The following is a 72,089-nucleotide window of genomic DNA, read 5'->3' as shown; positions in this document are numbered from 1 at the left end:
TTGATGTGTGCTAGATGCTAGAGACCCTCCACTAGCTGGGGGTGAAGGGGAGAATAAAAAACTCACTAAAAATTGATTTTTTGCTAATTATCTTACTAATCCTAATTAATTAACTAATGGACTCATAAATCTGGTTGATTCTAGGCATGGCTCTGATACCATGTTGAAATTTGAGCATAATGATGAGCTATGGTGGATCAAACACTAGAATCAACATCATTAACAAAGTGATTAGTAAATGATTAAGACGTAATTAGTGAATAATTAGCAAATAGATTAATGTAGGCATGGATACTCAAAAACCAGCAAATTCTCATTAGGGCTATGCCTCAATTTATAGAGTTTACATCAAGCATCAAATCCCACTGATTTCTCCTTGATTCATTCCCAGAATATCTCCACCTTTTGCCTGATTCTCTCCACCTCTTCTCTTTTCCCTGAATATCTCCCAGAATATCTCCACACTCCTAAATTCTCTCATGCTACCCTTTATTCTCTCCCAGTAGATTCTTCTCACCTTTTCACAGGTTCTTTCACAATTACATCTCCTCTTTTACAGCCTCTATCCAAGAGCTTGTTCCCACACACACCCTATTCACTTGTATATTTCAACAAAGAAGGTAGAGGTGGTGGGATGGGGATCTGGTGGTGGGGGTAGGGGTAGGGGTAGGGGTGTCTGATGGGGGATATGATAGAGGGAGCGTGCATAGGAGTGCTATGTGTCCAGGCAGGTGATAGGTGTGGGAGGGCGATGTTCTTGAAGTTTCCTCCAGGCCTCTTTGCAATTTGACCCTAAGAAAAGTCGGTATAACTCATCCTCTTTCCAAGCATAGAACTCCCATTTCTTGCATAAATATATATTCTAGATAAATTTAATTCTAGAGAGAGAGAGAGAGAGAGAGATTAAACCTTCATTTTAAAGTTTTGAGACTACCCATATATTTGCATGTATGTACATAAATATATATTCTAGCTAAATTTTATTCTAGAGAGAGAGAGAGAGAGATTAAACCTTCATTTTAAAGCTATGAGGCTACCCATATATTTACATGTATGTACATAAATATATATTCTAGTTAAAATTTACATGTATGTACATAAATATATATCCTAGCTAAAATTTATTCATCCATTCAAGTGCTCATAATCTTCTATCTTTCAGGGGCGGGCGGGGGAGGGGGGGGAAGAGAGAGAGAGAGAGAGAGAAGTTAAAGCTAGAGGAATGTTGATAATTTAATGAAGTAACCAAAGGTGTATTCATTTTGTTAAACTCTTCAAGACCACGCACCGATAGCAATAATCTTTCCTTACATGTATGTATATAAATATTTATTCTAGCTAAAAAAAAGAATCAAAATTTATTCATTCTTTCAAGTGCTCATAATCTTCTATCTTTTGGGCCGCGGAGAGAGAGAGAGAGAGAGAGAGAGAGAGAGAGAGAGAGAGAGAGAGAGAGAGAGAGAGAGAGAGAGAGAGAGAGAGAGAGAGAGAGAGAGAGTGAAATGGAAGTTAAAGTTAGAGGAATGTTGATAGTTTAATGAAGTAATAAAAGGTGTATTCATTTTCTTATACTCTTTAAGACAATGCACACATGGCATTAATCTTTGAAGGTTGGTTTTTTTAATATGCAGTGGGCCTTGCCACTAATATTTAAACAAATGAACCAGTTTCTTCTAATGACACTTTATTGTCACCAACCTTTTCCTCGATAAAATACATTTTGAAAAAAACAACATTGTGAAGCCATTGTTTATTAAGTATCATTCAAAATCTTGTTGGCACCAATGAGACACAAAGCTGAACAACTTCTTAAATGAGGTATTTCCCCTCATTGAGAATAATGGGCTTGCTTTTTGAATAAATTATGTATAACATAGTGTTGTTCTTATTGTTGTAATGATGTACTTTGATCCTTTAAATTTAGGTTGTAATAAATGATAATGGGCATTAGAGAAAGACCATAGACTCTTATGGATTTAAATTTATTGCCCATTTATTAAAGCTCAAATGAGATAACACATACAATTTACTTCACAAGAGAATTTTTTGGGTAGGGCAAAGAAGCAGAATTCTTCTTTGGGTTTAAGATGTCAATAAAGGGTCCTACCTCCTAGTCAAGATGTGCCACAGTAATGATAGGGATCTATGCTACGTGTGTATGCAATCAAATGCCTACCATACACATTGTATCAAACACTCACAAAGTGCGGGATCTTTTTCAAAAACACATCTTAAGTGCAATAGAAGACAATGTAGAGTATATTGCAATAAGCAAATACACAAGGATGGTTGTGTTCTTCACTAGCATGCACTCATGCACTACAAAGGTGGTGAATGCCATCAAGCAAGCTGGAATAATGAGAACTCCTAAGTAAACTACTTTGAGACCTCTCAAAGGTAATCAACACAAGTGACTTCAAAAACATCCCAAATAAACCATTTTTAATTGACAAATTTCACACTTGCTTCTCTTGGCATAGAGGTTTTTACATCTTAGCACTTATAAGACTCTATACAGGTGTCATCCATGCTCCTCTAATGTCTTGCTATAGACCAAAATATTTCAAGAAATATAATTTAGATGGATAAAAAATTTATTATATGGGATTTATTGAAAAGTTGTAAGATATTAGTAAGACTAAAAGACAATATTGAAATTTGATAATGGCTAGAGTGTATACAAAAGCTAATTTTAGATACATTATCCTTGTGTATCCATATTTGGTGATGTTTGGTTCCTAGATTAGAATTTGCAAAGTCCATCAATGTTACATGTATGTGATGAGTACTCTATGATGCATTGGGGATGCCTGGTGTGTCATTATATTTGGCTCAGTATTGTGGGTGATTCTATTTAATACTTGATGCTCAATATATCCTTGTGTGGATTTGGTTGATGTGTTTATGCTTGTTGTACCATACATGCGAGAGTTTATTTGTTGAGCGAGTCCAAACAATTATGTAATCACATGATAAAGTGTAGAGTTGATTTGTTGAGCGATTCCAAACGACTCCGTATTTACATGATAAGAGTCCAATTAATGGCTACAACATGTTCGTATTGTTTTGTTGAGTGATTCCAATTTAATTGTTCCCTAACATTATGGATTGTATGAGAATAGGTTATGAGTACGAGGATGACAATGATGGGCACTAGACGTGAACTCTTGCCTAGGTGTTTGCATTATTTTTGGCTTAGTGCATATGTGTGGATCATTTTGGAATCATTATGGCTAGGCCCATTGCATATAGTTATTGGAAAAAGGATGATGGATGTGAATTCGTGACTAGGTGTCTGCATTATTTTTGGCTTAGCATATACATGTACACCATTTTATAATCATTATGGTTAGGCCCATTTACGCATAGTTATTGGAAAAAATATTTATTCTTTTTAATACCTTAAAATATTAAATCTTTTGCCCAATAACTATATGTAATGGGCCTTATGATTTCAAAATGGTGCTGCACACTAAGCCAAAAAGAATCTAGGCAAGAGTTCATGTCCAATGCCCATCATCATCATCCTTATACTCATAGCTTATGCTTATACAATCCACATTGTTAGGTCACAATTAAATTGGAATCACTCATCAAATTAGATCTTATCATGTGAATAAGAAATTGTTTGGACTCGCTCAACAAATAAACTCTCACATGTATGGTACAAATGTTACATGTGATGTGTACTCTCTCTCTATGATGCGCATTAGTGTATCATTGTATTTAGCTTAGTATCGTGTGGGTGATTCTATTTAATCCTTGATGCTAAATATGTGTCTGTGTGGATTTAGATTGTTATGTTTGTGCTTATACCATACATGTGAGCATTGATTTGTTGAGCGAGTCCAAACAATTCTATATTCACATAACATCAAGTCTCACATGACAACATGTGAGACTTGACTTGTTGAGCGAGTCTAAACGACTCCACATAAGAGTAGGAGTAGTTGTGATTGTGAGTGAGTCTAATTTAATTATGACCTAATATTGTGGACTGTATAAGTATAGGCTATGAGTATGAGGATGACCATGATGGGCACTGAACGTGAACTCCTACGTAAGTGTATGCATTAGTTTTGGCTTAGTGCATATGTGTGCACCATTTTGGAATTCTAACGGTTGCACATAGTTATTGGGCAAAAGATTTGTTATTTTTTATACCTTAGACTTTTGTAGTCTAAGGTATAAATAATAATAAATGTGCAATGTGCCTAACCATCATAATTCCAAACTGGTGCACACATGTGTCTGCATTATTTTTAGCTTAGTGCATATGTGTTCACCACTTTGGATTATTATGCAGACACGTGTGCATCACCTTAGCCAAATCTCAAAGTTGTGTTCATACCCAAAAGATCTTGTTCTCATTGGCCTTACACATAGGAGTTGTTCACACTTGTTTCTTCTATGTTTGGTATATGAAGCATTGTCATAAACAACTTATCTCTTGCATTGCATCGGCGCATATTGTAAAAAGGGTTAGACACTGGCTGAGCACTAAAATCAAGGCTCAAGGTAAGACCCCCTTCTCATCATGGAGCATGTAGAAGTCGTCTCAAGATTTAATGGTGATGGGTTTTACACATGGCAAAGCAAGAACATGTACTTGCTTATGCGTAAGGGACTTTGGCACCTAATTGAGGATGAACAAGTGGAGGTTGAGCTGCTTCAAAACAATAAAGCATTAGGTCGTATCGCTTAAAATCTTGATGATAATGTAATTAGTCACATTGCTGGTATCAAGGATGCCAAGTTGGCATAGTAAGAACTCAACAACATTTTTGGCAACGACTCAAAGAGCTCAAAGATCAACCTTCTCATGCAGTTTTACAAGCTCGACAAGAAGGAGACCGAGACCATGGCACAACACATCAGTAAATTCAAAGGTATCAATCAGCAACTTAGTACATTAACGAAAGTCATTGAGAAGATGAATCTATTTCCGTATTGTTAAAAAGTGTTGACAAAGAACCTTATGAATCACTTGTTGCTACACTTAAAAATGTGCCCAACACTAAAATTCAAGATGTAGAATCATCTCTACTTGAACAAGAATCTAAATTCAAGGATAAAGAACCATTCAAATCACATTCAAGTGGGCAAGCACTATATACAAAGGGTGGGAGATTTCAAAGGACAAATCAATCAACATCTCAACTTTCAAAATGTAATCATTGTGGCAAGATTGGTCTGGAAAGATTGGGCATTTGGAAGAACATTGCTACTCCAAACAGAATCAAGAAAACAACTATGTGAAAGATGGTCACTTTATGGCAGAAAATGATGCCTCTAGCTCCCAACATATTCTCAACATATTCTCTAAAAACATTGTATGTCCTACCCTCTAGCACACCGATGATGTAGCCAAGGTAGAAGAAATAGTCAAAACTTATAAGCCTACTCTTATAAGAGACCTCTAGACCTCAAAGATAGGTCAAGTCTCTATCATGGGGGGACCTTACTCTTAGAGATGACTTCTAGGCCTTAAAGATAGGTCAAGTCCCCCCATCAAGGAGGGGTGTTGAGATTTGAGGTGACATATGAGCTAGAGAGAAGAGTGGAGACTTATCCCACATTGATGTATAAGCACAAGAGTGTACCTCCTTATATAAAAGGGGGCATTTTAACAAGCAATGAAATATGAAGCAAGAGTCAAGTATTGGAGCACATATTAAGTGTTGCATTTAGTTATCTCTTAAGTTTTTTGTTTAATCTTAAGCATGTTTTTGTTTCATCCTCCATCACCATAGCTTGAGCTTCATCCATGTTTCTTGACATATAATACCGTGCTTGACCTAAAATTGGCATTTCAATGGGTTCAAAGATACTCGATATAATTAATATGACACTAATGAATGCAATTATATATCCATAAAGAGAGACGTTTAGTCACCATGGTGTATGCTGCTGTAAAGAACTATAAACACTATCTCTTGGCTATAAAGTCTATCTCCTATGACCTTTGCTATTGGATAAATGTTAGCACAGCCAGGGGAGCACAATATAGACTTCCATGTGACCTTTGCTAGTCTTAACATTGAATGCAATTGTCTGACCATAAAGAGAGAGGGTTTAATCACCATGGCATATGTTGTAAAGAAGTATAACACTATCTCTTGGCTAAAAACACTATCTCCTGTGACGTTTGCTAGCCTCGATGACACTGATGAACATAATTACACAAGCACAAAGAGAGAGGGTTTATCCATGGTGCACGATGTATCAAGAAGCACAAACATTATCGTCTGGCTTAAAAATTCATTTCCTTTGTTGACCATCAATCATTAAGCCTTGCTTTATTTGGTAAATAAACGCCTTACACTAGAGGGCACTAATTGCTAATTATTTTTGGATTTTGTCTTTACCATCACAAAGTATTAGTAGACAGGGATCACTACATTTCCAAAATTTCAAATAGAGAAACCCCTCTAGGAGTGAAATACGGTCTTCTCGAAACTCCTTTGTTCCACATTGACCACTTACTAGAATAGGGGTTGAAGGCATCACCCCTAATGGATTTCTAATAGACTCCTATCCCATAAAGAAGGATAGACCACTTACTAGAATAGGGGTTGAAGGCATCACCCCTAATGGATTTCCAATAGACTCCTATCCCATAAAGAAGGATAGACCACTTACTAGAATAGGGGTTGAAGGCATCACCCCTAATGGATTTCCAATAGACTCCTATCCCATAAAGACAGATTCGAAAGGTTGCCTCTATCAACAATTGATAACGACGGGAATGCTTAAGAAGGGTCAATATGACATTGTGAGGAAATGCTTAAGAAGGCTGAAGACATCATCCTTAAGAGAAATATGTTCATGAAGATGGCATCATGAGGGAATGTTTAAGGGAATTATTAAGAAGGGTCAAGACAACATTATGAGGAGAAATACATTCATGAGAATATCACTTTATATCCACACTTAAGTAATCCCATTCAAGCATAGGCAGATGGCACTTTGCCAAGGATATGATAGCCCACAAAGTTTTTCGAATTGGACTATGGTGGCCTACACTCTTGAGAGACACAACATAATTTTTCAAATATCGATAGAATGCCAAAGGTTTTCCATGATCCCCCCGTAATCTTGGAAGAAAACGGAGCTTAGATTTCATAGGTCCCATTAGCCCACCACTGCTAAAGGGAACCCACGCATGCTTTATCATAGTTGCCACTAACTACTTTACCAAGTGGGCTGAGTTGAGGCCAAAGCTACACCAAAAGCTGACACAAGATCTAGCACCAAGTTGCTTTATGAAAATGTGTTTACTTGCTTCAGTTGCCCACTAGCAATAGCGAGCAATCGTTGCATTCATATTTAAAATGGAGTGGTGGTGGAGTTGTTGCCTCAAAGAAATCCTTGCCGTGCATAGAAATTCAACACCATACTACACACAAGCAAATGGCTAATCTAAGAGTATAAACAACATTGTGTGCCATCTTCACCAAGATGGTAGTAGCTAAATGCAATTAGAAGCAAGAATTGCACTATGCTCTATGTTCCTATTACATGACCTACAAGGTGGTTGTCAACAACACACCTTTCTATTTTGCATTTGGTCTTGATGCAATCATGCCAATGAAACACTCGGTTTAGAGCCTCTGAATTGCAATGAGACATAAGCTCCAAGGAACCCCCTCACAAAGAGACTAGCTACCTTAGATTAATTTAAGTAACAAAGATTGTCTATGGATTGATGTTTGAAATGAAAAGATGCAGGGAAGAAGGGAGATTAAACTCTTGCAAGCACGCACACACACACACACACACACACACATACAAAGGGCTAAATTTATTAATATGATTTAAATACTATGTGGGAGTGGAGCCACACACGTCAGGGGGGAGATTGCACCTAATCTTGTGTTCTTTGATTTTCATGCTCTTTATTTATGATATGATGTTATGGTTTATTTATTTTATTTATTTTTTATTTGTGGAATAATCTAATCTCCATGTACCATGGTCTTGTAACACTCTTAGGTCTTGACACAATCTTATTTTGAGAAGAAAACAAAAAATAAAGAACCTTTATGTGTCTGCACAAGGAAGTGTCCCCAGTGACCTACTCTAAAATGCCACCAAGCTAATAAAGTTTTACAATGCTCTTATCTGCACCTTTACTAGTTGTCCACCAAGCATGCAATTTTCTAAATTATATAAGAGCATCATCTTTTCTCTTACATGTCCTACACTTTTCACACATTACAACGTGTGCATCTCTCTACTATCAGAAAATATATTTATTTGTATGGAGATTAAGACTATCTCTCCAATGAAAAAGGCATGAGTGTTCTTTTCCAACCATCGTTTCACCACTGTTAGTAAACCCTACGAATAGCATTCCAATTAGCTTCAGCTTCATTAGCCATGAATCCAAAAAAATTTGTAGGCTTTCCTCAATGCAATCATAACCAAATTTATATTCTCCTAGAATAAGATCTATGCCTCTTCATCTTCTTCCTTAAACTCACATGTGGCTATTGTTAACAATTCTTGGATGTTAAATAAATAAATAAATTGATAAGTGAAAATATTGACCAATGCAAGTAAGCAATGAAGGTTGCCACTAAGAGGAAGCTACTCACTAGTAGGGGTCATACACATGTGCAACCATTGTGTGCCATCCCTTAATTCTATGAACATGATCAAATAAAATTTAAGAGTATCACAAATCACCAATGCTATTAGAATCCATTCGATCCACAATGTCCACCTTTAAGAGATTGAATCTATTGGGTTAACATCGTGAGAATATGAAACATCTCTCATGTGAGTTCTGAGCTTGTAAGGGGAAATGACTACCATGGAAGAACTTAAAATGACTTTTCCTACAAGATTGCTTCTATCCCTTTATCATGTGGTCAATTAATCTTTTGACTCAGCATGACCATTTGCTTTAGTTTGCACAAATGTGTATATCCACAAACATGAAATTTTGAATTATCTTACTGCACTACATAAAAGTACTAAGAATCACTTACTTGCTAAGCTTCAATAATCCTTGGAGCTCTTGTGCCATCTCAACAAATTCTTTTTCAGACATGATTTCTCCCACCTTTCTATCTTCATTTGTAAATGCTTTCAATATTATTTCCCTAGTAATAACATTTAAATCTTTCTTGGACCCGCATTGTGGTCTATGCTAATGACTTGAGCAACTAGGTATTTTGTGTTTCTCAAAGCTGCTTTGCACGTCCCTTTTGGAATGTCATGTGTATGCATTCCCCTCTGTATAAATAGTCTAGCGTGTGAAGTGTCTTTGGGCTTAAAGTAGTATACACACCCCAGGCATATCCCCACACATAGAGTAACATGCTTAAAGAAGGAGCACTCTAAGTTCCCAAAACTGCCTAGAGAGCTTGTTGGAGTAGCCTTTCAATAACTGCCTTTCCAATAAAGTTTATTTGGAACATTTAAATGATCAAAGAACAAACATCTTTCATTCATACATTGAAAGGTTCCACCACCAAAGCTTTTTCTTAGAACAAAGGTTTTGTTGGATCTGGTTTGCGTTTGTGGTTTTGTCCATGCAATTACATTGTACTTCTAGGTCCATCCCCTCTATCCCTTTACCAATTGATAAATAGAATTCTTGGCACAAAGCTTTGGTAGATCAGTTGTTTTACTGTTGTATTCACAATTTTCCATCAAACTCTTGAGGAGATCAACACTTAGAAGAGTTCAAATTATTTGGAATGCTGACACTAGTTCTGGAAATGAAGTCTCCAAATCAATATCCAGGATAATGTTTTCATCACATGACCCATCTTGTTTTCATCATATGACCCATCTTGTTTGACGTTTTCATCTATTAATGTGCAAAGAATATCACAATAATAAGATAACACTTTATTAAAGAAAACAAATATGAACTACGACTGTTATTGTTGAAACTCACATTGGTGAGTTGGAACTCCCTCTTTGTTTAGTTATTTGTGTTGTACTGTGACCTAGAAGATTCTGGTTTGGTTTGATCTACTCTTGCTAAAAAGAAGGTAGATAAACTACATTCTAGTATGAAACCTTTCTCACAATAAATCCCTATAGACAAGTATTGGGCAGAGAACTTAAGAATCCCCTTCCATTTCTATCAAAGCCTCAAACTATATATCATGATAACAATTGAGGTGATCTTGTGGAGTTTTATGTGAAGCCACATCCTTTCCATCCATGAAAGGAACCTCAACAGAATTGACTCCAATATTATCCATGAAAATCTTTGTAGAAATGCAACTAATTATATTAGTGGTTTATTTTACATGTACATAAAACTCTAACATCTTTCATGAAATTTTCTTAGAAATTACCTATTTCAAAAAATAGACAAATAAACTGTATAAAACATGTGAAAAGAATATAAAGGTGAGGAGCTCCATGACTTTGTGAGAAAAGGTCCCATACAAATTGGTCAAAGTTGTCGTAATTCTATGAGGAGAACTCAAAATTTTGAAGGCTCACTTTTTATTTTTTTTTCATGTGTGCTCTCTTTACCCCATCAATGAATGCATGTGTGCTCTCTTTACCCCATCAATGAATGCATTGATTCACCTCTTTTTTCCACTTCCGATATTTCCATGACATTCTCTTTTCTCTTCTAAGGTTGTGGTTGGGTCTAAAACACATTCCACATCATCCTATTTCCCCACAAAATATTTTAGAATATGACAAGCTACACATGGAATTATATCCATTTTAATTATCCTCAAGAACACTCTACATAGTATGAGGAAGTGTACTTTCTAGGCATTACAAATCAAAACCACCTCTCAAGCATACTACATGGAGTATTTATAAATCTATGGCATCTTTTTAAATTAAAAAACAACTAAAAAGCTACTACATGCTAGGATTATAACTAACTTATTAAAAAAATGTTTTATTGTAAAATAAAGCCAAGGGCAAATTTTAACCAATAAAAAAAACACTAAATGCCAATTTTTTCTAGAATTGGACTAAACCTAGAGCATGGCCAATGTATCACATGACTACCATGTCATAAACATAAAATTTAGTAGTCCTTGCAAGAAGGTTATACCTAGTACAAATGTTTTTTTCGTAATTTATAATCACTAACCAACTCAAATGTTTACAAGTAATATTCACTAAAATCACAATGGAGTGAATGAAGATATGAATGCAATATTCTAAGCCATCTTCAAGCTATGGGGAATCGTCACAATTATGAGATGGTAGTTGGTGGTGTCTAACTTCCCTATAAAAGTTCTTACATGAATGTTATATGACATGTAGGTTTAGTGTATGTGTGCGAATCGAAAGAAAGGTGAGCTCATCTTTCTAAGGGGTGGATGTGATGCTATGTAGTATTAGGAAGATAAGTTTTTTATATAGAAATATTCTTTATGGAAGCTTTGTGCATACAAGCAAACATTGTCAATTGGAAATCCTTGAATGTTGTTTAAATTAGTTGAGGCATTACAATATACCATATAAAATAAGAAGAATTATTACACCACTAGAACTCTAGGTGGTGGGGAACATATCACCCATGGAAGGACTAATAACTCTTCCATATATGTGTGCATGCATTTGCAATGCATACCTGTGTGCATGAAAATGTATATTTGCAATGCAACCTATGTGTATGCATCTGCAATGCGACCATGTGTGTGCATGCAATGTGTATTTGCAATGCAACCTATGTGTATGCATCTGCAATGCAACCATGTGTGTGCATGCATCTATAATACATACATGTATGTGCACGCGCGCACGCACACACACACACACACACACACACACACATAGAGATTATATTTGGTTCATTGTGATTGCCTCAAATTTTGTTACACACCTTTAGAGGTGAAATCATATTTTATTTGACACCTTTAGGTGAAATAACATAACTTAAATGGTTTGCTAGTAATTTTGAAAAACCCCAAACATAACTTGTATAGGAGGAGATGTTTGTATTGCTTTATTAAGATCTTTCTTAAAATTTTAGATATTTTTTATAATATTGACACTACTTACTTCCCTTTTGATAAATTTTGGGCATGCTTATCTTTTCCCAAATCCAGATCCAAGAATGAAGAAAGCTCTCCGGCTCGAGAGATCCTCCCTCTTCAAGCTCAGTGTGCTAGTCCCAAGAAGAAGGTCTCTCTCTCTCTTCTCTCATAGCTATTATGATTGTATATCTTGCTCCCTTTCCCTCGCCCTCCTATGCTGGTGGCGATGATGAGGTTGTGTGGAAGGCAATGCTTGTGGTGGTGGCATGTATGGAAGGCAATGTTTACAGTTCTTGTGGGTGGTGACTATGTGGAAGATAGCGACGACTATGGGGTTACAATGTTGGTTGTGTGGAATCAGTGAATGACAATAGGGTTATGATGGTGGCTGTGTGGAAGGCGACAATAATAGCATAGCTTAGGGCATAATGGCCATGGCTTTATAAGCCATGACAATCACCACATGTTGGATTTGCTCTTATCTTTTTAATTCATTTTTGATGGTTGACAATCTACTCAAGTCATTAGGATTAGGCAATGTAAGCTTTTTTAGGGAAGAGAATTCGTTATCATTCTTCTGGGTCCTTCTCTAAATCTAATGACCTAAAACTGTTTTTGATAGAAATTAAGAAAGCTTATGTTTCTTTAATAGCATCCACACCTCAACGCTCCCACTACATTCCACCTGAGCCTTGTAATAAGGACTACAAATATGCTCGACAATAGACCCGATCGATTAGTGCTAGTTACCTCTATTGTACTACAGATGGCACACTTACAGGGTGACACCAAAGACGTTCGAAAGCCATGTGTTGCGATGACAATTATCTTTGCTTGTGGTGATTGCCATGGCTTATAAAGACATGGCAATATAAAGACATGGAAATAACCATGTTGTGAAGGGTGAATAGACTTGACACGTGAACACATGAGTGACAGCTCTAGCTGGTAGGGGCTAATGTGGTGACCGGAGCAGAGTACTAGTCTGCTGTGGCTAATTGAGCTTACCTAGGCTAAGATTAGGCATCTGTCATGAGAGAGAGAGAGAGAGAGAGAGAGAGAGAGAGAGAGAGAGAGAGAGAGAGAGAGAGAGAGAGAGAGAGAGAGAGAGAGAGAGAGAGCACATTTTAGAGGAGTTGCAAGTGCAAAACACCCACCACAACTTGGGGGAGGGGGGGCTATGCTCCTCCACTTGATTTTTGAAAAAACCTTTTGAGAATCAATAAATAATGGGTGAGAAACTATCACCACAAAAGGATGTGATCTTGGTACTAAGTAAATGGCCTTCTTGAAGTCCATAAAGCAAAGACCCAATTTTTATGTTGTATTCTTGCCTCCTTTGTGGTTTCACAAGATGTATTCTAGAGCGAGTAGTTCCTTCTTGAAGTCCATAAAGCAAAGACCCAATTTTTATGTTGTATTCTTGCCTCCTTTATGGTTTCACAAGATGTATTCTAGAGCGAGTAGTTCCTCCTAAACCATGCCTCATCTATGGCCTTTTATCAATGTATCACTACCAAAGAGATGATCCAAACCTCCCAAGGCTCTTAAAAAATCTTTCCAATGTATGGCCACCAATGTATCACCACCACAATCCGAGCCTCCCAAGGTTCTTCCTTAAAATCTTGCCAAGTATGATCATCGATCATACTGATTTAGTAGTTAGCAAGGTCTAAGTGGTCTCTCCTATTTTACGAATGGAAGCAATGCTTTGGATAGTTTAAGACAAGGGAAAGCCATCACAAAGAGCCATGTTAAATATGTGAGCTAGGATAGGATCCAAGATCTTTGATTGGCCGCCTAACCTTATCCTAGATTTTTGGACATGTGGTGATTGCCATGGCTTAAAAAGCCATGTCATTCATGGTTAGGCTTGATGGTAGATAGGTAGACTTGATGGTAGAGAGGTGGACCATTGGCTAGGGTGGGCTTGATGGTAGCTAGGCAGACTATTGGCCGTTGTGTGAAATGGGCCACATTATGGTACCATACTTTGGGTGAGATTGATTGCCATGGGAGATGGGGGAATAGGGAAAAGGTGATCTTGATGGCCATTGGAGATGGGGAGGCAATCACTACATGTCCATGTATGTGGCATTCAAGGTAGGGCGTAGACCGATGAAGCAATAAGAGTGTTCTAAAAGAAAGGTAAAGCTCGGGAGATAGTATAAGAGCATGATATGAAAGAGGTGACCTTTGGGGTGTTGGCAAGTGTAGTAGGCTAAAAAGGAGGTGCTTGTGGCTTGAAAGCTAGCTTATGGCACTATAGGAGCCGTCACAAGAAGGGGAAACAAATTCATAACAAAATTGTAAGTGTAAGGTCCCTTTCCCAAGCCATGTTTGTGTCTCTTTTAATATAGATTTCAAGAAGGAAAGAGATTGCACTTAGAGAAGAGTGAGACAATAAGGCTCTAAACATTAGGAAAGTGTTAGAATAAAAATATTAGCTCCAAAAATCCTAAAAGAAATAAGAAGACAAGAATAGTTCTATTAAGAGATAAGTATCTCCAAAAATAGAAATTTGGAATTTAGGTGATAGGAGGTCATATTTAGAGTCCATGCATACTAAAAATGTGGAAAAGCAACGCATTTCTAAAGATGGTGCGTTTGCGGCTATATATAGACGTTCTTGCTTATTATACCTATAATGGCTTGTAGACCAAATGCTTTCCAGTTCTTTTGACTGGTTATACGACCATATTCTGAGTTTTTATCTGAGAGTTATGGCCAAAACAATTTGCTAATTCTGTTAGGGTCTCTACATAGGGAAAACTGTAAGAAGGTAGCAAGTAGCCTCAAGGTAATCCTAGAGCTTGAGATGTATATATCCCCTCATTCTTATGTAATCTCTTAGAAGAGAAGGTTAGATTGCTATGGTCTTTCGGAGGAAGAGACCAAAACTCCATAACTTTTCTTTTAAAGAAAGAATAGTATACCATAGTCCTGCAAGAGGAGGCTATTTTGCCATAGACCTTTGAAAGAGAGAAAAGTTAGAGTACGAGTAAGAGGAGATAAAGCTTGGGGATGATTGGATGATTTCAATCGTTAAGAGAAGGTATTAGAAGACTCTCTATTCTCATATATCAAGTTCTAAAACTCTTATTAACGAACAAAGACAACGATAAATGATAAATTTCTATAAGGTATATATATATTTTGTTTTTCAATTATATATCATTCTTAGGGGTTGAGGTATGGCCCTGGCTTCTCTATTAATTGTTAATAGTGATCTATTTGATTGATTTACTACTTAAAGTTTTTGATTCTTTTAAACAACAGCATATGCCTTAATAAAGAATGTCTTATTGTAATCTCAAGTTGAAATGCTAAATTTTTTGTGAAAGAGTTGTTTTCTTAAGAAGGTAACGTGGATTCTAGTCCTATGGTTTAGTTGAGTAAATGGATTGTTATCTTGGTTGAATTAAGAAACGGGTACAACTTCTCCCTGCCTTGACGCTGCCCCGTTCTTGTGCTTGCGTAGCCAGACGACGAAGATGTTAGTAAGGCCTAGAGTCGGCCCATGGTATCCCTCATACAATTGGAAGAATGAGGTTTGCGATTGAGGCGAGTGATTGTGATGTTGCCTAGTTTTGAGGGCCCATGCTAGTGCAGTGAATTAGCCCACCTTAGTGCGTAGACATCCCTCTGAGGGGCGGAAGGATCGAGCGATAGAGCATGAGGGGGCGACAGGCCGGCTTGAGTCCTCACTAGTGGCCAACGATGAGGTGTATGGTCCCGTAGGGTTTTGCCCAGCAGCATGTAGAGGCTGGAAGGCCAAATTCTAGATCATCGGCAATATAAAGGAAAAGAATAAGAGAGCCGGTTTGGCTTGTATGGAATTGATTCTTGTATAAACTTTTTTTTAATAAATCTTGTCTTTGGCATTATTGTATTAAGGAAAGCGGCTGTTTTAACAAACCTTGTGAAAGGACCTTAATTAAGGAACATGTTTATTTATGTCAAACAGTGTGGTAGGATTAATTAGAAAACAAATTGACGTGTGAGTAGGGTGGAAAGTGGGAAGATGGAATATGCCGATGGCACCATCTTATGGACGGGTGGACTTGATTAGTCAGGTAGCTTTCCAACAGATTAAGTGAAAGCCCTATGCTAGATAAATAGGTTCTCGAGCAACTCTATTCTAGGAGACTAGGCCAGCGGCTGTGCCTTGCATGGATGAAGAAAAAAACGTTGTCTCTAGGAATCAAGATTAGTAGGGTTGCCCAAATTATGATCAATTACCTTATGGGTAATTTGACTTTTAGAAGACCACGCTCCCCTACGGGATAGGACTAGGTCTCACCTACAAATCGTATCCTTGAATCTTTACATGGCCAAAGTGTCGACGAGTAGGAAATTTTATCCAAGCTAAGACTTAGTAGACTATTTTAAGTGTTTTCCCTATTTTGGAAGGGGAGAACCTTATAGTAAGGTAGGCTTGCATAGCAGAGTTGTTAGCCACCCTACTTTGCATCACCATAGCCATTGATATTGAAGAGATTAATCATAAACTAATCAAGAGGCTCACCTACTTAATGTATCCATTGCTGAACATGGTTCACAAAATATTATGAGCCAATCGTTAAGGTCTCTAACTTAACACAGGAGGAGGAGATAATTTTGGCTACGCCTTCAAGATCATTTTTAGTTATATATATAAGCCATGGCACCACTCCCTATAGGTAGAAGAAAGTAATGTGGTTGAGGTAGAGATTAGAAAGGAAGAATCACTTCAAAAACTTGTACTAAGAAGGGAGAGAGGAACTTACATTGTTACTCGATCTGCAATGCCCACCACTAACAATTCTTTGTTTATGCCCATGCCTTTGTATTTAAATTTTGGGCATCCTTTATTATTAATGGCATTTAAAATGTGTATTTGTTATTAGTACTCAAGACATGAATGTTCATGAGGGTGCTGTATTCAAGACATGAATGTTTAAAGTTTGTGATAAAATGAGGTTTCTTAATGAGTAGTCCCATTAAGTCATATTTATTTCGAGCTATGTGCATAGATATTTTTTATTTTGCATAAACATTTCAAAGATATTTAATAATTTGTTGTTGTTGTTGTTTGTATTTTTCTCGTTTAACTATCATTAATGAGTTTACCTAGCTTGTTAAAGGGCAGTATATCTTTTACACGATCTTGTTGTTCTAAACCTGCATGTTCATGTGATAACATGGAGGTTACTTCTCTTAGATCTAACCATCGTAAGTGTAAAAAGATTGTGCAAGTAAGTTAGAGTGTTGGTGTAGAAGGTTCTTTTGCAGTTGATTGAGGTTTATTCGAGCTTGAAGAAGTAGACATTGACATTGAAGAGTCAAAAGGAAAAAAGTGGAAGGCTGTTATGGAGAAAAAGAAGGGGAGGAAGATGAGGAAGGTAATGAATGTGAAGAGGGGTATGAAGGAGAACAAGAAGGAGGATGAGAAGGGGGTGAAGAATCTCATGTAGGGGGGGATGAAGGTAATGAATGGGGGGATAAAGAGACTGCAACAAAACGTGCTCGTCAAGGGGAAAATGAGGGGGAATCATCAAGAAAGTACATAACACACCAAAAAGTATAAGCAAGAGGAAAATAGAGATATTTGGTAAGCTCTTAAAAACTAGTATACCTCAAGGATTCCTTGAGAGAATTAGGGTGCATTCTTTATCACCTTCACCAAAAACTCTATGTAGGCTCATTCCAACTGAAGCAATTATAAAATTAAGTCCATCTATAGAAAAATATCTCTGAAGGTCTTTTATGATAATGGGTGGTTACTTAGAAAGTAAGGGTGCCTTCATTGTTTCCATCCTCGATTTTGAGGGAGGAGACACCTCTTACATATGAGAGGAGGGATTCTTGGAGTGATGCATCAAAGACTGTGAATGATAGGTTTGAGCAGATCTTGGACAATGATGCAGAGTGGGGTCCATACCTAGGGGCAAACTGATCCACATACTTGATGGAAATAATAAACACAAACCACCCATGGATTACATCAAAAGAGGTTAGTAGATTTTAATTATTTAAGTCATTGATTTAATCTTTTATTTCAGTCATCATTTAGAATTGTGTTTATATGATGCTATAGGATTCCCAAATGATTTGCTAATGCACTATAACATGGTTTGTGATTTTATTTCATTCAAGAACAATGATGTCGGAGAACTTTTGTTTTCTCTCACTTGATTGAACAAGTAAGAAATTTATCTCCTTAGCTTGAACTTCTATTTGTCTTTTCAAATTAAACTATATGTGTTTTGGATCATTGCTTGAAATGATATCATGTGTGAGGATCAATAAGTTTGGGTATGTTCCCAACACATTTGGAGATGAGCTTTTTGAGATTAGGAAACTTGGGGAATAGAGCCTTACTACGCTTATTGCTAGGTTTGATGAAGAAGACAAGAAATGGATTGAAGTAGAGTTAAGAAAGATAGTTAATGTAAGAGTAAAAAAGGCTTGGGACAAGATTCCAGTTCAAATACTCGCACAGCTTGTCTTTAAGGTAATTTTTTCAATAACTTCTATTTTTTAATTTGAGATTACATTTGTTGTCCATTTTCTTTCATTCTAATTCTTATCTGCTATGTTTTCTATCAAAGGATGACATGGAACAAAAAGTGGATAGAAGAACAAAGGGCATGGATGATGAGGCCAGACAAAAGGTCATAAGAGGTAGAGGTGTTATATAGAGGAAAAGCATGGAAGTATGCAAGGCTCTTGTAAGCTCTTATAAGCTCTTGCCAATGGTGAGTGTGGTGTTATTGGCATGCTTTTCTCTCTTTGTTGGGCATGAGCCAATCAAACACATGGCCACAGTGGAGAAGTTGAAAATGATTGGTGTTGCTTGCATTAAAGATGAAGATAAGGCCTACCTTGTGGGGATGCTCATGAGACAATTCCCAATCTTTATATACACCTTGGAGTACTTACCTAATGACAAAATGAAGATAAGAGATTGGCTACACATGTTTGTTTATTAGCTTCAAATCTCTCAATTGGGGGCCAGATTATTGTATGACATATGCAATGCAGATAGAATGATGCTTCCTAATGATAATGTGTACATGTAGTATGTCATGACCAATCGAAGAAAGTACTTTAGAAAGGCTTTCAAGACTCATCAAGGAAGCATAAGAATCAACAATGACATTGAGCATCAGCCTAGTCTTTACAAGTATACACAACGTGTTATTTATAGGTTACCTTCTTTCTATTTTCTTCTTGACTTATTAAATTTATCATTATAGAGTCATTTCAAAATGTGAGCAGGAATATACTAGATGTGGTGCATTCAGATGTATGGGGTCCTGCAAAAACTATGTTTATGGGTACTATGTAACATTCATTGTTGACCACACTAGGAAAGTGTTGGTGTATTTCATGAAGGTGAAAAGTGAAGTTTTCACTCATTTTTAGAATTTGAGAGTGATGGCTAAAAAGCAGACAGGAAAGCATGTGAAGTGCCTAAGGTCAGATGGAGGGGGAGAAAACTTCTCCAATGAGTTCTCTGATTTCCAACAGAAGAATGGCATTCAAAGACAATTTACATGTAGATACACTCCGTAGCAAAATGGAGTTGTTGAGCAGAAAAATAGGCACATTGCAGAGATAGCACGGGCATTGATGTGGCAGAGAGAAGAATATGCCGCATAGCTATTGGGCTGAAGCTGTTTCTACAGTTCTTTATATCATGAACATGACTCCTACTGCAACCATACATGATGTGACGCCAGAGGAGAAGTTTACTAGTAAGAAACTTGATTTGTCTCACTTGAAAGTTTTTGGATGTATTACATATGTGTATGTGCCAGATAAGTTGCATACTAAGCTGGATCCAAAGGTAGAAAATGGAGTGTTTATTGGATATTCCCTTAAGAAAAAGGGATATAGATGTTATAATCCTGCTACACATGAATTAAGGGTAAGTAGGGATGTTGTATTTGATGAGATGAGTAGCCGGTATGCTGCTAAAAAAGATGCTATTGGGGATGATGTAAGTGGAAATGTGGTTGCACAGAATGCAAGTCAACAATCACAGTCTCACTGAGTGGACTTGGAGAGTCCTCTTGTGTTGGGTCTGTTGATAAACCATAGAGTGGCATGCTGTGTCATAATACCAGTCCTAAAAATGTAGTTGGTACATCACATAAAGGCAAAGAGAAAGTGGTTGAGCCCCTTGGTATGCCTGATATTTCTACAGGGCATTCTTTTGTTGATGGAGAGTCTAGTGGCTCGGAGATGAGCCTTGGTGAGGAGCTTGGGATTCCAGCAATGAGGACACCTGGTGTAAAGAAGGCTTTGGAAGCCATGAATGCAAAGTTACAAAGATCTGGAAGAGTCAAAAACCTTGTGCAGAGGTTGGCTTACGATGGTTATATGGCACATCACTATGCTTACATGGAAATAGTTGTGCAGGTTATAGAGCCCACATGTTTTGATGAGGCTATTGGAAATAGAAAGCTATGGATGAGGAGATGGATACATTGTATGAAATGACACTTGGGATTTGGTGCCATTGCCTGAAGGTAAGAAAACTATCGGATGTAAGTGGGTGTATAAGGTGAAACATTATTGTGATGGTAGCATAAGCAGGTAGTACAAGGCTAGATCGGTAGTAGCCAAAGGAAATGCGCAAACACATGGGATTGAATATGAGGAGATGTTTGCCCCGGTTGCAAAGATGGTATTGTATTCAATGTCTCTTAACTTTGAGGTAAAGGCCTTTGGGTAAGAACAAATGAGAGAGCACTTTTGATTTTGGGATAAAAGCCTTTGGGCTAGAAAAAATGAGAGAGCACTTTTAACTTTTAGATAAAGGTCTTTGTGGGTGGAACAAATGAGACATAGCTTCTAAAGTTGATAATAGCATTATGCAATAGTGCTAGATCATAAAGGTCTTTACGGCGGGTAGAACTAATGAGAGAGTGCTTTTTAAATTTGATATGTAATAGTGCTAGATCCTACGATATCACTACATTTACTCCTTTGGTATAATGTGTGGACATCTTTGTGAGAGCCTCCAAGAGCTTTATGAATGGTAAGAAAATGTAGAATGAAATAGCATCTTATCATAGCACCCTTTCACCATATGGAGTCACCATGGAGTGTCTCTTCTCCACTTTCTATACATCTTCCAAGGTATCATAATACTCATATATGAAATACTTCTGCATAATCCAATTTGTATCAACTCATCCTTTTAGAAAAAAACCAAACTTTTAAACCCATAAACACTCTTGGACTTTTTAAATTCCCTTGTAAGCAACCCATCAACACTTTTGGTTTTTTCAAAAATCTCTTGAAGAACTCTTCAACTTCAAAATTGCTTGATTTTTATATTTTTAGATTATTGTAGCAAGGCTTTCACCAATTCTTCAAGCAATGAGTTATTTCCCAGCCAAAGAAAAGTATCAATTATATCTAAATTATAAGGTACATTATGTGGCTCCCCTATTTGTCCACCCACAAATAACTGCAGCCTCAATGTGAGAGACTTCAAAAGATGAGTGATTTTTTATCTTGAATGGTGTGTGTTGATGGGTTGCTTACATGGGACTATAAACTAGATTACAAAGAAGTCTTTATATAAATTAATATATTGAATACCATACATGTTAGTTCTTGTGTTGTGCAAGATAAAGAGGCATGGTTGTATAGATTTTTGTAAAAGAAGTCTTTATATATTCAATAGATCGAATACCAATGCATGTTATGCTTGTGTTGTGCAAGGAAAAGAGGCATGATTGTATAGATTTTTTTAAAAGAAGTTGAAAGTTATAAGTTCATATCTTTTTGGAAGGTCCACACATCATACCAAAGTAGCAACGCAGTGAGATTGCATGATTTACTCATGTATAAGTAAACCATCAACACTCTTCCTTTTTTATAAAAATCTTAGACTTTGTAAAGTCACTTGAATTTGAGCTAAATGTCTTTGGGGGTAGAATTTCAAAGTTAACAAGAGCATCATCTATAATAGTGCTAGAATCTCACTACATTTTCTCCTTTAGTATGATATGCAGACATTTATAATCTTTTAATAGCTCTATGAATAAAAACAAAACATTGGCTTGTTTTCCTAACCTTTCACTTCTACTATAGATTATTATCTCTTATCCACTTTTTATACTTGTTTTGAGAAGGCATCATCGTACCCTTTCAGATCATAAAATCTTAATGTATTTTCTCCTTTGAAAAGATATATGAAGAAAATATTTACAACATCACATAGGCCATGTAGTTCTAGTTCTTTACCAAACTGATAGCTCTCCTTCTAGCTACAAATGTTGCATACTATTCTGTGATACTTGATTTGTAAAACTTCACCCCATTTGCAATCTTTTTTCTAGTCATATTTATGTGCTTCATCATAATAAAAGGACAAAACCCACTTCTAAAGCCACAAGCTCCCACTTACATATTCCTTAATATATATGTTTCATATATATCTTATTAGAAGAATAAAGGTAACTAGAAGGAGACAGGCAAAACTAGACAAGGAACATGCTTGGTGTGTGATACATGAAGGTGGGCTTTAAGAGTTGCCACCATAGGAAAAAAAAATGACAATTTTCTAGCAAAAAATGTTGTTTCTCTCAATTCATCACATCTCTATTTTGTCTCACATTTCCTAATCTCCTCACAAGATTATTCCATGCAATCCTTTTCTTTAAAGTTTAGTTTTTCCCAAAAAATCTCCAAATTATGATTAACCCCACATTAATCCTTTATCTCAAGTTTTCACTTCATTTTTATTAATTTTACAAATTAATCTCTTATGTATACTAAATAATGTAAAATATTTGTTTGTCATTGTTTTGTTTCCTCGTGTTCATATGCTTTCTAAAGAAAGAGAGCATATTGCCTATCAAGCTCCTTATAAACATTGAAATACAATTGTCCTCTTCCAAGCTTATCTCATGTTTTGTTAATAAAGTTTACTTTTTGTCCTCAAATATGTACACTTGTAGTCTACCATACATGCTCTTGGATATGTACACATGTAGTCTATACCATACATGCTCTTGTATTTTTATAAACTTGTAGAACCCCCATGACTCATCAATTTACCGTTCGTTTCATTCTCTTTACAAATAGGCCTACAACTTAATGTGTCTTACACATAATCGCGAACGTGTTTTACTATCTAGGAAAGTCTACTAGTACATCAAGGCACACATATCCAATGTGCAAGTGCTGGTACCAACTCTTTATAAAAGGCAGGAATATGGAAAACGGCCTCTCGCTTCCAAGAGAAGTCAAAGAACATAATTTAACAAGTAGCAAGACATTTATTAGAAGAGATAGCATCGATAAAAACATGACGAATAAAGGTAATAAAAGAAGAACAAGGTTCTTATTTTGTAATGAATTACGTAATATTCAATCATCATTCGAGTCTATGTAGATCATTATATCATTGTCTTGCCATCTTTACTGTGATTTAGGTCCTCTACTGAAGGACCTTATCTACAAATCATTTAGCAAGATAATTCCATTTATAAAAGAGAACATGAGTTTTTGAGTGTGATGAATGGAGAGTATTTATTCGATTATGAATTAGAGCCATCTTCTTTTTTTCATATTATGTCTTTGTAGATGTTGGTTCTCTTCAAATAACACAATTGTAATGCTTTAATGGATCTTGAAATCAAGAGGGAAAACACTTTGTTATGGTATTTTTTCATCTTTGTCTCTTTTTTGAGGAGTTGGTAGTACTGTGACTTGTAGCCTAGATATCACTAACCAGATGTAGGTCATCGACTAAATTTATTAGACAAGAAAACATGCTTGGAGTTGTCTCTAAGATGCCTAAAGCCATAGGCCTCTTGGTGAGATACCATTATATGAATTTATTAGACAAGAAAACATGCTTGGAGTTGTCTCTAAGATGCCTAAAGCCGTAGGCCTCTTGGTGAGATACCATTATATGAATTGTTATGTAGATGCTTAAGATAATGTAAAAAGATGAAAACCAACTAAGTGGGGTGTTCCATTACATTCCACATATAAAGCACTTAAAGTCATAGAAATGTAAAATTGTGAAACTAAGTGGGGTTGTTCCATTGCATTCCATATAAAGAATTTAAATTCATGAGTTGTGGGCTTCCTCCACTCCTCTTCTCATTACAAGGTTGATTAAAAAACCACCACCATTCTCAACAATTACAAAACTCTAGGGTTTCACACAAACAAAATGCCCATGGACTTTCTTGCCCTTTATAGATATTCCCCCCTTTTAATATTCATCGTCCCAAACAATGAATCACATCACATTGAGGAGTTAGAATTCCACCATTACATCTAATATTATTGACATGGCTAATGATACCTAAAGTGACATATGTCAAGATGAGTAGCTAACATTGCCAAGAGTCACATTTGCACACACCTTGCCAAATGATTTTCTCCTCTACACACACCAAAAGAGCTTATCCTAATCCATTTCCACTTTTATAATGTAAGCTAAAGAGGCAGAGTTTGATTCACTTTTATAATATAAGCTAAATAGGTAGACTTTGATTCAACCCTCTTTCCCATAATTTTGACATACTCGATGAGGATCACGCCATCATAAGTATACTAACAAACATAGACAAAAATTGTGAAAAGTCCCTTGAAACACAAAACCTCTTCTTCAAAATTAGAGGCTCTTCTTCAAAAACTGACTAGGGTCCTGGAGAGTTGTTTATCTGGAACCAAAGGCGTGTGTTTGATCATCAATGAGATCTAGAAGAATAATGACCCATGACCTTTTAATCCCATTAAAGTAGATCCTTGGGCTATAAACTAAACAAAGCTCAGGATATTGCTTGTTTTGAAACAAAACAAAGCTAGCTAAGTCTAGGGTTGAAAAGAGAAACGAGAGAGAGAGAGAGAGAGAGAGAGAGAGAGAGAGAGAGAGAGAGAGAGAGAGAGAGAGAGAGAGAGAGAGAGAGTACACTCGAGAAAGCATGCACCCAAACTAGTGTAGGCTCTATTGGCCTAGACATGTGTGAGTAACCTCATCAAGTAGAGGCAAAAAGACGACAACTTTCATTGGTGGAGTGTAATATTTAAGAAAATGTATCACCAACCCACTCCATAGCTTGCATAAGTAATGAAGGTTCTTTGCCAAGAATTCCATTGGCTTCTTGAAGGAGGTTGATTCTTATCCACAAGGAGCTACTTATACAAAGGGTTCTATTAATGTGGATGCTCTTGTAAAAGAAGACTATATGCCCAAAAATCCAATTTACAAAAATAAGAAGAAGAGGCAGCCTCAAGGAGATGAATTTGTCTACTCGACAGAGGAGCCTATGGAAGATCTACAGATGCCCTTGCCTCAAGAGTCTTACATAGAGTTAAGTCTATTGTTGAGAAGGAAATACAAATTCAATATTAAGTATTGAGATGGATGAAAGAAGTTGGGATGATGATAATGTAGAGTTGTGCTAGTTGAAAGTTAATTGGTCGAGGAGGAGGATGTAGTTTCTGCTTCAAAGAGAGTGACAAAGTCATTCATCACACAACCATCTCATGATTCAAGGGGAAGCAAGGGAGTTAAATAAGGAATAGCTAACAAGAGAAGGCTACACAACAAAAGGGGTAAGGGAATGTTACATGCTCGTAACGCCACGGGCGTTACCACAAGAGGGGACGGCCTCTGGCTCACCACCCAGCCATAGAGGAAGAATGAGGATTGCCCCTCATCCCCCAGGCTATATAGTGTGTGGCCTGCCGTCCACACTAGCCTAGCCGCCCATGACTCCGCATGGGCATCCTCTCTCACTGAACCCCGGACCTGGCCATCCGGTCTGCCGTCGGTCACACAGGCATTACAGCCTACGTGACATTACCCCCCCTTAAGAAGAGTTTTCGTCCTCGAAAACAAACTGGGGAAACCTTTTGGAAATTGCACTACGGCGTTCCCAGGTTGCCACCTCCTCATCCCTATCTGTCCATTTAACAAGTACCTCCTGGTACACTTTATGTCGGGTTTGTCTGTCACGATACTGTAGAATCTTTTCAGGTTCATGTGGTATCTTTGGTGGCTCTATCAAGTCCACCAAAATCTCTGGAGAAACTGCGTTCTCTAACCCGTGAACTGATTTCTTCAGTTAACTGACATGGAAGACAGGATGGACTTGAGAACTCTCCGATAACTCAAGTTTATATGCTACGTCCCCAATCTTCTTAAGGATTTTAAAAGGACCACAATATCTCGGAGAAAGTTTCACACTTTTCCGTTTTCATGGTTTCTGACTGCGCAGGAACCTTGAGGAATACAAAGTCACGTTCTGCAACAAAGGTCACCTTTCTTCGTCCTTTATCCGCATAAGTTTTAGCGCAATCCTGAGCGTTACGAATGCTCTCTCGTGCGGCTCTGAGCATATCATTCATATCTTCAAGAAAATCCTTGACAGATTGAATCTTCTCCTTTTCTAGGCCTACAGCCATCGGAGATCTCGGCTGGAATCCATACATTAACATGAATGGTGTAAATCCAGTCGTCGCTGAGTGTTTGGAGCTGTTATAGGCAAACTCCAATGAGGGCAAGTACTGTTCCCAATTAGATTGCTTCTTACTAACATAAGAACGCAACATATCCTCTAGAATTTGGTTAACTCTTTCAGTTTGACCATCAGACTCCGGATGATCTGCCGTACTCATACTCAGAGTAGTATCCAGCTTTTTGAAGACTTCCCTCCAAAAATAACTGTTGAACTTTCTATCTCTATCCGACACTATATCTGCGGGCAGGCCATATAGCTTGTAGAGATGTTCAATAAAGAGTTTTGCCAACTCTGGCGTTTTTACAGTTTTCTTCGTGGCAATAAACTTTGCCATTTTAGTTAACCTGTCCACTACCACCCACACCGAGTCATTCCCTCGACTCGTCTTGGGTAAACCGGTAATGAAATCCATGGAAATGCTTTCCCATTTCCCTTGAGGAATCTCTAGCGGACGGAGTAGTTCTCCAACCTTAAGACGTTCATGTTTATTGACCTGGCACTTACTGCATTTCAGCACATAAGTCTGGATGTCCTTAAACAAACTAGGCCAATAAATCTGTCTTTTTACTAGTGCATAGGTTTTCTGAATCCCAGGATGACCCGCACTTGGACTATCATGACTTTCTTTAAGAATTTGGGCCCGAAAGTCACCAATAGTTGGTACACATACTCTACCCTTGTAAATTAAGTACCCGTCGTCAATGGAGTAATTAGCATATTTCTCCCACGTGTCCGGTCGCGAGCTCGACCACCGCTACGGGCAATCCGATGTACTGGGAAAGTCATTGGTAAGCAAATGTCTAGTAGTACTCACGCAAGCCGTGATTTGGTATTTCAACCAAAACCCCAAGGCAAATTTCATGCCTTGATTTTGCATCATGTCATTAGCACAGAAGCTAATGTACTGGAGAGCACTCTAGTAGCGCAAGTTCTCAGACTATGCTACTAGATATTTATAGACTACGCTACCATGTTGCATCACCAACTTGTTAAAACTTCTCCTTGGAAAGCTCTACAGCGATAGGAGAAATAAACTAGAGCCAATCTAATCATGCATCACAAGGATTAGTGTTGCGTTTCTAACTACCATCAATCTACGGATGGTTAAATTCCACTCTAACTCAGAGTAAATGTAAGTTTTGAAAATTTCCCTTCAAATATAGCAATCAAACTTCCTATCTCTTATGCCATACTATATATGCAGGCAGATCATATAGTATGTGGAGATGTTTGATAAAGATTCTTGCACCACTACGGGTGTCTGGAGTTACATCCAATCACTTACAACTCTTTGTTGCTATTACCAGACACATCCCTTCAAGTATTGTCTGGACTCACACAACTATTCCAGTTTATGTGATATTTGAGGATATCCCTCAAGAAAGGTTTTTGTCCTCAAAAACTCTACTCTCAAGCGACTATGCGCTAGTGTCATAGGTCCAAGAACAAATCTAGACCGTGTTTAATATCATATGTTATATTCTTGAGTCCTTCCAAGAAACTTTTAAACATCTTGCAATGAAGATGTGGTATAGTGTCTACGCACATATTGTGGTACTATTGATAAACTTCTTTGCAACAGATCCGTGGTTTCACACTTGTAACAAAGTGCTTCATTGTTGCATATTATTACCCTTCATAAGCGGTTACACACTTATGAATCATTTGGGTGGGTTGTACCATCTATCAAGAAAAATTCCAAACTACTAATAACCACATTATCAATCCACAGATAATGACTGAGCTGCCCAATGTCTCATTACATCATACATTCAATATAAATGCAAACATCACAGTACTTCGTGATGATGAACTTAGGAATTTCATCCTATCCCTGTTTGGTGTTGGTATGAAGTATAACTATGAGAACATTATTTGCTGCCTTCCATTATAGCAGCAAAGCTACCTACCCATCACAGGCGGCAATCTCTACCAAGCTATAACCAATGACAAGCAAATAAACGAGTACTCTTGTAAGAACTTCATAACCATATCTCACACCAAACTCATAATCACTACGGATTAAATGCCAGGGCATGCAAAATTGAATGTTATCTGATAGGTAGAGGGGATCATCAAACTACGGATGACCTTGACAACTCACTAGGACTAGTGATGTGTAACTTTTAAGTTACTCCACTCTCCTTGCTTATTCCATACCATCAAACAAATCGGTCCCTCGATTTGAGCAACATCAACATATTTATGAGTGCCTCGATACTCATGGATTGTGGTTCGTAATTTAAAATGTTGATCTAGAGTATCTTTCACTCGAGAATCTTAATTTTATTAGCAGCTATGTATTAGTAGTGAGTAACTACGTACCCACTATCATCACACTAGTAGCTCCATACTAGTCTGTGAGTAACTCCGTACCCAATGGCGTACCTCCCCCGAGTGGGAGTACCATATACAACCATCTATAACAAGATGCTTAAGTCACTTGCTGCTAAGAAGTGACTACACAAATTGACCCCTCCATTGCACATTGTAGTACAATTTCTGGTATTACAACATGAATTTTTGGACGTCCTTAATAGAGGTCAACTTAAAAACTAGTGCATAGGTCTTGTGGAGTCTCAACTGACCTAACCACACCACTGGTGACTTCCTATAAAAAATGTGGCGCCGAAGTCACCACCCATGTACTTTAACTCCGTAAAGTACATGGTCTTCATCTATCATCTATGGAAAGTTTTAAAACATTCCTGCGAGATGGATTTTTATCACCCTAAAATTATTGTGCACTATTTTAGTGTGAAGAGCTTTTTTCCTGGGTACCATGGTTCACCCCAAGCTCATCTGTTGCTGAATTCTCCGATTTAACAAAAGATATGTCTGCCTCCGAACACTCCAGTTCAGCCTTGGACTTTGAGTTTACTTCTTAACACTCCGGTTAAGTCAAAACTCACCAGATACAGTAGGATTTACCACTAAGCTCTCCGGCTTAGCCTTCTATCCTAACTCAGCCTGAGTTTATGTACACTTCATATGTCGGATCCGATACTAACAACAACCAGGCTCGTCTGGAGTGAGATACTACTTACTATTGCCATGTAAAACCTTATTAAATCCTAGAAATGCTCCACTCATTCCCCAAGGTCATACGACTTATAGGGTTTGCACGCACATGAACTTTGTAAGCAAAATAGCCTGTCATGCAATATTACAATTGCTTATGTAGGAAAGTAATATATTTCCCAAATTCATATGGTAGCAACTAAAATGTGCTCACAATCGCACACTTATGTTGAACATAGGCAAGACTACGCTTGCAAAATGCTATAGGGCGTCCCCCATGCATGAAACTGTCCAACCAAAGTAGTCTTACTGCTAACCTCTAGATTTAGATCACTCCGAAACTAAATCACTCTGTTAGCACTAGTACACCATCATGGTCTTGCTACCTAGAGCTTCTCCGAACTCTGTAACTGGGTTTTATCCCAACTTATGGCTATATTTGGTAATTTTCAAAGTTCAAATTTTATCTTGCACACTTTATCACTACAGACAAGTGTACATACAGACCTGCCAAAGAGTTAAGTTACATGCACAAGCCTTGGCGTCCCATTCTACCAAGACTACAATTGATTCCGTGAGAATTTGATGTCCCATACCATCAAATTACCACCAAACCAATTGATGTGACATATAAAAAGGCTCTTTCCCCCCTCAAAAGATCACCACAAACTCTCGAGCAGTGAGATGTCGACGCATGGCAATAAAAAGAAGAGAAAACCATGCTAGTAAGTTTAAGAACAGTTCTCTTCGTCGATCAACTTCTATAAGGGCATTGAGCATTACATCTCAAGACTATACCCCTTCAGATTTACCTTTGATTTCTACAAATCAATCCTAAATCTGCTATTATATCTAGGCGTATGCTAATCCCTCAGATTAGTACTCCTAGATAAACTATTCAATTGAGTACTGCTAGCAGCACTACTAGCCCCCTTATCCCAAGTAATACACACCTTAGGGATTACTTTTACAAGGCAATCTATGTGACTAAATCAAACTAGTCACTACTCTCTAGGCCCAAGTAGTGACACTATTTTGTTACTACCAACAAGGGCCAGCTTGCCTCACGGGCCAAGGCTCTCTTGTTGCTACAAACAGTAAGCAACTTGTTTGGACACAAGGCATAACCACATCAAGACTACGCTTGTACATGGTTCTCATTTACCAAAGTTTATCACAATCTTCTAGCAACTGTTTAAAGATTGTGAAGGGTTATGAGCACTACGGCTCAATTAGGCTTACCTTGATTTCTCGTGATAAGCACTTCGTCTAATTTGGGCACAACTGACGCCATTGCCGGTCCTCTTAGCCCAAGTAAAACACACCGCAGTTTTAGATTTACACTATAGCCAAACTACGTGACTTTGATGGTCAATACTAAGTCTATGCTCAGCTTAAATTTAGTCTCTCTGAACCAAATGTGTGATCACCACATGTGCTACCCTCAATTCACTTCGAACTAGGACCAAGTCACTCCGGACTAGACCTGAGTGGTGACACGGAGAGAACGTGTGTCTACAGAAGAACACATTTGTTTGTCATCACTACAAAACAAACACAAATTTGTCCGAACAAAAACTTTGACTCTAGCAAGACGACGTTCGCAAAAGTGTAAATTGAAATCTGGCGAGGCTACGCTCCTAGAGTCGTCATAATAACAAAAATAAAAATGATCGAGAGGCTGTGCCTTGCCGGGATTATTTCTTGCGGGGATGATCTTTCCTCCCCATCCGAGAGAGGATTCGTTTGAAATTTTTTCATTTTTAATTTCATAAAAATGAATAATGAAAATATATTAAAAAAATAAATGGTTTTTTAACCCTTTTCTTGTTTTCTTTTTTTTTTCCTGGCCGCTGGCCGACCCTTTGGCTTGGCTGGTGTTGTGGCTGCTTTGGCCGCCGCCGCCGCCGCTGGCTGGCCTGGCTGGCTGGCCACCGCCTGGCTGGCCTGGCTGGCTACGCAGGCCAGTTCGCACAGGCAAAGGCGCCCCCCCTCTCTCTACACAGGTCGCAATGCTACGTCCCCTCTCTCTACACACGTCGTATTTCAGCAACAACGGGCCTGGTGGGCTGGCCTTCGCCCCCCCGCCTTACAAGCTTCAATGAATTTCTTTCGTAGACAGTGGGGCTGGTGTTCGCCCCCCCCACACACAAGCTTCAACAAATTTTTGCAGACAATTTCAACGCAGAGAAAGAAAAAAAAAAACAAAACAAAAATTGCTTTTGCTTACCTGCGTTTTTGCTTGCTGTGTGTGACGGGGAGAGAGAGAGAGAGAGAGAGAGAGAGAGAGAGAGAGAGAGAGAGAGAGAGAGAGAGAGAGAGAGAGAGAGAGAGAGAGAGAGAGAGAGAGAGTTCTTCCCTTCCAATTTTGTCTTGGCCGCCTCCCTCCACACATTCCATTGGAGATAAGGATGAGAAGATGAATGGTTGAAAACCATTGAGTGGGCTCTGGTCCCCCGGTCACGCGCGGACCCTGACGACCCCATCGAACCACGCTCTGATACCAGTGTTACATGCTCGTAACGCCGCTACGGGCATTACCACAAGAGGGGACGGCCTCTGGCTCACCACCCAGCCATAGAGGAAGAATGAGGATTGCCCCTCATCCCCCAGGCTATATAGTGTGTGGCTTGCCGTCCACACTAGCCTGGCCGCCCATGACTCCGCATGGGCGTCCTCTCCCACTGAAGCTCGGACCTGGCCATCCGGTCTGCCGTCGGTCACACAGGCATTATAGCCTACGTGACAGGGAAAAAGGCCGTGTTTTGGGGGGGGGGAGGGGGATTGCCTCCATCTCCTTTGATCTCAAAATATGAGCTATAGATGCTTAGGGTTCAAGAAGATATAAAAAGATGAGAACCAACTAAGTGGGATTTCTCCATTGTATTTGTGAGCCTCCTCCACATCCCTCTTCTTATTACAAGGTTGTTACAAAACTACCACCATTCTTAGTGGTTAGAAAAATGTAGGGTTTCACAGAAACAAATTGCCCATGGGCATTTTTTTTTGCGCTATAGGTTGAATTATCAAGAAATGTGTCTCTACAAGGTGGTTGACGATCGAGAGGAGTTAGTCCTAAGGGTGATGGGATTGACAACCCTGGCAAGTGATTGCTCTTTTTTCACTCTTAAAAAAAATAAATTGTTGAGCTTCTTTTATTTGTTTGTATTTTTTTCCAGCTTGACTTGCCTTTTAGAAATGACTAGCAAGGCATTATAATGGTGGAGTTGGTTAGCGGGTTAGTGGTGTAAGATCCCTTCCTAGGGGTACCAAATATGTAAGAGAGCGTATATTGAGCCTAGAGAGAGAATGTGTGATTTTGATGAAGTTATCTATTGGAAAAATTTCCTTAAACTTATGTATAGGCTCAGGTTTCAATTGCTTAGCTAGACCCCCTTTTCAAAGGTACGAATTTTGAATGGAATCATCAGCAAAGCTGAGTAGGCATTTTGAATTAGATTAGGGGCATTTAACATCTTAAAATTCATCCAACAAATGTTTGGAAAACATTGGAAAGATGGCTCGAACCTCCTCTAGTAGAATAGTCTGTGTGGATGTTATTCGTGGGGTGCTTCACACGAGGGTGGACGATCGAGATCTTAACCCCTCTCGATCGAAACATGGGTATGCTCACTAAATCGTGGATGAGGTAAGTTCTTAGGATCCTAGAGGCAAAGCTAGTTATACCGGATAATTTCTTTCTAAGTGACTTGGCATAGACTGTAGTGTTGGTTGGGTTTCCAGAGCTCTTGGAAGGGTTATACCGTGAATCCTGGGTTTTGAAAACACCAAACATGGGTATGCTCACTAAATCTTGGGTGAGGTAAGTTCTTGGGATCCTAGAGACGAAGCTAGTTATACCAGATAATTTCTTTCTAAGTGACTTGGCATAGACTCCCATGAGATAGTGTTGGTTGGGTTTCGTGAACTCTTGGAAGGGTTATACCATGGATCCTGGGTTTTGAAAACACGAAACATGGGTATGCTCACTAAATCCTGGGTGAGGCAAGTTCTTGGGATCCTAGAGACGAAGCTAGTTATACCAGATAATTTCTTTCTAAGTGACTTGGCATAGACTCCCATGAGATAGCGTTGGTTGGGTTTCTTGAGCTCTTGGAAGGGTTATACCGTGGATCTTGGGTTTTGAAAACACGAGAGTAGATATAGTTTAGAGCTTTAAAATTATGCTCCATTATGAAGAACAAGAGAGAAGTTAAAAATTCCAAAAAGAACAACAAGAGCTCTTAAGAAAATGATGCATATTGAGAAATAGGATGTATGATTGTAATTGTCCTTGTGGATAAAAGTACGTGTATGATTGCAATTGTCCTTCTAGATTAAAGTATGTGTACGATTGCAATTATCTTTGGTCGTAAATTTGAAGTGTGACCCCCCAGTTGGTGGCATCGTTTGAAAATAATGTCTAATTCAAATGAAGATTGGATAAAGTTAAGGTTAGCCTTAGTTTTTAAACAATTATTAACATTAGCACTAGCCTTCACACTCCCTTCACACTCCCTTCACACAATGGTTAAAAAAGCTTCACTTCTATTGAAAGCAACTTTATAATGCTTTTAAAGTGATGACAACAATTATAAATAATTAGGAATGGTTGCTCAAAATTTTATTGAGTAGCATAATTTGTGGTGATAGCAATAATTATAAAGGCTTAGGAATGAATTTTTGGGCCACCCCTGTATCACAATAGCTTGAAATTTTGGCTCAAATGCCAACTGAACCCTGTAACCTACTAGATTCAACGAGAGCTTCATGCGTAGCGGACCAGAAGATAACTTGGTAGTACTTTGGTGCTAACCTTGGCTGAGGCATCTGACACGAACATGGCATGCAAGGGAAACAATTAGTGGGAATGAAAACAATAAACATGCTAGTTAATTTCAATCTTGTCTCGTCGAGTTGCTATAATTGAAGGCTTGTGCCATGAGCACTATGTGTTGGTACACGTGGTCACAATGTGAGTGAGAGACCAGGGTCACCTAGCCTTAACGTGTGGGGTGAATAAATCTAAAGGGCGTAGGTTGTGCATGGCTAGCACCCAAAACTTGGCACCCTTTTTTATAAAGAATTATTACTTGCGATGCATAGAGTAAATCATTATATATAAGATACTATAATTAATTATTTTGGCGCTATGACTATAGTTAAACATTACAAAAGTCAAAGCCTATGCTGGAATCGACTCAAAGGGCCTAAGTGAAGTTAGGTGTGTCGCTTGGTCCTTCATGTGAGTCGGCCATACCTAAATCAAGACGAGTGATGCATGATGCCCTATAGCAAGGTGGTAATGCAAGATGCAAGATGATGTGTGGTACAAGGTGATGTAAGATATCGATGACACATCATGTAAGATGTGCATGATGCATTCTTGACATGCCACCTAATTTAGTGCAACCCTGAACTAATGTAGAAGAAATACTTCAAGATTTACAAGAGGGTTTTAGCTTAACTTTGAAGGTCACCATTATAACACTTGTCCTTGATTGCCATAGTACGAAGCCAACAAGAAGGAAACCCCCTCATCCCTATCCACAGTTTGCTTGCACATATGGCTAGAAAGTCCCCTAAGCAATGTGAAAAGACCTGTGTGTTGTCCGCCTGGATAACTAAGCTTTCCTGTCCGGGCTCGTGGCTAGTCTAAACTTACATTTAGCGGAAGTACTCTGTCTCATTAGCTTTACAAACTGGAGCTGAGCTGCAAGCAAGCATGTGGCTTTTGCATCACCGGCAAACGTTACACCAGCAAGAAGAAGCTTGGGTTGGATCAACGCAGATAGATCTGATGATTTCTCTCTCTGAGTGAGAACTGAAGTGAAGAACAATATGAGGAGGTAAAGGCCATTGGGCGCCCATCCGCTGCAGAGAGTGTGTGTGTGTGTGTGGGGGGGGGGAGAGAGATAGATTAATATGGGTCCTTTGATTTGTGTTGAAATGCAGGATTTTGGGTCCATACGGAGGGAGGCGTGGACAGCCGGGGATGGTCGTGGGCGGGCGCCCATTCAAGCAAATCACGGCCATTATGAGATCTTTTTCCGGACGCCTGTCTGTGTCTGTAGCTGTGCTGCTCTTCTGCACCTTTTCTCTCATGTTCCGCATCCGGGAAAACAGACTCTTGGCTCAGTCCCAGGTGAAATTTACAGAAGCAATTTCTGCCTGTCAAAATATTGTTTTTCTTCACAATTTCAGAAGCTCTTTTAAATCGGAAAAACACACTTTTTGCACCCATAGTCCATCAAAGTTGAAATCCATCTTAATTTGTAGCAGACAAACAATTTTTGAGTTTCGGAAAAACTTCCCTGGCAAATGTTTGTCAGGGACATTGAAAAAATATATATCTTTAAGAACAATTTCTGCTAAAAAATGAAATAATTAAGATGTCATTTTTCCCCCAAAAGATGAAATAATAAATATTAGAGCCAAATTCACTTTCAATAAAAATACCCAAATGTAAATTTAATTACATGCTTTGGCTTAAGCTTGATCATGCTCCGCTCTAGTCTTGATCTCTTAAGAACCCTCCAGTCTGAAGATATCTGATTATGAGCAATCCACTCACTTATACATTCTTGGATTTGGTAAGGAAAGCAAAAACTATTAAAATCACTCACTGGACACCAATCATAAGCCTAACCTCATCAAGCTGACAGAGTTGTGTATAAGTTGGTGGTTAAGATCCAAAGCGAACCTGCCAAGAAAAAAAATATTTTGGGAAATAGGCTCATGGAGATGTCCTCAATTGGTTGGGGTTTTATAGATTGATGTGGAGGAGCTATGGGCTAGTCGTTCTTCAAATGGATGGCGCCCTTCTTCTATACCTGGCCCTGATTGGAAATGTAAGCGGTTTTGGGCATGATTGCCCATGAACGAAGCACGTAGATATATCGTACAAAAATTTGTAAGGTGAAATTGAAATCAACCTTATTTTTAAGATTGTTTGCTTTGGTTGTAATGGTTTTGACAGCACCACCGCATGTGAAAAATGGTCATCTTCTTGTTCGTTGCAATGGAGGGCTCAACCAGCAACGAACTGCTGTAAGTTTATTGTTCTTTTCCAACAGCTACCATCATGAGATTATTATCCTAAGCTTGCTTTGAAGTGAGCGGTCATAACATTCTTTGTAAGGATGTAATGGACATTTTTTAATTTGCCCTCGTTTAGGCTACTCCGTGTAAATGTATTTGAATGGCTCTTCATTCTGGCGGCCATAACTCTCCTTATTTTTTAGAAGACATGCTAATTGTACATTTTTGTGAGTTGTGCTGTCATTCCATCTTGTCACAACTTGAGAGAGAGAGAGAGAGAGAGAGAGAGAGAGAGAGAGAGAGAAGCCTTTGAATGTCATAGCCAAGCTAGTGGATTGCATGATTTGTATGATGGTACTTGTCCTTTGTGGCCATGTTAGATATCCGTAACGCCACTACGGGCGTTACCACGAGAGGGGACGGCCTCTGGCTCACCACCCAGCCATAGAGGAAGAATGAGGATTGCCCCTCATCCCACAAGCTATATAGTGTGTGGCCTGCCGTCCACACTAGCCTGGCCGCCCATGACTCCGCATGGGCGTCCTCTCCCACTGAACCCCGGACATGGCCATCCGGTCTACCGTCGGTCACAGGCATTACAGCCTACGTGACAGGCCATAACTTACTTCGCCTAGCCTTAGGATCGGGAGTGCTTTGTATAGAGCTATGGTCGGGAGTTGAACTTGTCAGCCCCAATTGTGATGGTTTTTATGCTTGATTTGTATTTGTAGTTGTTGGCCAGGATTAAGGGTATGCTTTGATGGTCTTGTTTGTTGAGCTTTATGCCTCTGGTGCATTTTATCCTTATCTTCCACAAATGTCTTGAGGCAGCTAATTGCCTTGAGATGGCAGTTGAAAACTCCCTGTGGTTGGGGTCTAGAGCTGGTATGCCACCTTTGTATCTCCTCATCGCTTAGCACTTTGACTCAGCGCTATCCAACACTTTGGAAGAATAAATTTGGGGCTCTGGCTCTAGTCCTCTGCCCCCTCGTGAGTTGGTCCCTGTATGCCACACATCTTGCTCATCATCTCCCCAAGAAGGCAATAGAAACACCTCTGATCTCATAGTATACTAGGCCTTGAAGAATGGCATGCTTCTAAGCCTCAGCCTCATGCATGCCACTAACCCACAACTCACAATCCTTATGTGTGGATGGAAGCTTTTAATGTGATAACACTTGGAGTCTCATGGAGATCCTGAGTGCATGTGAGATGAGTTGTTAGGTAGTTTGGGAATTGGATAATCCCATTTGTTGTCATTTTAAGAAACTAATCTCTGTACAGACTCATTTTACATGGGAGTATGCTTGTTTCTATGCATGTTTATGGGTATGTATCTTCCAAATGTCATGTGTGATGGAACCAATGAGGTGATAGCACAAGTGGTGAAGGTGTTTGTCTAGGACCAGGAGGTCTTGGGTCCAAAACCCCCCTAGGTGCTTCCTCGATGGCATTGTCTATGGGTTGATAAAAAAGTGCGTATGGGTGAACGCCTACTGGCGGTGAAAAATGGTAACTACGGGAGGATCTTGGGCCTAAGGCCAGTCCGGAAATGTCATCTCTGAGGGGGCTGGTCAAGGACGGGAGATTGGAGCTCCGTGCACATCCGCCCAACTTGAGTGCGCTTCTTCTCTCATTGCAGCCATCTCTCCGCCTCTTCGCCTCCAGCTTCCTGCCCTTCCTGCCATTTGCCTCCGGCCTTTACCTGCCCTTTGCCTCTTGCCTCATGTAGGCCATTTGCATCCCGTCTCCTGTCTTGTGCCTTCCTGCCTCCCACCACCCTTCCTTCTCTTCACCTGGCCTCCTTGCCTCCGTCCGCCCTTCCGACCTCGTGCCGACCATTTGCCTCCCGTCTTCTGTCTCTTTTCTGTTGGAGTATGCATAGGCGGAAGCATAGACAAGGAAAGGGAGAGAGAGTACTCAATACTTGTTGACAAGATCACCTTTATTATAGCATGAGGCTTTTGCAATGGCAATAGCCAGTAAGAGAGAGTAGTACAATGTGCAAGGATTGGATGATACAACAATGATGAGGAGGCCCTTTATATAGGGAAGCTAGGAGTTGGCTGACAGCCCCTATGGAGCTGGCCGACTGCCCCACGATCCCCAAATTAAGAGAAAATGGATAAAACACCAATAAACAGGGATGGTCCCCAAACATTGAGATGCACAATATTCTAACACCTTCTTTGCAGCTCATAACGTGCAAAAGATTGAAGAAGATAAGTTGATGAAGATGCAACCATGGACCCTCTAGTACTGGAGATACCGGAATCACCTCGGAGAGAACACCCACCAACCTGTTTCCTTGAAACGCAATGCCACCATGAACAGCAAAGAAATTTGCTTGGCTTCGAATTTCCACACAAGTATGCAGTGAACTCCAAGAATAGAATGGTGACACATCGGGCCCATTATCCCCAACAGTGGACTGTGAACACATCATGTCCCAAAACCTCGAACAATGAACTTGGAATAAAATCTGTCCATAGTCTTCGCTACACCAAAGCTGACCTTGTCCTGCCATATTTTTAATGCTTGCAACTCCGACTCACGGTTCCCATGCACCATAAAATGGAGTTGCTACCAGCCCCCTCTCCCACCTACAAGCCGCCTCTGGCTGGAAGCACATGGGGGAAACTATATGTATACTAGAGAAGAACACCATCCTGGTTCTCCTCCCGAGCTGGAAGCGCCCTGGGAAGCCCTAGATGAGTCACTAGAAGTATCTGTATCACTGCCTTGTGTGGTGTCTTTGCCCTTTTTCTGAGATGAAGACTTGCCCTTGGTCTTGTCCTTCTTCTTAGACAAATGTCCTCTCTTCCCACACGAGAAGCACCGACTCTGACCTTTCTTTTGTACTGAAGCAAGTGCCTGATTTGAACCATTAAGAGACACCTTGATCTTACCCGAGGGTTGACTCTTCTTCCAAGAGAAGGGACTTGAGCTCTTCAAAATCCAATTGAGTGGTTGGAGTATGTACTATGCACAGGTGGAAGCATAGACAAGGAAAGAGAGAGAGAGAGAGAGAAAGAGGCTTGACAGCAGCAAAATAGTCCACCAAAACACACTGGAAGCACCCAACCGGAGGGAGGGGAAGCGGGGAAGAAGTAGGGATGTCGGGGTCACTTGTTGGGTTGCACCAAACCACCTCCAGAAGCTGTCCTGACTGTAAAAACAGCAGCCACTACACCACCAGCCACTTGGACTTGCACCTTGGCACCTTGCAGGGGTTGCACGGGGTAGGAGCCCCACAAAAGAGAAAACGCTGATGTGAAGAGGCAGAAAATGCAGGTTCAGCAGAAAACGCAGCCAGCAAAGAAGAAAATGCAGCCACCGTCTGAAGCCAGAAACGCGGGAGGGGAGGGAATCAAATCGCAGATGAGGGCAGCCTAGTTGTCTGATAACATGTTGGAGTATGCATAGGTGGAAGCATAGATAAGGAAAGAGAGAACAAAGGAGAGAGAGCACTTGTTGACAAGATTATAGCATGAGGCTTTTGCAATGGCAATAGCCAGCAAGAGAGAGCAGTCTAATGTGCAAGGATTGGATGATACAACATTGATGCGGCGGCCCTTTATATAGGGAAGCTAGGAAGTAGCCGACAGCCCCTATGGAGCTGGCCGATTGTTCGATGACCCCCAAATCAGGGGAAAATGGATAAAACCCCAATAAATAGGCACGATCCCCAAACACTGAGATGCACAATATTCTAACATTCTCTTCCAGCCTTCCCGCCTCTCCCGTCTCTCTTTGCCCCGCCTCCTTGCCTTCGTCTTCCCTTTTGCCTCCCTCCCGCCTTTCCGCTTCCCTTTGCCTCCATTCCTTCTCTTGCCCTATAAGGTGGGAGAACTATCAATTTTTCACAAGACGAGCTCCTCATCCTCCAAAGTTATATTGACAAGTGAAACGATATTGACAAAGAAATGAAGACAACTCTGATTGGGAGAGTTTGTGGCTCTCACCCCTTTCGTTCGCAAGCTAGAGATTGGCTTTTGCCAGCCCTCACACCGAATTGGGTGTGCACTTCCTTGATGCACGTTTACGTGGATGAGGGTTCTTCCAAGTTGACTGACTCCATGGAAACCATCTTAGGCACTTGTTGTTGGAAGCCTGTTTTTTTTTTTTTTTCCGAGAAAGAGCTCTTCTATTAGTTGCCAAGAATAATAGCCATAATGGCTAAGTACAAACTTGGCTCCACATGAGGAGCGAGAGTCGAGAAATGTAAAAGGAGGAGGATGCTCTTCTCCTTCAGCTGGCCGCTCTAGGAGGAGAAGGCTATCTCATACAATGGAGGGAGGGGGAAACAACTACACAGGTGGTCTATAGTACCACGTGGGCTCACCACCGCTATCAGTGATAAAGGGACCATGACTCTAGAACCTCAGGAAGGCCTCGCGGAGTTTCCACATGTGGTCTGAGCCACCCTGAAGCTTCTCCCGCTGTCCACGGAGGGTATGAATGATATCGAGCCATATGCTCCAGATGGACTCCGCTAGCGGGGTGAGGGTGCCCTCTACATTGAGCTCTCTAGATGTGCCACACAGGAATACTGTTGCAAATCTCCCATCTTTGGCTAGAACTTGGAGTCCAATGGAGTCTAGTGACCAGTAGATGGAGCTGGGACTGGCACTGTAGAAATTCGGAGGTGAGAGACCTGAAGGGCTAGTCCTCCACCCTCCTCATATGACATGATGGCCTTAGCCTCGGTGTCCCACGCAACTGTGCCCCACATAATTGTGTGGGAGGGGGCCCGGTCCATAGTGAAGATGTGGAGAATCAACTGCCAAACCTGCTGAGCCTTGGGGCAATCGCAAAGGCAATGACGCGGGGACTCCTAGGGATGGCCACACCTCGAACAGACTGTTGGCCTACCTCCAATGGCCAGAGTGCCAACCACTAGGCTCTGATGTGCCAACTGCCAATGAAAGAGCGATCTTTCGTGTTTGAAAACTATCCCACAGCTCTAGGTTACTGGCACATTCATCCCGGGTTTCTGCCCATATTTGGTGTCCCTTTTGGTCCCTTTTCATGGCCCTTGATTGTGGGCTAGCCACTGCTTTTTTGTATATTACTCTCTTGTATTTATGAATTGAGTTGTTATTGTAAGTTTATGTTGTGACTGGATGCATATGTTCTTTTTCTTCACACTTTGAATGGGGGCCTTCTAAAAGTTGATTCCTCTACATAGCCTCTTGTTTGATACATGCACATGCTTGTGGCTACTCTTTAGGCTGAGGGCATTATGTTGATGGTTGGCTATCAGTAGTCTTCTATTTGACGGTGTCGCAGCACACATATGTCTAAAGTCTGTTTTTGCATGTGGTACTCCAATCAGATGCGTATTATCCCATACTTTCATACCTGTATAAACTATGGTTTCATAAGAGTTTCATATCGGACCTGAAGTATTGTGTTATAGTGTATGATGTCTAAATGGCAGTCTCTCAATTCTCATTGTAACTTTACAAACCTGAGTTTTAATGACAGTGTGTAGGAGTAATCGTTTTTTATCATTTTTGTTTTTCAAATTTCAATATCAAACTTTTACTAATCTTCAGATTCTGCAATGTAGGTGTAAATGTTTAATCCCTTTTGGCAAAGACTTATGTTTTTTTTGTTCTGGGCCTAAAGTCATACTTCAAAACTTCATGCTTGCATGGGTTGCTAGGTCATCCCATGCTGGATGCATTTTTCGCAGTCGGCCAGCTTCACCTTGTCCAGTCGGCCAGTTCATCTTGTCCAGTCGGCCAGCCCCTCTTACCTATAAATAGGTGGGCTGGCCTCTCACTTTTCATATAGTCTAGTCTTTCCTTTTGCTCCCTCACTTATGAGACTCTTCCTGTCTCTTGCTTGGGACTGTATCATTTCAGTATATTCAGCATAGTTGCTCTCTCTCTCTCTTGCACTCTCTGCTCAGCACACTCTAGTGCTTGTTTGCTTCCGCTCTTTGCACTCATTCACACAGTGCAGTTACCACCCTGTGTACTACACCCAGCCTCTGAGGCCTTACGGAGAGCACGCCATGTACTTACCAACCTATCCAAGATGGGAAATTCATTGGGACATGTGAAATACCTAGAACCAACTGGCCAGTGTTGGTCTCCAGAATCTTGGAATCTCCAATGCGTTCCATGCTCCCGTTGCACTCCACAAGTCCTCCGATGTAGATACCGGTCGATGATAACTTTCAATAGCTTTCTTCTCGAGCCCTACACCTGCAAATGTGGTGAAAGTGTGGACTTGAGGGTGATGTAGAAAATCCTCCAGCATCAGGTACACCCACACAAGAACTACTGGCAGCCACTGGCAACATCAGATTAGGGTTTGGGCGCTGAAGTGATGACATCAGCAGGTCATATAGTCCCTGTGCAACAGTATGACGGCTGTGCAGATGCTTTCAGCAGGTACATGAACTGTATGACAGGTTCCAGCAGCAGTTTGTGTACGGAATACTCCAGCAGCAGGTACAGCAGAAGGGCGGCCCTGTACGGCAATATGGCAGGCTAGGTGTGGATACGCAGCACCCTGTTTGTGTACGGACTGCAGATCTGGCCTGTACAGCCGGCTGGACGGGTTCCATACAGTGTACGGGCAGAAGGTGAACACCACTCTTCTGATGCTGAGGTTGACGAAGCTGAAACTAGTGCGCTTGTTGAACTTGTTCATGATTCACAAGATAGCTGAGCCCATATAAATATACAAGGTGTGCTTTTTGCTGGGATAAAAGCTAAACATGTTTTTCTTTTTATTAATAAAGCTCTTTCTCACATTACAATGATAGAAGATTTTAAAAATAAAATAAAAGAGGTCCACACTTGTAAATCATGGAGGCTCAAACACATCAAGATAAGCCATGGCTAAGCATAGTTAAGAGTAATTAAGGTTTAAGCACAAGTGATTAAACTAAGCAATAGTGATTAACATAAGGACAGCATCAGAGAGGAGAAAATGAAGTGTGTGTTTCTCATTAGATGGGTGCCCATTATATAGGCCAGTACAAAGCATAAAGTGCCAAAGGCATCTCCTCAAATCACTCCTACATTCTTTCACAGAATATCTCCACACTCCATTATTCCCTCTCCCAGATTCTAGGTCCTTGATTTTAGCTTTCCCCAGATTCTCTTCCCATGATTTTAGCTTTCCCTGATTTATGGTGGGCTGATTGGCATCTACTTGGCCACTAGCTAAAGTAGAAGTTCCCTAGTAATTAAGCTGCTTTTACAATGATGAACTACAATGATCAAAATAACCTTAGACCACATGACCGATACATACATGAGTGACTATGGATATTTGGTGAACCCTATGTCTACCAACAAACCCCCCCTCAACAAATATCCCGTTACCTAGTGTAACATGCGGAAGCTTCGGGGAAGATCGGCAACTTCAATGCTCAGAAATCAGCACACTTTTCGCGGCGGAATAAACGCACAAAACTGAATGAAGATGTGCAGAAAATAGAAAGAAAGAAAGAAAGAAAGATTTTATTAACGTCTTCCAAAAGACCGAACTCGGCCTATGAGACAAATCGGTGTACCTATATGGGGTATCCTCTATCATCCCAACAAAATGAAAAAGTATTGAACTAAAAAGCTGAATCTGGGTGTGCAATAAGTACAACGAGTGGGGGGAGGGGATGGAGCTCTACTACTAGGAGAATGCAAAGCTATATGCATGGAGTATACAATCATGATATGCAACCTAGCTAGCTCCATCCTGTACCATACTAGGGGTATAAAATGGTATACATCAATGAAGGGGGTGTCCACAGCTCCCTGAAGAACATGCCTGGGTGTGCTCTGAAGCGAGCCAGTCGCTCCGCACCCTCTCTGTGAAACTGAGCTCTGATCTCTGTCATCTCTCTCTGGTATAGGCGTGGTGTCCGAAAGCCAGGTGTCCTCTGTCTCCTGCGGGCTCTGAGTGTCTCTGCTCTCTGGAGAGTAATTCCCTGCCGTGCAGGGGCTGGAAGTGGGATGGATCTCTGAAAAAATGTAGTAATCTGTGTCTGTTGTCCCCCCTTTGGAGCTGTCTGAGCCTGTAATGATGTCTCTTTGTGGCGCTGTATGTCTAGAATGAATCTCCCCAGTATGCGCTGGTCTGTTGCCTCAAAGATCTGGCGTAGGGAATGTGGCTCTCTGAATAAAATGGGATATCTCTCTCTGATGGCTGTATATGCTCTGCATCTGCATACATAATGCTCCCCACTCTCCACCTCCTATCTGCACAATCTGCATACCCTCTTCTCTCGGGGGATCCGTGCTGCTCTGCCAGTCTCAATCTCCAATCGGTGTGATGAAACTCTAAGCTGACCAATAGCCACTCAGGAGCCGTGTGGTAAAAAGCCCTCCATGTATCTAGGCCTCTCTATAAATCCATCATCAGTGATACTCATGAAGTGATCTATGTAGTATAGCATCGTCGGTGGAAGAGGTTGTGTAGGCGATATCCATGTCTCTCGTGTATAGAGCTGCCATAGGTCCTGTCTCAATACTCTGTTCCTCTCACTATGAGAGAGACGGATATGTGGTGCATCCCTGTCATACTGGAATGGTGGTAGATGATCCATGTCTAGGCCATGCTGTGAGAACCAATGTGTGACATGTGCATACCATGATCCTCTGTCTCCTGCCTTAGCCAGCTGTCTAGATGCCTCAAAAGCTCTGTATGACAATCTGCCCTATGGCATCTCTCTGAATTTGTCTAGCAGGCATATATTCTGAAATATGGCCTCTACCATCATAGGAGGCGCAGCAAACTCTGCTCGGATAATGTCACGAGGTACTGACGGTTTGCTGCGTATCATGCGTGCCATCATGAGGGCATGTGGTCTCTCTATCTATGTCCACCAATGGGTAGCAAGGCCTGGCGCCCATACCGTTGCTCCATACATCAATGCCGGTGTGACTAATGTGTCAAATAGCCACCCCTTCGTCCGGGGCTCCTGAAAATGCGCTTGGTGGCACTGTCTCTCTAGCATAGCCAATGCTGCATATCCCCGTGTCAATCTAGCTCTGGCTGCTGAACCCATGGTGAAGCGTGTGGCTGCTGCAGAGAAGGTAACCCCTAGGTACACGTATGATGTCACCACCTCCACCTGGCGTCCTGCGAGAGTGAATGTCAGCTGACTCCTGCCTTGTCTCGATGTATGAAAGACCATAACCTTGGTTTTCCCAAGGTTCACAGTAAGACCCCTTTGTGTGCAGAAATCATCGAGTGAATGTAGATGCTGCTGTAGACCACCTGGAGACTCAGACACTAATACAATATCATCAGCATAAAGCATAATATGTACTGAGGTACCTGCTAAATCAACTCCATCTCCGCCTCCCCGTGTAACGAAGTCAGCCACCTCATCAATGTATAACCCAAATAGCGTGGGGGAAAGTGGGCATCCTTGCTTCACACCAATGGTGCTAGCAATAGTCTCGGACATACCTCCTGGACATCTGACTCGCCCAAAAACCTGCTCATATAATGCATAGATGACCCATGTCATATTTGCTGGTATGCCAAGAGACTGCAGGCGCTGAAAGAGCCTCTCTCGTGGTACTGTGTCAAATGCCTTGCGGAAATCCACAAAGCAGCAATAGAGCTTTCTCTTCCTCACTCTGGCCTGATCAATCATACATCTCAAAGTGAATACATGGTCAGTGGTAGAGAAAGCTCTCCTGAAGCCTGCCTGCCCTGATGAGCGTAAACCTGCTCGCTCAGCATATAAGCTAAGCTCTTGCTCCAACACTGCACCATAGAGAGAGAGAGGGAGAGAGGAGAGGACACAGTATTGGGTCCCAAATACCCTCTGTAGGGCTCCCACCACGAATGGTGTATTTGCTTTATTAGAATGATGTAAATTTGAAAGAAAATACAGGAAAACTTGACCTTTCTTGGCTGAGAAATCTTTGCCCTTGACCTGCAGTCCTTCACCCCTTTGCGTTAGCAAGCCCCTGGCTATCCTGGCTCTTGGGTTGCTTGAGCACTTGGTGAATTATGAGATAACCCAAATGGATTGTGGACTCACCTATTTATACTTCCTACTAACAGCAGTCGGCCAGTTCTAAACCAGGCGGCCAGTTCTAATTCTGTCCCACGACTGAATTATAGCATTAAATGCTAGAAAAATCCAATAAAAAGCTGCGCATCATTTCATGGCTGGCTGGGCATCAGGCACATGATTCACCACAGATCTGGGCACTGAATCCCCTTTGTTTTGAGGGCTGGGCAGCCTGTGTGGGCTGCCCCACACTTGCCCTACAGCCATCATAATGCTAGATGTGCTGTCGGCTGCCCCTGCATGCCCTTAGGGCTATCCTACAGCCTCTCCATGGCTGGTGGGTTCAGCTAGGGCCTTCCTTGCCCTCATGGGGGTGGTTTTACAGTATCCCCATGCCCACACAAAGACTCGGGGTAGCCCTATGGGCTGGTCCCTTTTCCAAAAAGCAAACCCTAACTACCTACTCAATGATCTGGCATCCAGTACCATACTAGATACACAGAATCATTGACATCATTCCAGAGGGAGACTCAGCGCGGACTGGCACTGTTTTATGTGCAGTACAGTGCACACCTGACCTTGGACTCCTGTGCAGGACAATGCACACCTGACCTCGAATGACTGGGATGGATCCCTGGCTGACTTGTCCCGGACTGGGCTCACATGGGACCAGTTTACCATCCCAGGTCCTGCACCTTCTGTACAGATATGTCTACGTAGCATCCAAGTGCGGGATGCACGTGACACCTAGTGGTTAGTTATCCTAGGTACCACGCTATGGATTTGAAGATAGTCTGTTGCCTCCTAGTATAAACGAAGGTATATGTGAGAGCCCACGCTATGGGGTAGTCGACGATGAGGGTCAAGGTCCTTGGTTCTTTAGAGAACTCAATCATTAGTAGCAAAGTTGACCTCATGAAGGGCCTCTAGTTCTTGGTCTTCTTCAGCTTCTTTTTCTTTGGCAAAAAATTAGATCATGGCTAGATCCAAATCTTCACATTGCTTGCTATGCATAGTCAAATCTCCTTGTTGGGTTGAAATCCAGAAGAATGCAAGTGTAGACATATGATCGTAGTACATAGTGATTTTCAATGTGGGAGAAGGTCTTAGCTCATGCATTTTGGCATGGCCAGTGTCTAGTCTCCTTACATAAATGAAATGTTGCTGAACTGATAGGAAGTAAAAATGCATGACAACACTTTGGCATGAAGCACACAAGGATTTGACCTTAATGACGTTGCATTTAGATTGAAACATGACACATGAATGCTTGAAGTGCAATAAGTGACACATCATGTGTAATGTGTTAGCATATTCATCCCCATATTCTGCCCATGTATTGTGTCCATATTTGATCCCTTTTATGGCCCTTGGTTGTGGGTTGGCCACCCCTATTTTTTTCCCATTTTTTTGGTATTTTTCCAGTCGGCCATATTATTTGTCCAGTCGGCCAGGTCTTGTGCTCCAATCGGCCAGCCCTTCATGACCTAGATATAGGTGGGCTAGCCTCTTCGCTTTTGTCATAGCTTGGTCATCTTTTGTATCCCTCACTTATGAGACCTTTGTCTCTTGCTCGGGATTGCTTTCATTGCAGTATATTCAGCATAGTTGTTTCATCTCTCTCTCTCTCTCTCTCTCTCTCTCTCTCTCTCTCTCGGGGGGTGGCGTAGAAAGAAAAAGGGGGTGGGGGTCACAGGTGGCAAATTTGGGGGGGGGGGGGGACGCAATACAAGAGAGTGGGGGGGGGGGAGCGCAGCTTGCTGGGGGGGTTAGCAATCTTGGCTCGATGAACTTCCCCTCTGCCCTTTTTCACCCTCCCGCCACCTAGTTTTCACTTGTCCGCGAGCCCTTCTTCTCCTACCTCCTTCCCCAACAGGTTATAGCACTCGGGCTGCTGTTCTTTTGGCAAGAGTCAGCTTTTTTGCTCTTGACCCCTTTCCGCCATCTTTGACGGAGGCTACCGCCCCTTGCTTATTTTCTAAAGTGGACCTCCAGCTCTTGGCATCTACAATCTCCTCCCTCGTGGCCTCTTCACTGGTTTGCAAGATTGTTGGGAGCCTCCATCCTTAGTGAGTGTCAAAAAATATTCACTGTAGAACTCACGTTTCGTCTCTCTCTCATGATGACACCCAAGTCTCTGTTAGTAGTCATCTCCTGTCTGTACATTTACACCAGGGCCTCTGTTGTGGGTGTGCCCGCCCGGTTTAGGTGTTTTCTCATTTTTCCCCACTCTCCATATTTTTTCCCTATTTTTTCCTATTTTTACCAGGTGTGGGAGGCTGTCCTGAGGTTCTTGGAGTGATCCAGGTGATGGCCGACTAGTTTTGCTGCACCTTGCTTCGCTCTGCTGTTGGCCGGCTTGACACGTGTGAGGGCCGACTCACAGAAGCTGGCCGACTAGGTTCAGTAGGTCGGGTGTTGCATTTATTGTTGTCGGCTGTCCCTACTGCTGGCCGACTGGATCACAGGGGCCATATAAAATGGCCCTTGCTCTTCCACTTGTTGTATTAGGTTTTCGGGATTTCTTGTGTATATAGAGCAGAGTTACATGCCTCTCTCTCTCCTTCTCCATTGCTGTATTTTTCTGCAGTGCACTTGCTCTCGTGTTCTCAGATTTTGTCATCATCTCCGCTGCATATTCTGACATGGTATCAGAGCTCTAGGCTCTTGATAGATCTTGGGAACTCTGTGAGCAAGAGGGGGGCTGTTTTGTTACTGATTGGTGGACTGTTTTGGCCCTTTCGGGAAGAGGAGAAGCAAGAGGAAGGCGGGCTGGTTTGCTGGACAGCCACTTGGAGGTTTAAGTTCTTCTTTTTTCCCACCCACCCACCCACCCTTTTCAGTTACATCCCTGCAATGGCAGATCTACTTGAGATGGCTGAGAAGCATGTGAAGATCTCGACACTCCCCACGTTCCCAGTGGACCGTCAATTGGACGGGAACAACTACGGCATATGGAAGGTAATGATGGAATCTGTTCTGGAGTCTTATGACCTTGGTGATTTCATTGTTGTTGGGGTTCCACGGCCGGAGGTAGAGGAAGGGGAGTTACCCTCGATTCGGAAGGAACGCGAGGCACAGACACAGTTGTGGGATCGTGTCAATGCCGAGGTCCGTTCTTTCATTTTCCTCAACTGCACACCGCAGGTAATCAATCATATTAAGCATATGACATTGGCCAGAGGTATATGGCAGCATTTGGCTTCTCTCTATAACAGGGTATTGCCCATGAAGAGGATGTCCTTGGAAGTACAGATGCGAATCCTGCAAAGTCATCGACGATGCGGGAGCACATTAACAATCTGCAGGCTCTTCAGCAGGAAGTTCTTCAGGCTGGGAAGGAGATATCATCAGAGGATACGGCCATCACTTTGCTGTCGCATTTACCCTCTCAGTACTCAACATTTTACTCTTCTTTGATTACTAGTGGGAGGCTTAGCACCATCACTTGGGAGGAACTTGTGCCCTGGTCTTGGACCAGGAGAAAAGATTCACGAACCCTCCACAGGGCGGAGGTTCGGAGGCCTTAAGTGGCCAACGGTCGAAAGGCCGTAACAACAAGGGCAAAGGGAAGGCTTCATCGAAGAAATCTTCTGAGAAGATGTCCGACGCAAACCGTGAGAAACTGAAGGCAGAGAGGACTTGTAATGATTGTGGCGAGAAAGGCCACTATTGGAGGCAGTGTCCCAAGTGGAGCACCGAGAAGGTTGCAGAATCCTCAGCAGCAACCGTGAAGACTCTAGCTTTTGTGCACCTAGAGGTGATGGACATCGATGTTCCATTTTCTTTGGGCAGGGAGGAGGTTGGAGGACTCTCCGCTACGGATACTCGGGAGTGGATTCTAGACGGTGGTGCTTCCAAGCACATGACTCCTTCCCGTTCGGCTTCATAGGATCTTTGTAGGTATTCTGGTCACATTCTTACTAGGGATACATCCACTAACCTAGTTCACAGGGAGGGCAGGTTGGAGATAGTTCTTGATGGCAGAGGGGGGAAGCATTCCTCCCAGGTGTTGTATGTTCTGTCACTTGGTTTTCATCTGTTGTCAGTGCATCAGGTTTGCAAGACTGGTGTACGGGTGGAGTTTGATGAGCATTTTGTTGCTCTCCGGGACAAGGCAACATGCCAGGTAGTTTGGGAAGGCGGAATGGAGAATGGAGTTTACAAACTTTCAGCACTCTCTCTCCCAGGTCCTCAGTTTTGTGATGAGTGGCAGTCTGGTAATGGCCACTTAAGTGTGGATACGCTGCAGGTGCAGGATTTCCCAGACCAGATGGTGGATGGCTTGCCAGTTGATGGCAGCAGTTGGCAGGAACTTTCTAGTATAGATGTTGGTAGTTCTTGTGTTCGTCAGTCAGAGGAAACTTTACAGGTTACCTATGCTCTGATGTCTCGTAGCATTCGGGACAAAGAAACTCTTGTAGATGAGGAAGTTTTTTCCACAGGGACCTATTGGAAAGCCAGGCAGGTGGCAGTTGATTACTGGCAGAAGGAGGTGGATGTTGCACATTCTCCAGGCTTTGTGGTTCCGGATTTAGAGGGGGTTGGTTACAGGTTTTCGAAGGCCTTGAGTGGTCTTCAGCAGGTTTCCAGGATTTGGCACCCCACTGTAATAGGTGTTGATCCTTGTGAGCAGTATGATGCCTGCTTGACTCGGAAGCAGAATGGTTCATTGATTTGGATGATGCATATCGGATTGGACGGGAGCTTCCTGATGAGGCTGTTGAGCTCATGTTTACAGAGGACTCTTTGGGAGGCAGGATTGCGTATCTTGTGGTCTCTGCAGCATGCGAAGGATCTTGGACTCTTTTACAGAGGAGGGGGATTGATGGATGGAGCCAGACTCCAAGGTCGGAGTGACTCAGATTGGGGAGGAGAGCCAGACAAGAGGACCTTGACATCAGGCTACAGTTTTTCCCTTGGCTCAGGAGCAGTTTTATGGAGCAATAAGAGGCAGCCATCTATTGCCTTGTCGTTGACAGAGGCAGAGTACCGGGCTGCTTGTGGTGCTACTTGCGAGGTGGTGAGGTTGTAGAGGTTACCTGGTAGGATTGGGTTTCCACTGGTGGTGTCATCATCTCCGCTGCATATTCTGACACTCTCATGTATGTGTAGGCCAAGTAGATCCAACCGGATGATCCGTGTTGCATGCGAGAAGCCTTGTGGCACTTGAACCAGCCCTAAGTCTATTGATTAGGAACACTAATGCAATAACAATGAAGAGATAGTAGAGAGAAGAGAGAGATGAACTGTATTTTCAGTATAGTGATATGGTACAAAAAGATGTATATGACTGTACATTGTACAATTGCCATGGCCTTTGGCCTTCCAAAAGAGGATTGGCTTCTAATTGAATGGACTGCCTAACGACCTGCCCAATAAGGGATCAGATGATTTATGCTGTATGCTGGCCTAGGCTTATATAGGCTCCCAATTATGTCCTGTAACCTGGCCGATTGCTGTTGGCCAGTTCCCTGTTGTCCACGACTGATATAAAATGCTAAAAAGCCCTGATGGTTCCTATATCTGAGCACCTGCTGTTGGCCAGCTTACTGAAGCCTGATTCTGGTGGCTTGCTGCTTCTTCCTTGCCTAAGCCTGCTAGTGCCCTAATTCTACCCTCAAACTGCTACCTAAATCAGGGATTAGATCTGAGGTTAGCTATGTCCACGGCTGTGCACGTGAATAAGTAGCCCAAATAGTGTTGATGAGAGCGGACAGCCGTGCTTAATCCTAGTAGTGCTACATGCCTTTCCCGAGAGACTGCTAGGTGTGCGCACTTAGCCTGTTACATCCTTATATAATGACATCACAGCCCAAATTGCATCATATGGTAATTGGAGCTCTTGTGAGCGTGCATCCAAGGAGCTGGGATTGAGGGACCAAATCAAAAGCTTTGTAGAAACCCACAAAGCAGAAATACACATGCTTCTGTCATGATTGTGCTTCCTGAGAGAGAGAGAGAGAGAGAGATTTTAAAAATTTGATGAAAACTTGTGCAGATATGTAATGCAGTACTTGCAGCGAGGATAATGAATGCAACGCTTGTTTTACCAGATCTTGACACTAACTCTTTCTGGCACGATAAAAGGTGTGCTGAATTGGGGGGAGTGTTTTGCTTGTTCAATGAGATGCATGCAAACCTTAATCTAAATCCTTCTTCTTATATCTACTTGCAGTAATCAGAGCTTTTGATTCCAGTGGCTTTTCAGGTATCTATGATGTGGATCATTTCATCAAGTCATTGAAGAATGATGTGGACATCGTGCGCACGCTGCCAGCTTTCCACATGGTTGCCAATAAGAAGAAAAAGTTGAAACCTTTTCAGGTGCTGTCAGGAAACTGATGCTACTTGTTGTACACAGCGTCATAAAATCTGCCATGGATCAAATTCTCATAATTTGTAGCTGTATTTGGTGCAGTTACGGCCTCCACGCGACGCGTCACCTGATTGGTACCAAACTGTGGCTCTAGAGAAAATGAAGGAACACGGTGCCGTGTATCTTACTCCATTTTCACATCGGTTGGCGGAAGAGATCAGCAATTACGAATATCAAAGACTAAGATGCCGCGTGAATTTCCATGCTTTGAGGTTCAACAAGGATGTAATGAAGCTTAGCCAACTTATTGTCCGCCGTCTTCGTTCTGAGGGTCATTTTATTGCGGTACATCTTCGGTTTGAGCTGGACATGCTTGCTTTTGCAGGGTATGTGCAAACGTATTTTTACTCATCTCCACACACCATGAATTGCCTTTTGTGTGTGTGATAAGTACCTATTACTCAGTATCGTGTTTTGTTAAAGCAAGCCAACCTGAGGTATGGCATTGATTGGGTGGAAAGAGAGCTAGCATGCAAAAGAGGAAATCTGAATGCATGGGCTTTGTTGTTCTGCAGGTGTCTTGCAATCTTCACTCCGGAGGAGCAAGCGGTTCTCAGGAAATATCGGAAAGAAAACTTTGCAGAAAAACGGCTAGTGCATGATGAGCGAAGAATGATTGGAAAATGCCCTCTTACACCGGAGGAGGTTGTAATTTGCTTTTCACTTAAAAGTTTATTTACCATATTAATACAGGTATTGAAAATGGCCCGGATTCGCTGCCCTAAGCATCAGTTCATGCATGTGGATGTATTGGTCTGGGGGCTAGGTAGGCAGAGATTCAGCGTTGTCATCCAGGAGGGAAAGATGGCTAGAGGGAACAACAAATTGAGTCGTTTCGTGTAGGTTAGCATGTCTAGGAAGGGAATTTACCCACTAACACAAGCCTAGGAGAAAGGGCAGGAGACGGAATGGAGACGAGAGAAGCTTAGGAGCGAGGGTAGGAGATGAGAGAACCAGCCAAAAACAGGAGCCACTTGCAACATTTCAGGAGACTTCAGGCTAGCCCCTGGATTAGGTTGGGCTAGCATCAAGTATGTTATATACTTCCCCTCCTCAAACATTTACGTCCTTGGAAATGAAGTTAGGGAATCTATGCTTCGAACCAGCAACTATCTCCCAAGTTGAGTCCTCCTCAGCCCTATCTTTCCACAAGAGTCAACGTATTTCAAGCTTCCTCTCTTTGAAATCAACAATGAGCTCCAGCTCATGTGGACAAGTCCTCAAGATCAACAAGTTCTTGAGGTGACGCAATGTTATCCTCGCTGCTGAGATTCTCTTTGAGTCTACTCACATGAAAAATGTGATGAATTTGCACTTGAGGAGGCAATTCAAGTTTATAAGCAACCTCACCAACCCTTTTCAGAATTTTGTAAGGTCCATAGTATCTAGGGGATAGTTTCGAATACTTCCTTGTCCTCAAAGTCTTAGAATTCTTGAGTACTCTCAAATACACCAGCATTCCCTTGGAGAAAACTCTCTGTGAAGGTTGCCTAACGTTGCCTATCAGCATAAAACCGTGCCCTATCTTAGCACTTCTGATACTCTCTAGCATGCGCAAGCATCTCTTGCATTCTAGCGGCATCTAGTTTCAAACCCTTAACTCCTAAGGTCATAGGGGATCGTGGTTCATACCCATACATAAGCATTAACGGACTGTAGCCGCCGGTAGAAAGCCTGCTTTCCTAATCCCCAAGCCCTCTAGCCTCCGGATTAGCTCGGGTAACCTTCTGGTTAGCATCAGGTATGTAACATACTCTGAGTTGGCCAATCGCTATCCGCATGGTATGCAACATTGCATCTAGAAGTCCTCAATGAACTAGAAAGTCAAAAAATGCCATGTAAAATGAGGTTTTGTACTGAGCGCTAGTGGGGACACCCAAGTCTGGCTTGTGTGGAGCCTTAGGAGGCAGAGTCAAATGAGACTTGGATAGCTCCTCCTCTCAATGCGTGGAGTGTTCTGGTCTTCTAGGTCAGTGCTTCATATACTGGCAAATGGTAAAGCCTATCCCCGATGCCCAGAGTTTGGCCGCTTTAGCACTTGGGTACATTCCAGAGTTTGGTTGCTCGCCAAGCAGCCTCTCCTTTTCCCATTCTAACCGCAGATGAGGGAGTCCCACGCTCTCCCACCTCGACAGCTTTTATGTGGATGTCTGAGGTTGTGACATGGGCGGCATGATGGTAGGTATGACTTCCTTGGACCATCCCTCGGTGACTCTTAGCCTCACTGATCCTTGGTAGGAGGACCACCAACAGTGAGCATGGATCCATGACAGCCTCATCCAGGACCCCATCAGTGCTGGACGGAGTGAGGGGACATGGTCTTCTTATAGCTTTACCCCCAGGAGAGCTGCTGAGGATCTTGGCAGTGCCCTTCAGGAGGTCAGAATCTTCGTGCATTTAGAGGCTTCGAGCTTTTCGGGAGCAAGAGTGTAAAACCCCAATAGACCCTACGATCAAGAATAAACAAAAAGGAAACAAACATAGACACTGGCATCTAGCTCACTGCCCAACCATTGAGTTGTTCAGGCTTACCCTTGAGCACAGGGAGTAAGTAGCATTTGAGACATGGCTCTATGTCCAAAGTCCGAGGCGTCCCATACTACTAGTACACACCCGTCGGCAGATGTAAGCAGAGAGTAGTCTCAAGGCCTTGGGTCTAGGTCTAAGGAGCTCTCTCTCAAACTGACTCATAGAGTCACTTATATAGGCCTTGTGTTAGGGTTTTTCTTGTATTTAACATTGTACAAAAAGGTGGCTGAATATATGTACATGGCTGAGGCCCTTGGTCAGCCCCAAAGGGGTTGACCTTTGGTCCTACATATGCTCTATTGACTCGTGGGAATGCTTGACTGATGAAATGGCTGAATGACTTTCATGACTTGATGATCATGATGCCTTTTGCTTATATATCATGCTGAGGTACAGGTCGGCCAGCAATAAATGCTGTGAGCCAGGGTTGGACATGGAAAATACTGACTTATCAGTCCCTCATTCATCATTTAGTATTCAGCAAAGTTCAGCAGCAGTTCAAGCAGCAGCAGATATCTATCCTATCATCTCCACGCAATCATTGAAGATCCTCTTCAGCATTCAGCCAACATATGTGCAGTCCTACAGCTATTTGGACTTGCATAATTTGGACTTGCATAATTTGGACTTGCATAAGTGGCCTGAAGAGTCTTCTGAAGTGCCTCGGATTGGTGGATAGTAGGATACTCAGCTGACGTACGGTCTTCCTCGTCCTTGCGTTGGGCATTCATATCACTTGTTTCCTCAAGCATTGTACAACATTCTCCAAAGAATAATATAAGCAAACACTCCTGCTTTTTTTTTTTTGGGGGGGGGGGGGTTGCCTTTCAGTGGGTATTTGGGACCCAATATGCTGTCCCCATGCCTTCTTTTCCCTTACCGCTTAACATAGCGGCGGGTCACCTGCCAAAATTGGTCATGCCTGTTGCTAGGCCTTTGGAATTGATCATCGAGGTAGCAAGGCCAGCACTTTAGTCACTCCCCTGGCTTCTAATTGGGATAAGGATAACACAAAGCCTTCTATAATTGAAGGCACACACACAGAGACATAAGTACAATCAGATTTTAGGGGGACTACCAAGGCCAGAAACAGATGCGATGGACACACATATGAAGACTCCGAATACCCAACAATACTATGAACATTTGTCGATGAAAACATGGTATAGGTAGCCATGTGGCTAATACAAGGTGCATGCCTCATCCAATTACCATTGTCCATATCTATGATGAGAGAGAGAGAGAGAAAACCAACAGTGGTATTGATGCTGGCTGACCTGATTTGCAGGTTGGACTCATTCTGCAGTCAATGGGTTTTGACAACTCAACACGCATCTATATAGCAGCAGGCAACATATTTGGAGGAGAGCGTTTTATGCAGCCTTTGCATGCATTGTTCCCTCGTCTTGAAAACCGCACTTCAATTGCCACAGCAGAAGAGTTGGCATCCGTGAAGGCGGAAGGAAAGGGTTTATTAGGTCCTGCTGTGGATTACATGGTATGCCTCTTGGCCAACATTTTCATGCCTACTTATGATGGACCTAGCAATTTTGCCAACAACCTTATGGGTCACCGTCTATACTATGGATTTAGAACAACTATCCAGCCTGATCGGAAAGCTCTTGCTCCAGTATTTAAGGATCATGAGAAGGGAAGTACTCACAATTTCGAAGGTAAAGTGAGGTTGATAATGCAAAATACACCATTTGGTGGTCCCCATCTTCGAGTACCTCCAGAGTCCTTCTATACCAACCCTTGGCCGGAGTGCTTCTGTAAGAGCACGTCTGAATCAGCAAAAGAGAAATGCCCTGCAGGCTCTCTTTCAGATGATAATGTTTATGAACAGGTGATGGACGAGGGTGATCAAATGGAACCTCTGTCATCAAGCGAAGAGACTGCAGAAGAGACACTAGCTCAAAGATGAGATAGTTGGAAGATGATGATGAGGTTTTGGTACTCAAATTTTGTGGGTGTAAGAGCTCCTTGGCTGGGTAAGGCCTTCAGGGTAGTTGCAGCCATGTGTGGTGAGAAATGGGAGTATAGATTCAATGGGTTTATAGTCCGAGGGCTTCCATGGACAACTTTGTCATTTATCAATATTCTTTCAGCCAAAGTAAGCGTGATCACATGATGAGCCCTTCTGTGTAACTTTTTTAAAGTTTTGGCCCAATTAGTTATCCTGCAAGCTGTATGAGATGACCCCTTGTAAAAGTAGCACACAAGCAGAAATATACAGCAGTTGCTTTTGTCTCCAAATCTGGCATTTGTGTTTAATTGGGAGCAGTTCTTTTTTGTGCTTTCAAGTGGTCTTATCATGGACTTTCAAGGCTGATCAAATCCTGGCTAGTGATGACATTCCTATGGCTACAAAATGCTGACGTGTCATTGTTGTTAGTCTCTCACCATGTACCTAAGGTCTTGAGGTTTTTTTTTGAGAAATTATAATCTTCACATGCAAGGATGCACCTCCCATGCTTCATGCATTGGAAAAGGTCCTTTATGTGAGTAGGCAGCAGCCTCTCATCAATAACACATGAAGGCTTTTGACATATTTAAGATTGATTGATATTGGAATGGCAACGGCGGGGGCGGGGCCCGCGGGGGGGGGGGGGGGGGTGGGTTGGATGTAAGTCGGTTGTTAGAGCTCTGACAATGACAACCCTTTAAGATTGTGATCTTGTGACTGAATTATGAGGGTTGCAAACACATCATCCACCATTGCATATAATGATTGTCGCAATAGCCATTGGCATGAGTGAAGCTGCTAAAAGAGGAAAGAATTCGCTGAAGTATGCTTACATACATTGAATGAGTAATACTTAACTATTTTGGTGACCTTGTCAAGGCTAAGTTGTTTGACAATATTTTGGCATGCCTTAGGTAAAAGTTAGGGCATAGGAATGTATTAAGATTGTGAGCTTTTAAGTGATTAAAGTGTGAGGGTTTCAAACCTACCGTCCAATGTATAATCCTACAATTAATAACTAAAGTGTCAAAACAAATGACATTGTAACAATAAATATTTTTTGGACATAGTTGTTATTGAGTTGACATTGTAACAATAAATATTTATTGGACAGTTGTTATTGAGTTGACATTGTAACAATAAATATTTATTGGACATAGTTGTTATTGAGTTATGTATGATACTGTAGTTTAGTGTAAAATTATGGAGACATTTATTTTATATTTCATTATTGAGATATGTATAGTTAATCCAAAAATATTTATTTTAACAAACAAACAAAATAATTTTTTCTAGTGTTTTGAAGGGTTTAGGGTGAGGACGTGCATCTAGAGACCATATTCATAGGTACGACCTTTCTTGGAATGAAAGGAGATGATGTGTATGACATTTGGCTTTAAAAAATAAAATACATATTATACATACATATATATGTACATTTTATACACATATATATACATACATACATACATATATACATATACATATACATATATGTGTGTGTGTGTGTGTGTACACACACACACACACACACACACACATACACACACATACGTATATATGCACACTCTTTTTTAGTAAAGTTTGCTTCAACAAAGTTAATTGGTAGGTTCTTTCGACCAAGAGTTATGCGACATTAGAGATTTCAAGGTGCAAGGGGGTACACCAATATTTTTCAAGAAGTTATCTGCCATTCGAAAAGGTGACCTTATCTAAATGACAATAACACCTTTCTTTTAGACGATTCACTCTACAAATGCATGTTATGCGACATTATAGATTTCAAGGTGCAAGGGGGTATATCCATATTTTTTAAAAAGTTATTTGCCACTTGGACAAGGTGGCTTATCTAAATGATACTCACACTTTTCTTTTAGATGATTCACTCTAAAATGCATGTTTAATCCTTAGCATACATTTGTGCTTTTGCCAAAACTTGGAGAAATGAGTAAGGACATGTTATAATCTTTTTTAATTCTTAATGTCACATGGGAATGTTCCAAGCATTGTGAGGAATTTGCATATGGGGTACCCTTTTGACTATGGGGATCTTGAATCCATGAAAGTAATGACCTCTTGGATTAATAAACACTCTAAAAATTATACTAAATGAATTGTAATAGAGATTATCATGAATATTTAAAAAATATATACGTTATAATATTAGTATACTAAATTATTAAGTTAGTGTCTCTTTACTTGTGTCTTTTACTTTTAATTATATCTGTTTGATCTTTTATGTGCCTTTTGCTAGTTTGTCTTTACTATTGTATTGTGCTAGTTGAGACCACATTAAAAAGTAATATTGGTATTGTAAAGTGATATTGTTAACACTACTAGCTAGTGGTGTGTTAGCTTACTAGCATTGGTTTCATTGCTACCTTATGGTAATTTTTCAAGGTAATGTCTTACCTTAGCGTATGCCAAAACAAGTGTTGTTTGGTACTTTGTCATAGAACCGCAAGCAACTTCCCTTGTGGGTGTGCTAGCCCGTCTTTCCTATCCTCTCCTTGTTTGTCATAGTGAGGAGACTCCATGACCCTGAGAGTGAAGGTAGATCTCTTTTGGCCTAGATGGAGGCCAAATTCAATCCTATCTAAGCAAGAAAACCATCAGCTAATGCAAAGATTGAACCAAACACAAGCAAGAAAGAGAGAGTAGAGAAGAGCTCACTTGTATTCTATTACACAGGAGTGAATGTGTATTGCTTATGTCGAAAATTATTATAAACAAATGACTAGCTTTCACATTAGGTTAGACAAAGCCTATGAAAAATTCCATGGCCACTAGTTCTAGTCTTAAAGCAAGTATGTACATGAAGTTGGTGAAAAATATAGCATTTTTTCTTCACCAAATGATTATGCAATCATTCGATTCCTTTCCAAGGATGTGATGTGCTCTTTCATTGTGCTTACGGGGATCACATAAAACTTACAAGTCACAGGTTTAGTTTTAATGTAAAATCGTGCTTCAAAACAACAGCTATGGATTGGGAGTTATTTACCATAGTGAGGGTAGCTATAGATGGTGTTAGGGATGGGTGGCCTATTGAGGTCGATGTCTGCCAAAACATTATGTTATGACTAGCCCCAATGTGAACTAAGGCTGGCCATATAGCTAGGTGGTCTTTTGAGGAAACTCTAGCTGAAGACAAGGTGGTCTTTCTAAGGGATCTCTAAGTGGCTTTTTTGGGAAAAGCTCAAGGAGAGTAGGTTCCATCATTGTTTTTTTTTCCAGCAAGGTTAGTGGCTTTGTGTACAGAGATTTGCACACTTGGAGATCTATGGCCTCTTCGGTTCTTCTTTTGTTTTGGTGGAGAAATTGCCTTAAGACCGTACTCTTTGTTTTTCATTATATGCATCTCATTTCTCCTCTTTCTTATTGAGATTTTGATAGAGCATATCTTGGGTGAGAGGTTCATAATAGCATTTCAGCTAACTTACCTTCCATCGCAGCTTCATCCAAGGTTTCTATCTTCATTGTGCCTTGAGGATGTGACTTGGTGGAGACCTTGGCCTCTCTACTTGAGTTCCCATTACATGAGTAGCATGTCACCCACCTTCATGTATTTGTCCTATAGAGTAGTTGGTCGTCATCCTGCTGCTTACACCATAGTTTTTCATGTTGAGATGTCAAGCTCAACATGAGCTGACACTCACGAGGTGCCTGCATGACCGTTCGACATTTACATCACTGGCGAGTTTGGTAGCTGGCACCGACGTATCTTCGCCAGAGATTCTACAGCTGGACTACACCGACTAGTCCACACCTACCTACTCCACTTAGTGTGTTCACATTATCGATTGCATGTACATAGTACTTTAGTACTTATGTTGTATTCTCCTTATCTTTTGTTAGAACTCTTTTTGTTGTGAAGAAGAAGAAGAATAAATTTTTAGCCTCTCACCTTGTGTGTGTGTGCGTGCTTACAAAGAGCTTAAGAGCCCTTCTCCCTTGCATCTTTTCATGGTATCAGAGCCTGGTTCATGTTAAGAAGCTGAGCGGCAAGCAAGAGAAGCACATGAAGCGGTACGAGGGTAAGAGCTTCACCTACTCTTACCCCTTTGTGTTGGCTACTACAGGGCCGGCAGAAACGGTCCCCGCGACGCCTTTGCCGCACGCGGCTTTCCACGGTCCATGCTTCATGACTCGGCTCCATCGGCCCGTCTCGCGCGTCTCGCGCGTTTCGTTTTCCTTGCGGGTGGTCTCACCGATCACTTGCGTTCATGCCCGGCTCGGCTCCCTCGGCCTCGTCTCGGGTCTTGCCTTCCATCCATGATCCGTCGGCCTGGCCGCGTCTCGGCCCCTCGGCACGGCACGGCTTGGCTTGGCCGTTTTTCCACCGTTTTCGGTCCCGTCGGCGTTTTTGATCTCGACTCCGTCAAGGTGGGGAGGGCAACCCCCGGGGCACTCGGCATCCATGCAACCCCACCCGCACCCGGGAAAGGCCTACGTGCCTACCCGATGCGTGAGTGCGTTTCTAGGGTGCCTTCCACCCTTGTCGGGAGCTCTTTGGGAGTAATCGGCAAACGAACTTCGATTGAGGAGTTGTCTTTGCGGGAGTGGAGCTATAGGAAAACTGTAAGGTTCTTTGGATAGCATTTTTCGGGCCAAAAAAGCGTTTCGAGCGCGTCTGGACCTCCGTTTTTTAGTTCGCAAGCATTCACTTGCACTGCGGCAGGTAAGTTTCGATTATCTACAGATTTTTGTTTTTGAAACTGCAGGAAGGGCAATTGGTTGTGCAGACACTGTGTGTACTGCAAAGAGGTCTTACAGTTGCCATTAGGTGTATGTATTTAAATTGAGGTCACTGGTCGTGACAGTTTGGGTGGTGTAGCATAGTACCACTGCAAAGAATACAATAGTTTGTGTGCAGGTCAAACAAGAGTGTTGTTTTTGGTGAGTTTGTGTTGTAGACAAGATGTCAAATGATGGAATTAACCAGATTGTTGTAGAGAAGCTTGACAAGAACATTTTCAATGCTTGGAGGTTTAGATTGACAAATTTTCTGATGGAAAAAGGCTTTCGGACTACATTGAAGCTGTGGATGTAAAAGAATACAAGGAGCAAGGAAAGTCATGTATTGGCTTTCTATTAGCATACAAGACACTATTATTGGGCATATACAGGATGCAAAGTCACCCAAGGAGGCATGAGACACCTTGGTGAAGTTGTATGAAAGTAATACCAAGGCACGAAAGATTCAATTAAATTTAATGAGCTTCATATTGTGGAGAAAAAAAATATATCTGTGAATGATTATGCCTTGAAGATCAAGGGCATTGTGGAATCCCTTGCATCTATTAGTGTTTTTGTTAATGATAATGATGATAAGGTGGAAGTATGTCTACGTGGTCTCGGGTCATAATATAAGGCATTCAAGACATCTATTCAGACTCGAGAGAACATTCTCAACTTTACAGATTTGGTGTCAATGCTGATCATTGAAGAAAAGAGTTTGGGTGAAGACCTGTCACATCACAAAACAAATGCAGTTCAGAGCAACAGGCCTTCTACACAAGTGGAGGTAGAGGACTAGGAGGTAGAGGCCAAGGACGTGGCCAAGGTGGCGGTCGAGAACGTGGCCAAGGTGGTGGCCGAACAGGTAATCAAAATTATGGTTAACAACAACAGTACCATGAATCACAACAACAACACATAGGTGGAAGAGGCCAATTTAGAGGCAAGGGGAGTCAAACAGGTCGTGGAAATTGGCAAAGGCAGCAAAATGATACACGAGATTGTTTTTACTGTGGAAAATCTAGGCATGTGTAGGCAGATTGCTATAAGAAGCAAAATGACATGAGAAGTGGAAAAGTGCAGCAAAATAATTATGCGTCCTCTTGCCGAAATAATGAGGACAATGAAAGATTGTTTGTTATGCGACATGTGCTTAATGCTGTGTCAGAAAATGATGTATCCGTATGCAATGATGATGTCTGGTATGTGGATTCAGGTGCTTCAAACCACATAACCAATCATGGTGAGTGGTTCAAGGATATGAAAAATCTTGAAAAGCCAGGTTTTGTTGAAACAAACTACTCATTCAATTGCCAATGTTGAAAATGTGTCATTTTTTATGCAGAATGGTAAGGTCAAGTATCTTGCAGATGTACTTCACGTTTCAAATATTACAAAGAATCTGGTTTTTGTTGGCCAGATGATTGAGCAGGCTTTGCAAGTGCGCTTTAACCCTGATGGTTGTTATGTTGAAGACTTTAAAGACAAGTGTAGGTTGGTTGTAAAAGGTAATAGAATGGGCAGAATGTTTACACTAGATGTAAATATTCATGAAGTGAAAGTTGCAATGTTTGCACAGGGTTTAGGAGTTGTTGCAGATACAAACATTTGGCAAAAGTGAATTGGCCATGTAAATGTGCAAAGAATGAAGTCCGTGTAGACTAAAGCAATCGTGATAGGGTTGCCTAAGTTTAAAGTTGATGGTATGCAGAAAGTATGTGAAGCATGTCAATTTGGAAAGCAGACAAAGCATGTGTTTCCACATGATAGAAATGTGAGCAAGAATGTACTAGATGTGGTGCATTCAGATGTATGGAGTCCTGCAAAAACTATGTTTATGGGTACTATGTAACATTCATTGTTGACCACACGAGGAAAGTGGGGGTGTATTTCATGAAGGAGAAAAGTGAAGTTTTCACTCATTTTTAGAATTTGAGAGTGATGGCTAAAAAGCAGACAGAAAAGCATGTGAAGTGCCTAAGGTCAGATGGAGGGGGAGAAAACTTCTCCAATGAGTTCTCTGATTTCCAACAGAAGAATGGCATTCAAATACAGTTTACATGTAGATACACTCCGTAGCAAAATGGAGTTGCTGGGCGAAAAAATAGGCACATTGCAGAGATAGCATGAGCATTGATGGCAGAGAAGAATATGCCGCATAGCTATTGGGCTGAAGCTGTTTCTACAGTACTTTATATCATGAACATGACTCCTATTGCAACCATACATGATGTGACGCTAGAGGAGAAGTTTACTGGCAAGAAACTTGATTTGTCTCACTTGAAAGTTTTTGGATATATTGCATATGTGCATGTGCCAGATGAATTGCATACTAAGCTGGATCCAATGGTAGAAAATGGTGTGTTTATTGGATATTCCCTTGAGAAAAAGGGATGTAGATGTTATAATCTTGCTACACATGAATTAAGGGTAAGCAAGGATGTTGTATTTGATGAGATGAGTAGCCGGTATGCTACTGAAAAAGATGCTATTGGGGATGATGTAAGTGGAAATGTGGTTGCACAGAATGCAAGTCAACAATTGCAGTCCACTGAGTGGACTTGTAGAGTCCTCTTGTGTTGGGTCTGTTGATAAACCATGGAGTGGCAGGCTGTGTCATAATACCAGTCCTAAAAATGTAGTTGGTACATCACATAAAGGCAAAGAGAAAGTGGTTGAGCCCCTTGGTATGCCTGATATTTCTACAGGGCATTCTTTTGTTGATGGAGAGTCTAGTGGCTCGGAGATGAGCCTTGGTGAGTGATGAGGAGCTTGGGATTCCAGCAATGAGGACACCTGGTGTAAAGAAGGCTTTGGAAGCCATGAATGCAAAGTTATAAAGATCTGGAAGAGTCAAAAACCTGGTGCAGAGGTTGGCTTACGATGGTTATATGGTACATCACTATGCTTACATGAAAATAGTTGTGAAGGTTATATGGTACATCACTATGCTTACATGAAAATAGTTGTGCAGGTTATAGAGCCTACATGTTTTGATGAGGCTATTGAAAATAGAAAGCTATGAATGAGGAGATGGATACATTGTATGGAAATGACACTTGGGATTTGGTGCCATTGCCTGAAGGTAAGAAAGCTATTGGATGTAAGTGGGTGTATAAGGTGAAACATAATAGTGATGGCAGCATAAGTAGGTACAAGGCTAGATTGGTAGTAGCCAAAGGTGAAACATAATAGTGATGGTAGCATAAGCAGGTACAAGGCTAGATCGGTAGTAGCCAAAGGAAATGCGCAAACACATGGGATTGAATATGAGGAGACGTTTACCGCGGTTGCAAAGATGGCAACTCTGAGAGCTGTGATTGCGGTGGCTGCCAGCTTAGAGACTGGTTTTTACATCAGATGGATGTAAAAAATGTGTTCTTGCATGGATCAGCCACCTAGTTTTGAGGATACAAGTCACCCAGAGTATGTATGTAAGCTTCGTAAGGCCTTGTATGGGCTAAAGCAAGCTCCATGAGCATGGTATGACAAGATTGTTGAGTATCTTGTCACTATTGGTTTTCATATGGCAGATGTAGATCACTCTTTGTATGTGCGCAAGAGTGAGGTATTGTGATTCACCCCATCTATGTAGATGATCTTATTCTTGGGGCTGACAACTTGGAAGAGATTGAGCATGTGAAAAGTCTTCTCAAAAGGAAGTTTGACATGAAGGATTTGAGAGATCAGCGCTACTTTTTGGGCATTAAGGTCATTCACACACCTGATGGTATTTGGCTGTCACATCTCGACAGTATGTATTAGACATGTTGTCCAAGTATGGGATGCCTGGTTGTAAGCCAATCTCAGTGCCATTAGATCAAAATGGCAAGCTCAGTGTGGATGTAGGTTATGTGTTGGAGGACCCCACTATGTATAGGAAGATTATGGGGAGTTTCATCTATGTCACGATCAACAGGCAAGATTTGAGTTACACTGTTGGCTTAGAGAGCTAGCTTATGCAGGTTCTGCGCAAACCACATCTTGATAGTGTGTGACGCACACACTGGTATTTGAGGGCCACTATTGATTATGCATTGTTTTATTCAAATAGGTGTACCATTGGAGCTATATGGGTACACAAATGCAGATTGGGCAGGTAGCATTTCAGATATAGGAGATCTTCCAGTGGATTTATGTTTTCATTGGGAAGTGCTTCTGTGACATGGAGCAGCAAGAAATAGCCCACAGTTGCCTTATCGAGTATAGAGGTAGAGTACAGAGGAGCTACGGTGGTAGTGTGAGGTAGCTTGGTTATGCAAGCTACTTTGCTGATTTGGGGTTGCATGTGGAGAGAAAGATTGTCATATATTGTGATAATCTTACAGTATATAGTTGGCTAGGAATCCAGTTTTCCATGCGCGAACGAACACATTGAGGTACACTACCACTTCATCAGGGAAAGAGTCTTGGTGACATTGACTCGGCCTACCCCAGCACATATGATCAGGTCACTGACATCTTCACGAAGGCCTTGGGAGTTGAGAAGCTCTGTAGATTTTGAGATATGCTTGGAGTTCACAAGCTGGAGTTGAGCTTAAGGGGGAGTGTTGAGATATCAAGCTCAACATAAGCTGTGACACTCAGGAGGTGCCTGCATGATCGTTCAACATTTACATCACTGGCAGGTTTGGTAGCTGGCACCGATATATCTTTGCCAGAGATTCTATAGCTGGACTACACACTGGCTAGTCCACACCTACCCACTCCACTTAGCGTGTTCATATTATGGACCACTTATGTTTTATTCTCCTTATCTTTTGTTAGAAATCTTTTTGTTGTGAAGAAGAAGAAGAATAGTTTTTTAGCCTCTCACCTTGTGTGTTCTCTTCTAGGGTTTATATGTGTGTGTGTGTGTGTGTGTGTGTGTGTGTGCGTGCTTGCAAGAGTTTAAGCTCCCTTCTTCCCTGCATCTTTTCATTTCAGACATCAATCCATAGACAATCTTTGTTACTTAAATTAATCTAAGGGAGCTAGTCTCTTTGTGAGGGGTTTCCTTTGAGCTTATGCCTCATTGCAATTCAGAGGCTCTAAACCGAGTGTTTCATTGGCATGATTGCATCAAGACTGAATGCAAGCTAGAAAGGTGTGTTGTTGACAACCACCTTGTAGGCCGTGTAATAGAAACATAGAGCATAGTGCAATCTATGCTTCTAATTGCATTTAGCTACCATCTTGGTGAAGATGGCACACAATGTTGTTTATACTCTTAGATTGGCCATTTGCTTGTGTGTAGTATGGTGTTGAATTTCTATGCATGGCAAGGGTTTATTTGAGCAACAACTCCACCACCACTCCATTTTAAATATGAATGCAACGATTGCTCACTATTAGGGGAAGGTTGAGGTCTATGGGGGCCCTTTAAGCTGCCATGAGATTAAGAAGATGATTAGTGTGAAGGCCAATAGGAAAAATACATGTGTACAAAAACGTTGGATTGATTAACGTTGGGTTGATTAAGACCCTAAATCTTGTGGTCAAAGGTAGAATCTTACCTTTTTCAGATCTGCCAGCAAAGAAAATCTTCAATATCTTTTTTTAAAATATTTTTTTAAAGGAAAAGTTTCAAAAAGTTACCCCCCCTCACTTCCCTCTTCCCTCCAAAAGTAGGGGTGTGTTTCTCTCTCCTCCCTTTTAGACTAACCCACTTTCCCCATCTACCACTCACTACACCCTCACTTGTAGCCCTATCTTCATCTCCAACTTGGGGAAAGCTCTTTGCTACCACCTACTCAGAGCACTGGAAAGGAAGGATCTTAGAATTCAAAGTTTGCAACAAGGATGGAAAGCGGCTTGCAAAGGTGCAACATGTTTACACCTCAAGCCAAATACATCTTGAAGATGAGAACTCACCACGGTTCCCAACTAACTGTAAGTTTCAGAACTTGTTTAATGTTTCTTTGCTTTAGAGAAATGCTTGCATGAAGACTATGTGAATATCAAGAACTCCAATGTATTCTATTGTATGCAGATGTTTTCCCTTCAACATGTGTGGAATGGCAGCCTCTAGAATGTTTTACAGGGACCTTCGAAGCATGTCATGTTGATCTAGGTAGGCTTATGTATGCTGGGGAAACAAGTTCCGAACTTGCAAATAGAGGAGTATTTTTCATTGCTACAACATATGTTGTGCCACAGAGGGGAAGGTTTGGAGCACTTGAGCCAATTTCTCCTCCTGCACTAAATAGCCCGGAATGGCCCATTCCAGACCCCACCACAATGGAGAGCTTTCAGCGCAGGATTTTCCATGACATTCAATCAAGCCTAAAGCCTGCATATGGATCCCACAGGATAAGTGTATCTCTTTTCATGCCTTTACATGTGTTTATTGCTATTTTCAAAGCAGGCAAGTTCCATCGCACCCCAACAATGTGGATAAGCAAAGATGGGGCCTTTGAAGCTCTAGATACATTTCTAAAAGGCGATTGGACCACCAAGGTGGCAGAACATCAGGGCGATGTAATAAAGTGCTCAGCGGTAATGTCAATGGTAAGATGCAGGTATCAGATAGGCAAGCAAAATCTAACTATGGTGTACCCTATTAGAAGGTGGAAATGCTCGCATGGTGAATGGGAAGCTTTGGACTCTGATCTCTATGCTAGGGAGGAGGTAGAACTTCATATTGAAGTTCACCCAGGAGAGGAGCATACAGTGGTAGTTAATGATGATTGAAATTTTGCTCAGTTGAGAGATCGTATTGTCATGTCCTTTAATGTAAGGAACCAATTCAAGTTTGTTGTTTCTAATTGACCCATGCGTCACAGGTCAGAGAAACATACACTCTGTGTGTCATTGGAGCCCCCTAGGGTCCTTAGCTTGAAAGACTGTTAAGTTGCAGACTTAGGTAACATTTTGAGTGATTTTGGACGATAATTTGTAGCGGTGTACTTTTGAATACAAAATTATTGATTGCACCATAGTCCCAATGTCCTCTTTATTTCACTGCAATTTGGATTTTAATTTTGTTAATTTTAAAATGCTCATTTCATTCTTAAGATCTTGCAGTTTCTATTTCCCTTCAATATCCCGCCATGGCTTCAAGCTCTAACTCGCTACGCGCAAAGCTTGAGAAAATTGGGCTCTCAGCAGGTGCAGGTGAGAACATCGCCATTTTTGAGGGGGTGATTGATATGCAAAAAACTATAGACCTTCATGCAGAGGCTTTTCAAGAGCAGGTCCAGTACATGAATGATGTAGTGGCACAATATGTCGTGCAATTGCCTAAATCCACCACTAAATGGGTTCCAGTGGACTTAATCAGGCATCTGTACCATGGTGACAAGTCGTTCCGATTCAGGCTCAACCGATTTTTGAAAGGGCTTACATCTAGCAATTATAGGGTCGAAGATGATGACACCGTTTATGAATTGCAGGTTGGTAATGTAGGCACCACCTTCCTTTCATGGGATATGACGTTAGCACTGTTTCTGCAAGAAGCCAGGGATACAGAAAAAAAGAAGGGAAAGGCAGTGAGTAAAGAAGTAGCTCTTGTGAAGGAATCCAAAGGCGAGGTGGAAGAGGTTTTCTCAGAAGAAGCTGAAGCGTCCATGGCCTTGGTGCTTCTCCAACAAGGGTCAACTGAGGATGAAGAGCCTCATCATGACCTCGAAGGGGATGAAATTGTGGAAGAGATCCCTGAGTTGGATGTAACCACTTTGAATCCCATCATCATGGATAACAAGGAATTTCTTTTCCTTGATGACATTTGTAAATCCTTGGGGTTAAGGGAGGATGAGGCCCTAAGCATATTAGCAATTGGGTCTGGTTTCTGCAAAGAAGACACACTTGAGCAACAGACTGACTGCAGGTGTACAGATTGATTTCGATGACCATGATCTTACCAAAGCGCTAGCATTCCAAGGTTATGATACAGAACGTACAATTGAGGAAACTGTTTCCAATGCTCTTGTTGCTATAGAAAATGTAGCAGCAGAGTATGAAAGTGTCCCTCAAGAAGCATTTCAACCACATAAGCGCTTGCATGTAGATACATCAGTTGAGCAGCGTGGAAGCAGTATAGACATATGCAATCCACGCATTAGCCAATGTGATGATGACATTGAGGTGGGGTTAAATCAAAGTTGTGCCTTCATATTTATAAGTGAGTTATTACTAACACCTGATCTTTTTCTCTTGTAAAAAGCTTATATTTTTGACAAGTTTGCTGCACGTGGAGGTGGAGTTCGTGTGCAATCCGATGGACGAGACACCTCCCTGATTCATTACCTTCCTAGCCTCTCTCCATCATTTATTCGAGTAATCCATTTAGAGTACTCTGAGGAGGCACAAGCAGAGCTCATCAAGTGTAAAGCTCTAAGTGGAAGATGGGCTAGCAAATAATGCAAACAAATGTATACTTATTAGCAGGGAGGTAGCTATGTATACATTTGCAGGCAACTACACCGGCCATGTGCTAAGCCATTGTGCTACATCAATCTCCAAAGGTGTAACCAATCCTATTATTATAGCTAATAGCCTAGGTGAGAAAGCCACGCAAAGTGACGAAGCTAAAGAAGCTCTCAGAAATCTTCTCAGGAACTTGTAATTTTCTTTCTACGAAATCAATACAAAATGTATACTTTTTTAATTGTAATGTTTCTAAGAAGTCTGAACCATTTCTCTTGTTTATTTGTTGTGTCAGCACTGTGCCCTATAAACTTTTGGCAGGCATGTGAATGTGTAGGAAATTTCATTGATAATGATCAAATATTTGTTCTTTGAATGTCACTTAACATCCAGCTGAAATCTGGCAGTACAAAATCTGAACAATTTTAAAAAAATCAAAATTTTTTATGTTTTTTGATGTTTGCAAGCATATTTTTCATCAAAAAAGTGCACATAATGCTGGAAAGAGTACAAAAAAGAAAAAAAAAGGCTGTGCGCTACGGTGCGAATTTATGCCTTTCAAAGTGCAGGACAGGCTTGAATTCGCGCCGTAGCGCACAGCCTTGTTTTGATCATTTTTTCACACATTAATGCATTGTGTGCACTTTTTTTGATGATTACTCTGCCTAGAAACATAAAAAAAAAAGAAAACTGTTGCTTTTTTTTAAAATGTTCTATCTAATGCCAGACTTCACCAGGTGATTTTGAGCCCCAAATAACTTTTTTTTTGTCCCTGAGCTTTTCTAAGGCCTTATTGAGCTTTAAGCCTTTTTTTTTGGACCTAAAATAAATTCAATTTAATTTTGTTTCTGCACTATGTAAGGATCCTTTGTTCAATGCCAACAACAATACTACGTATAACAAGATAATGTTTCACAATCACCTTATCAATAATATAAATTTTGTTCCTGTTTAACTAAGGCTCTTAATATATGATCAACAATTTTACCCATTCAAACAACAGTACAAGAAATGAAATGTCTGCTTTTATAACACAGTTGAAACAAATGAATACGTTGGTTAACGAGTCATTGACAATATCTTATAGATTCAAAAAAATTTATTGCAATGTTGAGATTACAAAAGGCACAAAGGCCGCCGCCTAAAAGCTTAATCCTATTCTATAAATCCTTCCTTATGGAGCGCTTTATCCTGACGTAAACGTAGTGCAAGTGCCATGTCAACAGGCTTTAGGGTCACCCTTTTGGCGTGAGCATGGCACAACACCGAATCTTGAAACAGAGAGACCAAAATTGTTTCTGATGCCTCTTGGAGGGCCTCCAGTGCCGTACTCTGTACCCGAGTGACCCTGTCACTGTACTTGTCGATGACTTCTTTTACAACTCTTGCAAAAGGGGCCTTCGCCATGATGGGGTCTGTGCTCTTTTGGTACTTTTTGATTTCTCGCAGAGCCACGGTCCCTGGTTTCCATCTTCTCTTCTTGTTGGCTACAAGGGGTGGTGGGATGCGACCTCTCTTCCCATGGTTGTCTATCATTTCTAAATTTTTTTCGCCTTTCTTGCTCGGCTGGATCTAGATTTAGTCTTCTTTTACTTGCTTCTGC

General features: G+C 41.2%; 1 protein-coding gene across 1 annotated transcript; it reads left to right on the top strand.

The window, feature by feature from the left end:
• Positions 1-35,139: 35,139 nt before the first annotated feature.
• LOC147640785 (O-fucosyltransferase family protein) lies at positions 35,140-57,690 on the top strand. Its single transcript, XM_086815194.1, has 9 exons — positions 35,140-35,340; positions 35,447-35,636; positions 36,264-36,342; positions 36,471-36,541; positions 52,528-52,616; positions 52,727-52,853; positions 52,948-53,231; positions 53,421-53,550; positions 56,723-57,690. The coding sequence occupies exons 1-9, from the start codon at positions 35,333-35,335 to the stop codon at positions 57,356-57,358; spliced, it is 1,614 nt and encodes a 537-aa protein (XP_086671320.1). The 5' UTR covers positions 35,140-35,332; the 3' UTR covers positions 57,359-57,690.
• Positions 57,691-72,089: the final 14,399 nt, after the last annotated feature.

This window comes from Cibotium barometz, chromosome 2 (assembly GCF_041138505.1).
Source record: "Cibotium barometz isolate CiBa-2024 chromosome 2, ASM4113850v1, whole genome shotgun sequence".
Taxonomy (NCBI): domain Eukaryota; kingdom Viridiplantae; phylum Streptophyta; class Polypodiopsida; order Cyatheales; family Cibotiaceae; genus Cibotium; species Cibotium barometz.
Note: the sequence above shows the minus strand (reverse complement) of the source record. Positions and strands in the feature narration are given on the sequence as shown.

What these genes read in the sequence shown, in the direction of transcription:
- LOC147640785 (XM_086815194.1), top strand. An exon ending in TCAACCAGCAACGAACTGCT is followed by an intron (nt 36,542 to 52,527) that starts GTAAGTTTATTG and finishes AAACTTGTGCAG; the next exon opens with ATATGTAATGCAGTACTTGC. An exon ending in TCTTTCTGGCACGATAAAAG is followed by an intron (nt 52,617 to 52,726) that starts GTGTGCTGAATT and finishes TTTTGATTCCAG; the next exon opens with TGGCTTTTCAGGTATCTATG.